This window comes from Momordica charantia (genome assembly GCF_013281855.1).
Source record: "Momordica charantia cultivar OHB3-1 chromosome 3 unlocalized genomic scaffold, Mcharantia_2.0 BLBB01000003.1, whole genome shotgun sequence".
NCBI lineage: Eukaryota > Viridiplantae > Streptophyta > Magnoliopsida > Cucurbitales > Cucurbitaceae > Momordica > Momordica charantia.
In genome coordinates, this window is record NW_028275161.1 from 13892264 (window position 1) to 13964352 (window position 72089).

Sequence of the window (72089 nt, forward strand, 5' to 3'; positions counted from 1 at the left end):
GGAAGTTCAAATCCTCACTCCATATTTGTTGCACTGAAAGAACAATGGAATGAAAGGAATTTTCTGGTCTAGTGAGTAGTTATGCAAAGAGAGAAGATAACCTCATTAATATTTGGAGACATCGGTGTGATACCGGCCAAAAGATTTGATGATTAAGTTATGTGCAATGGTTTGGCAAAGTAAGAACATGTATACTACTCATGATGGCAACACTACAAGAAATGTGATACCAGCCAAAAGATTTGATGATTAAGTTATGTGCAATGGTTTGGCAAAGTAAGAACATATATATACTACTCATGATGGCCTAAACACTACCAGAAATATGAGTTTTAGCTAGCAATTTTTTCTGCCACTGAAAATAAATATATGTCACTGTTAAGTCCAACCACGAAAAAGCTTTCACCCTGTCATACCCTGTCACCTGTCACCTTAGATATTTGATGACTCAAAATGCTTTAACCGCTATAGCGACATAAATAATTCACCGCAATAGCGACATTTTACCAACAAAATAATATTTTGAGTAAAATACACTTTTGGTCCTAAGTTTGAGGATAGATTTCTATTTTCTAGATTTTTAAAAAGTAGTTCTAAAAAGTCCTAGCTAAACTCAAACATCCACTAGTTGCTGCTGTGTCATTAGAGAGAGTTTGATATTTATAAATTTTATATTAGGTAGCATTTTCTTCCTTTTTCTGTTTTTTTGCTGTTCTCTTTCTCTTCCCTCTTCCCTCTTCCTCTTTCTCCTTCAATACTCCTCCGACTGCACCACCTAGGTTGAATTAAAAGTCCCTTCGGCAGTGAGTTGCATTTTAGTTCATTTGCTACTCCATAGCCGTTTCTATGGCTTCTCTTACGCTCTCTCCCTTCGCCAACAACCTTTTAAAATAACATATTTAGCGACGTTTGTTTTCGACGTTGGTAAAACTGTACACTTTCTTGTAGTGAGTTATCAGTACTTTGCAAGGAAAAGAACTTCAATCGACATGGGTGTGTCGTTTGCTGAAACGACTCCAACAATCAAATCAAATGCCTAATTTACAAGAGTTTCCATAAAAGTGCATAGAAGATGAAGAAATGACCACATGCAACTGGTATTTAAGGAGGTGTTTACAAAATATTATTGATCTTGGGCTAGTCAAAATAATAAATAAATACGTGCGGCTCATGAATGCAAAGAATGGCAAGCTATATATTAATTAGGATCTTGGGATAAGCTGAGTCGAGTAGTTGACGAAAGAGGCAGAAGTATGCTATCATGTGTCAAGTCAAGGGAAGTCTTTCCTTTTCTCGCCCCATGTCGATCTTATCTATGGTCCAGCAGGCTAAATCAAGTAATAGTAATGAAAGAGGAAACGACATGCTACCCTGCGACAAGTAAACTTTATTAGGCTAGAAGAAGGAAAAACCTTTTTAATTGTCTCAAATAACTAAACTAGATCTGAATGGAGAATCGAAATAGATTCTCTAAACGAGACAGCAAAAAAAAAAAAGAGGCTAGAGACCGCTCAATAAATGAAATGCTTAAGCTTAAGGATTGTTTTTCCTTTGAGTGAGAGTTATATACCACTTGAGTTATTCAAGTTATGGGAATAAGAATGAAGTTTTTTATGTTTTTATGTTTTTTTCAAAAAGATAATAAAAAATCAACATAAGAAGAAGAAAAAGGTTTAAATCATAGTGTAATCGATTTAATAATCTATAGATCTATTTGACATTAATTAGAATTCTATACATATTTGAATTTTCTCGAACCGTACGAAGAGAAAACTTCTTATACGGTTCTAGGGGAGTGGTATCGTTAATTTAAATCTATCCCAATGAACCGTTTATCAAATCGTAGTAATTGATATTTGATTCCGAAGAGAAGGAAGGGATCTTCGTAAAGTGGGTTCTCAACCTACCTGAAACTGTTCATGCATGATGTTTTAGCAGGTATATTTTAAAGAAGGCATGGGTTTTTAAAAACGAATCTTTATGAAGACTAAAAGAAAACCATAAGGTAAACTTTTTCACCTAGCACAACTCATTCATCGATATGATTCTGAAGTACCATTCTTTCTGGTCTAATATATATTTTTTTGTATTGAAACATTCTTGAATTCATAATAATACTCAACAGCATTTAAATTACCTTTGCTTAAAATAAATACCAACCGAAATGCCGCTGTTAACTGTAGAAGGCTCTTCCTTGAACTTCAATAATCTAATTCATCTATCTTGCAGCTCTCCGACAAATTTGACCTGAAATGAATTTACAAAGCCCTAAGAAAGAAATTCAGAGATGGGCTTACACCTTCGGTAATGGAGAACTCAAAGCCTGTACTAGTACAAATTCGGGGTTTCGAACTCTTTTACGATGTTTTTTACGACGTCACCTATGATCCCACCACGAAAGGTAGTCGTGACTTTATTTTAAATGTCACGAAAAGTGAAGCTCATGACGGTTTAAAAATGTTACAAAAAATTGAGGTTTTCATGATGGTTATAAGAGAACTAGAAGTGTCTAAACCCTAAACCCTCAACATAACATAAGAAACTGTATGCTTAACCATCATTTTTCTGTCTATAAGAAAAAAACGAGATAACAATTTTGTTTTTAACCTTACCAAATTTGGGGAAAAAAACAATTTTTTAAGAACCTAATTTTTGTAGTTTATAGAATTTGGCCTAGATTTGAAATCATTATTCTCCAAAAGTAGAGAGTAACAAAAAAATAGATAGGAGGAAGTAGAATTATAAATTTAATTTTCAACCGCAGAAAGAAAAATAAAATAGTTATCGAGATGTAGTACGGTCTTAATTCCTATTATTAAAAATTAAGCTTTTTTTATTTTTTATTTTTTATTTTTTATGTTTTATTTCTTCTACCTCTAGAACAAAACTACATATTGAAACTGTTATAAAAAAGGATTGCTATCTGAGAATTAAAACTACAAAACCAACAAAAACCTTTAATTGCATGTGATATTGAAATTTCATCATCCTGTTCATGTCAATAATTATTAAATCCTTTAATAGTGAGCAGCATCAGTGTTCAAGTATCTGCTCACTTCATTAGCCCTTTTACTGTATGCTATCTTCTTTTCTTTCTAAATGCACTATTAGAACCAAAAAACAGAAGCATATCTACCAAGTTTATCATATATAATAAATTTAACAAAATGAAATATTCCATGAAAATAAAATTGGAACATATATATTTTATGTGCATAAAGTTTTGAAAGAAGGTGAACTTACTTGAGATTTAGGAATTGGATCTGCAACCTATGAATTCGACCTTTCAAATTTTCGGATTAGCCTTCTTCAAAACCATGAATTAGTCTCAAGCTTTTGGTTTGAGAATTCTTCTGCAAGTTCAGAGTTGCACCCATTTTCACTCTCTCTGTTTCATTGTATAGAGATCCTGAATACTACAAGGCTTTGCCACAGCCAAAATATCCACCATCCACCGTTTCTTTCGCTTCCCTTTTCGACTTCTGTCATTTTTCTTCAACATTCTCGAGCAATATGATGACCGAATTTGCCGTTTATCGATATCTAGACATGAATGCAGAGTTGTAGGAGCCGAAGCTTGTCGTTTAGGACATGGCATATTATAAGAAACATCAGGGGACATAATTCCTGATGAATTATATGATCTTTTGCCAGCTGAATCCTCTGTGATGTCTGGCCCTTCATCATTTACAGCAATGGGATTACCTTTGTTGTCTTTCTTCGTACAATTGATCGAGCGGATATGTTCGGATGACTGAACGACACGGGGAGGGGGATCGAGTGGTGGCAAAATATTGCTAACACCATGGTGCAGACATAGAAGCAGATACTTGACTGGAAATGGCCAGCAATGAAATAAGTTCTTGTGACGACAAGAAAGTGTGTACTGTCTGCAAACAGATGATCAGAAGTGACACAAAAGCTAAGCATTGGCCAAAATTGTTAAGCGTGTGTAATAGAATTAATGACTTCTGAAACAAAGAAAACAAAACAGAAATCACAAGTCCCCAAAAAACAAACTTGCACGTTGAACACTGTTTTTTTTTAATACAACAAGCGGGTTGGAGATTCAAACTCATGACCTCTTAATTAAAAACAAGTATCAATTATCGCTAAGTTAAGTTCATGTTGACGCCCATAAACCACTGTTAGTGTTAGATTTTAGATATTAGACTAGGATGAGAATTAGTCTAACGGGTATAATAAAACGCATGCATTAAAAGACCATTATTTTTTAAATCTGTGATCTAAAACCTAACTATTAACTATAGACCACAGGTTTAAGAAATTCTGTTGGAAACTCAATTAGACTACGACCAACGTCATCCGCAATACAGTAATGTTTTAGTAAAAACCTAGTGGATTACACCACGGCCAAGGGACCGTGGTCGATACTAATAGACCATAGTCATATGATCGCAGTTTTTGAAAAATATTTAGATGCCGAATGGGGTAGCAAGAACCACTAACCACTAAACCGTTAACAAGTGTTTATCCTTCGAATAAAAAGAAAATCTCTCCGCACTCACCTCTCACACATGTCAGTAACTTATTGGGCGGTTGACAAGGAAGTACTATACTCCCCTAGTACTGAAATTTTCCCCAAGTACAACTAGTACTATTTGCAGTATTTTTATCGATGAAATTGAGATAAAGGAAGAAAAAAATGGCTAAAGACTTATTAAAACAAACCAGAGTAGGCCAACTAAATTTTTCATGAACTCACAACGAGTCGAGAAACTTCTTGACGATATGCAACAGCAAACAGAAACAAGTAGAGAGGTTTTACTTCATATTAACATCTCTTCGGATGATTAAGATTGTGCAATGGAACAAATATTTCTCAAGCAGAATTTAAAAAATCCCTATCAAAGCAGTAAAAGAAAAGGGAAATATTCATATAATTTGAAGGGAAAAAAACACACAAGAAGTGATAAATTCAACGTCTAAGAACATAAAATGACAGCAAAAATTAGAACTCAGGACTATAAAATGCAAATTTTACCTTATTGAGAAATGTTTCGGATCATTCTGTAGTTGATTTTCGTCGGGTGGACTCATATTCTCGCCGCGCCTAATATTGCCAAATCGCGAACAAACCTAAAGAGTAGATTCAAACTTTGGCTTCACAACGAGCAAGAAATACGAAGAAGATTTTGAGTAAGCATAATTACTTTTTTGTAGTTTCGAATGCAACGTTGTATTTGTGTACGCAGAACTCAGAAGCAGAATCAGAAGCGGTGGGAGTTGAAGATGAACTATTTCTTCACATTCTCAAAAACTTCCATTCAATGTTTCTCATCATAATTTACCTAATCAAATTCATTCACTTTGATGACTTTTTGAGTTTTCAAGGGACAATTATTTTGATATTTAGCTATTTTGACTTCGGCACATATATATATAATAATATATTTATTTTATTGATATTTTTTATATTTTATCAATTTGTTTTGCAGTATTATAAAAATATTGATTTACCTCTCATATATTTAAGACGCGGGTAGGGACAATGGTATAATTTTTTTTTTTGGCGAAATCAAAACTAAAACTATGTGTGTATAAAATTGGGAGTAGAAAATATTATATCATTTCTAAAATATGAGAGGTTTGTTGTCCTAAATAAATTTAATTTCTTAGTTAGCTTAGTTCTTTCTACATTTTAAGTGATCTCAAACTCATCTTTAATAAATTAATTTAGGAGCTTGAATTCAAAATTTTTGCTTTAACACCAATTTGAGAATTATTTTAAAATTAGTGATTTTAGTAAAAGATATTTAATCACAATTGATTTTGTGAGAGTGATTTTGAAGTTTGATAAAAGTTTTAGAGAGAAAAAGTTAGAACAAAACTTTTAGAGGCTGAGAAATTAATTTTCCAAAGAGAAATAAACTTAGAAAAGATAATATGGGAACAAAAATTTCAGAGACATTACAAAAGTTTTAGAAAGAAAAAAATTCTAAAATTTAGGGTGAACATGAAGTGAAATAGAAAGACAAATTTAAAACTTAAAAGGATAAATGTTTTAAGAACTAATTTCCTTTAGAAAAAAAATTAATTAGGATCCGTTTGTTAACGTTTTTTTTGTTTTCTAAAAACAGGATGGTTTGATAACAAATTCAATTTTCTATTTTTTCTTTTTGTAAAAATCATTTTGAAATTCTATGTAAATTAAAAAAAAAGTCTTCAAAAACATAAATATGTTTTTCAATATCCAATTTTTTCTTTCTAATACTCAACTTTTTTTTTCTTTCTCATATTTATCTCTAAAAAATTTCTTTATCATTCTAAAATTTTTCTCTCTAAACTTTTCTCTACAAAATTTATTTTTCTCTATCTAAAATTTTTATATTTTGAATATTTATTATTATTAGTTCGTCTCTGTAGCAGAAATTGCTTACCGCAAATGTACGGATCAAGTTTTAATAAAGTGGTAAGTCAAATACCGATATCATTCTCTAAATTGGGTTTCTAGATCACTCAAGTACCACAGATACAATCGCTCAATTTTATTTAGAGAATCAAAATCAAATTGGAGAATATAATCAAAGGAAATAAACAAGTAGATAAAAACAATGGGGAAAAAAGTCCTAGGGAATTGATTTCACCTATTGAATGTATGAACCAACTACTTAATTAATCAAGATTGAACCAATTATTAATTATATAGGCCAAGAACTCTCAAATCTCAACTGCCTCTCCCGAGCACAAGCTAATTCTCCTTACGAATTAAGAAACCAATATCCCTATCTAGTTTCTATAACAAGTAAAAGCTTTATTGAACAAGTCTTTTAACGACCTCTAAAGAACTTCTAAATCTCTCGATCTTAAAACCCCTTTAGTTATGCATCCCAGTTCTAACTCTAAACCACCTCTCCCGAGCGTAAGATTTCAAGTCTAAAATCAATCAATCTATGGCCAGTAGATTCAAGGCATGAAGCGTAGAGAAACATAAATAGAACATTCATAAACATTCAATCAAGAAAACTAAACAATTAATGCATAAAGTTCAATGGCTACATCAATCCCTAAGATAAGAGGTTTAGTTTCTCATATTCAGTGTAAAACAATAAAATCAGAATGAGAAGTCCATAACAAAACTAGAAAAATCAAGGGAAAGGAGAAGAAACTATGTTCGACATGTCAATCGTCCGTCCCCGAAGCGACCTTCACGATCTCGAGCCTTGAAAATCACTTTTCTAAGCTCTCCAGTGGTCTCCTTGCCCTCCAATTTGGCCAAAAAGGCAAACTGCCATAAAACCTCTTCCAAACTCCCCACTTGCGGCGGCTGCACAACCCTATTTTTTTAAAAAGTTGTCGCGGCAGCGCCGTGGCGCTATATACAGGGCCATGGCGCTACACTATCCACAAACGCGAAATTTAAACTTCGGAGCACCGCGGCGCTCTAGGCTAGCGCCGTGGCGCTATCTCCTCGGGTTGTTAGCTCCAAATCTTGTTGTTATTCCATCTTGGTCACTTTGATTCCGATTTTTCTTTCATTTTGATCCAAATATGTCTCGTTTCCTCCCGATGCTTTATTCCTGCAAAAACGAAAACTAACAAATAATTTCAATATAAATCTCATGAAATGCAGCTCACAAAGTGTGCTATCAGTCTCTCCAAAATTTTCAGTATTTTTATTTTATATTTGTTTTCCCAACATATCAGTTTCATTTCTCTCTCTAAAAATTTAATATTTTTCCTAAATTTTCTCTCTCTAAAGTTTCATGTTTTATAACTTTTATTTCTCTTCATAATCTATTTTTTCCTTTGAAAATTATATCTTATTTTCTTAATTTTCTTTCACTGTAACTTTTATTTATCTATCTATTTATTTATTTTCTCTAAAAATTATATTTTAAATATTGTTTTTATCTCTAAATTTGTTTCCACTGTAATTTTTCTCTTTCTTTCTAATTTCTTTAACATATATTTTCCTCTCGACTTTACTTTTTTTCTCTAAATTTTTTCTCTTTTTGCCTTTTACTTTTATTTCACTATTTTTTTCTAAATCTTTTTATTTATCTCTCTAAAATTTATATTCCAAAAGTTTATTTACATCTCTCCAAACTTGTACTAGGATTGGCCCCAAAAATAGGAAATGCATGTCTCAACCAGGTCCCCAGTTCCACATTTTAAATAATTAATCTATATTTATTACACTTTTTTTATACTTAAATTCTAAAAATAATTAAAAACAATTATAAAACTGATAATTATTCTCGAGAACATCTCTCGAACTGAAGAACAAGGTGAAAATGAGGATTAAAAATTTTCACGAGCACGAGAATAGGGAGAGCATTCTCACTCGCACCTACACAGTTGTTATCTGTACTGTACATAGAATTTTCCCTCTCTAACATGTTTAGTTTTCTATTTTTTAAAAATAAAAAACAAAAATGGCTATGAAACGTATATGGTTTTTGTTTTAAAAACCAAAATCAAACCGACCTTATGAATCACCTCCCAAGTGATTTTCAAAATCACTTGTGAATGATTATCAAACAAGTTATTTTAAAATAGAAGTAATTTGGACATTAGTGTAGAGTGGTTCTAAAACATATATTAAATTTAAGTTAGAATATTGTTAACAATTGCATAAGCACTTTTATCAAATGTGCTTTGAACTTGAGGACTACATCCACATTCTTTTATGGAATCACTTTTCGTTAATATCTCTTCTACACATTTATCTCACGACTTTTCTATTACACACTTTCTCGGACTACCTTCCCTCCACGTACATATTAGGTCCGTTTGGTAATGATCTTATTTCTTTTTTCTCGTTTCCAATTTTATTAAAAAACTCAAGCATTTGATAACTATTTATGTTCCATGTTTCTCAATTTTTTATACACATTCTCAAATTTGTATAGAAAACAAGTCTTTTGTTCCTGTTTTCAATTTGTTCCGAAACATAAATAAAAATATAGTTTTATTATTCTTGAATTCATGGGTGTTGGGCTTATGTAATTCTATTCTTTTTTATTAAAAATGAGGAAACAGAAACAAGAAACAAGAAACAAGAATGTTATCAAACATGCTCATTGTTTAATACTTACAACCTCTTAGTTGGAGATATATGTCAATTACCACTTATGATCGTTTTGACATCTTACACGTTTCTTTTGTAATTTCAATTGCTTTCATTTTAGTAACCTTTTATTTTTATAATTTTTAGTCATTTTCATTTGAGTGGTTTGTCGATTCTTAAAAGGTTTCTTAAACTAAATATAAATTGAAAGAATACTTCTAAGTAGATAAAAAAAAATCACCTTGAAATTATATTAAAACCAAATAATACGTTTTTATTTTTGAACAGTCTCTAATGGGGTATATTTTATTTTAAAACAAAGATTTTTTTTAAAAAAAAAATATATATATTTGAACACTTTTCAATGGGGTGTATTTTCTTTTTTAGTACAACATGTGGGAATGAGAAAATATATTTTTATACAGTTTGTTATTGTGTAACACTTTCTATTAGAGCAGTTAAGAGTACTATCATCACAAAAAGTGAGTTTTCCTAAATTACTTCAATAATAAAATAAGTTGTGGCTTAGTTATAATATTTTGAATTATTATTATTTACTTGACAAATATATCTAGAATTGATGACTCACTAAAATAAGAATAACTAAGAAAATTTCATAAAAACACAAAAGTGCAAACAATTGAAATTACAAAAAATTGAAATAAGTGAGAGAACATATATGTAAAGGGTGACTAATGAAAGAAATTGTATGTGTATAGAGAGATATTAGCGATGACAACGTGTTAGAATATGAGAACGAACATAATCAATGAACTCACGTAGAAAGCGAGAAGATATCTCTTTCTAAAGAACATATTTCTTGTTTTAAAAAAAAAAAGGACTATTATCATCCTAAGTAATTAGAGTATATAAGATAAAATATTGCAAGTATTTTTAACACTAAAAAAAGGACTATTATCATCCTAAGTAATTAGAGTATATAAGATAAAATATTGCAAGTATTTTTAAACAAGTGTTGTAAATTTTAATACTTTCTCTACATATAAATGAGTCTACAAACCAAACTTTGTTCGTGCAAACTAATTAAAACTTTTAATCAAGCGTTCAATCACATTTTGGCACAATGTTGATTCTATTCAAATTAAAAATCCACCCAAAATCAAGAAAAAAAAAGTATTAACAATCCACATAACAACGTACCAAGTAGCTTGTATTAAATATCCGTCGACATATCAACATTTTCATATATTTATAGATTCGACATCGACATAACATGATATTAAATATCTGTCGACATTTTCACACATCTATCATTTTCACACATCTATTAATTCAAGAATGATAGATAACATTTCCATAATATTACAATAAAATTGACAAAATATAAAAAAAAAAAATATCAACAAAAACCTCACAATGCAGACATAATATTAATATTAATTAATTTTAACTTATTTAAAAATAATAAAATACTTATTTGTTAATTTAAATAATTTTTACGAATTTTTCATTTTTTTCAGAAATATCTATAAATATCGACACTTTGCGGATATTTCTATCGAAATTTTTAGAAATTAAGACTTCAACATCTCTATCGCCATTAACATTTAAAATATTTGCCAAATAGAAACACATATTTGCAATTTGAAGACATTTTAAAGACGAGACTACACTCATTGAGATTTTCAAAGGGAAAAGTTACAAAATTGTGGTACCTCAACCTTGGGAGGCATGTATAACGTTTAATGGGGTAATTTGATTCTTTCCCACAAGAATAAGATAAAGAAATCAAGAAAAGAGGAAATAAAATCTAAAAATAGATTATTAAATTTGATATACAAAAATTGGGGTTTATTATGAAGATTTGGCCTTCAAAAATTGGTCGCCGGCAGTCAGGAAAACATGCTCTCCCAATGCCACCTCCACTCCCGGCTGACCCTCGATGAAGTCGACCCGAATCTGTTCGAACCGAATCAAGGGTAAAAATGTAAATTACAGTAAACAAAACAACTTGGAGAGCGTTAGAAACTTGAATGCAAAGACTTGAGTTTTTATGTTAGGAAAAGTTAGATCTTTTAATGCATTATTCAACAATAATCCTAAAGAGTCCCTGATTTCTTTTTTTTTTTTTTGTGTTTTTTGCCTCTAATAATTGAACTTCAACAGAAATTGTAGGACATAAAGAATCATATGAAGCTGAAAAACCAAATTAAATACAAACCTTGCCATTTCCAGAGGAGAACTCAGACTTCAAGTTGGAGATATCTCTTGATAAAAAGTATACTTCAAGGGCTCTGGCGAATTTTTCATTACCTAAGAACAGTTCTCCACAGGCATCAGAGACCGAGAGAGAGACAGAGAGAGAGAGCGTGGAGTGAGAGAGATACCTTCATATAAAGCAACAATGGAATCCGAATTGAAAACGGGTATTGGTCTTGCTAAGATTATAGAAAATGAAATCCCGGCTACATTATGGAAACTTTCTTCAGCAAGTGTGACCTGCAGATTCCACAACACCGCAGTTAATACCATCAACCTGTTCGATATGCATCGTGCCAACATGGGTAAAATAACAAGAGCAATCGTCGACACTAACAATTCATCCTAAATATGACCCTTAACACTTCGGCTAAGCGTCAAGTTGGTAATTTTCTTACATCTTCCCAAGAGGTCAAGTATATGTACCCAAAATAAAGAGCTTTGAATACTAGAAGAAAAGAAAAGCACCTATATCAATCAAAAATTAAGTAAATACCCAAAACGGCAGTCATTTTATTTCTATCTTTCCACACATGACTGAAGTATGAAAAAAATTCTTCATAGGTATCGGAGGAAATTAAGTGAAGTACTCCAAACAGAAAGATGTCTACAACTTCATCAGATCCAAGCCTTCTTCACTTTTAGGGCTAGAACTCAAATATGGCGAACAAGAACCCAAACAAATGGTTCTAAAATAACTCGGTTTATTTAATGTGAGTTACTAAAAAATGGCTACAACTTAATCTCGTATAATCACTCTAATATGTAACTATCTTACTAGCATTATTGTCAAAATTGAAGATTTTCTTGTAAAACAGCAACGAGTACTTATATCTCAAAGAAATATAAGGAATAATGCTGATATTTTTATTGTTCACGAAAAGTGGCGACATGATACACATTGGGCAATGCAACTTACTGCAGATGGAGGGAATATAGCAGATGGAAGCAGGGGAGAACCAATTGCCTCGCTTATGTATAGTTCCTACAAATGAATGCAATTTAGTTAGTCGAGGACCAAGAGCATTTAAGATGTAAAGCACCTGAAATGATATTAAAAAATATGCAGCAACCGACCTGTGCACGTAAAACTCTCTCGGCTACTGATCTATCTTCATCTAGTGGTTGAAAGTACACCTCCACCGTGTCAGTAGGTTCAAGGGCAGCCTTCTTCCTCAACTTCTGGATTCTATTAACAATCTAAAATAAATAAACTAGTTAGGTAACTATGACATAAAAATAATTCATAGGGGAAGTTGACTACTGATACAATACTTTAAAAACAAAATTTTTTATCAGCGTGGGAAAAAAAAGGGTAAAGGATGCGACTTACATAACATGCAACTTTTTCCATGGGTAGGAAATTGTTGGCATTTCTAATATGTAAATATTTATGTGTAAATATTAGTGATTAATATTTGGTCTTTATTGTTTTTTCTTTTTCTTTATATTGTAATGGGTCTATCTTCTATATAAATAGAACATTTTATTCTCTCAAAATTAAGAGAAATATAAATAGGTCCGAATAACTCGTGTAAGTAAAAGAAGTTAAATCAACAACCCTACCCTGCCCAGATTAAGAACTTGTTCATTTGAAAACTATATATAAGTTATGGGGTAATTATTTCAAAATAATAATAAAAAAAGATACGAGCTCCAAAATAATAGCAAGAAACGCATTAATCCACAATTAAAAGAATTCCTATTTCGAGGGAAAACTTTTGAGTTTTGTGATGTTGAAATAGTCCAAGTGTCTAATCCAACAATGCAAGGAAACCAAATAAATAAATAAATGGTATGCATCTTCAAACTAAAACATCTAACCAAAATACAAAATTACCGAATGTAGAGTACAAATTTTTATCTCTTTTTTTTTTTTTAAGTAAGAACAAGTATTTTGAATAACCAAAAAAGCCTAATTACAAGAAAGCCCTCAAATTAGAAATAACCAGAAAAGCCATGTAGACTGTAGAGTTCAAAAAATTATGACCATAATATGTCACATATAGAGATAGAGCAAGTAAAGGGCAAGATACCTCACGAGCAACGCCAGCCTCAAATAGAGACTCATCTGGACGTAAATCCAAAATCACTAGTACATCACCTAAAATGAAGCACAAGAAAGAAGTGAGATTAAACCCATCCAAAGAAAAAAAGAACCATTAGACAGGTACATAATATTTTTTTGTTAAAATTTCTCACCATCCCCAGCAGCGTCTATTTCATTATCTGTCATACCATCGGGTCGTCTGAAATCCCGGATAACCTTTAGATAACAGGGATTTTCAAAGAATGTTAGTAATGCAAGTATAATCTAAACGAAACTAAGTAACTATATTGCAAAATCCAAAGAGAAATTACAATACCAATAGCCTTTCGAGATTCTCTCTCCCAAGAACTCTCACAAGTTCCTCAACGTATACTATTCTCCAAGATGCTCTTCTCCTCTCTCTACTACCACTGTTTATAACCACTCACCCATAACTATTACCGTAATACCCCCACTAATATACTAACAATATTCCCAAACTATCCCTACTAGGACTCTCATGTTACCCTGCCCTTCAAAGACACCTTGTCCTCAAGGTGTGAATCCATCCACTCAGAATTAAAATATTGATTTTTTTTTAATCTTCCCATCCAGAAACACCGAAATAACAAAAAGCAAAAAATAACCCCAGCCCAGTACTGCAGCTCCTCCATTTTCACCAGCAAGCAAAGGTCCACCAACATTCTCAGCCCAGTACAGCAGCTCTTCCATTGTTCCATTCTCGTTAACAAGCCAAGAACCCACCAGCACTCCCTTTGCCCAAGCCCATGGCCCAATTAGCCATAATAGCCTGCTGCTCCTTTCCTTTATTACAGACAAAATAGGATGATTATTTTTATCCAATTGAGTGGGCCCTTTCTTTAATCGGTTTAGCCCTACCTCCAGCCCACATAGATTCTTTCTTCCAAAATCCTCCTTGTACGGTAACCCTAACTCCATCCTCGTGAACTCTCCTCCTTAGCTTCTTCATACGCGGAAGTTTTTCTCCTCCGTTCTCGAGGAATCCTTGCCCTTCTCCTCTCCCTACCACCCCTATTTATAACCACTCACTCATAACTATTACCATAATACCCCCTACTAATATACTAATAATATTCACAAACTATCCCTACTAGGACTCTCACAGTATGCACAGGTAATTAGAAGTGTAAACCACTTTCAAGAAGCTCGTTTTCACAAAGATCTCATTTTTCCTTGGAAAACATGTCTTGATAAATAACTATACATACATACATATATATAAAGGGGAGGAAAAGGGCTATAGAATAATAGACCTTTCTGACCCATGAAGGTACATGATTTACAAAAATACCCATAAAAGATAGTAAAACTATGTGTACCTCCATATACAAATACATAAACCTACCCAAAACTAGACCTCATGAACAATTATACTACTCAATCCGAGAACATAGTACATTTCAACAAGAATAGATAGAAAGAATTCTTGCCCTGAAAGTGAAAGCAGATACCTTTATGTCCGATAACCTTAAACAATGAGTAGCAATTGTAACTTCTCCAACTTTCTCAAAAGCTAAGATATCTTCCTGTGACATTGCTTTGACTTCCTTGGCCACTACTCCCATTGCTTTTCCAAGACGCTTTCCCAATACACTAGAACAGAACATTCAAATTCAAACAAGTGCATAAAGAGAGAGGACCATTTCCAATAGGATAATTTTCATACCTAAAATCCGGCTCAGCACGCAGGGATGCGTACTTCAATGTATCATCGCATGGGATAAGAGATCTTATATTTAATTCCTCTAGGACGTACTGCAGCACAATTAGATGCAGAAAAATCACAAGCAATTAAAAGAGGTACCAAAAGAAAATATTGGTCATAAAAAAATAAGAACAAAAGCAGAAAAAAAATAATAATAATAAAGAATAGCACAATCAACTATGCTATAATGAAACAACAGACATTCAAAGTTCAACATGAACGTGGACTTAATAGGGTACAAGTAACTTAAAAAATTAACACCCCCCCCCCCCCCCCCCCCCACACACACACACACACACACACACACAAAAAGAAAAAGGTTGGAAAAGGAAAAATATATTTGACTTTACCCTAAGACATGCCTCATCAAGTAAATATGAATTTCAAGATACAAATACCTCCCTTAGCTTTCCTGCTATGTCATCTAGAAAATCTTTATCGGGATGAACCACTATCATTTCTCTGATGAGATTGGAGAACAGGATATGGCAAAGAAGAAAAACAAAAGAATATCAACAAGAGGCAGAAATAAATATATACACAGATAATATAAATTTGGGTAACTAAAAGCAAACCTCAGAGGTGCTTTAAGTGGTTTGTTATGACGCTCCCGAATGTTGCGAGCAAGATCAATAATTGTCATCATCCTTGTAACACTTTCTTCGATTCTTTCACCTCTCTTAAGTTAGCATTCAATAAAAAAAAATATCATAAAGTTAAAAACAGATGTAAGAAATCAAATTGGATGCAGTTTGAAAAATATGCCTTCATGAGGATTTAAATTCAGCTCAAGTAGGTGGCGGGCTTCTTGTTGCCATTGTTATTTTTATATTTAAAAATAATAATTATAAAAAATCTCAATAGACCTCTTTTTGTTTATGATTTTTTTAAGTATGAGTGAATCAATTTTTTAACAGGTTTCGTAGTGTCATCTCATGACATTTCCATTCAAAATTAAAGCAAAAATATGAACAAGAGAATGAAAACAAAAGGTGTATGAAAAAAAAACCCCTTGAAATATGACGGGTTACTTAAATGCTTCTCAATTCTCTGATATCAAAAACTAAATACAGTCCCCCCTTCCTCTCACAGTGCTCTAAGTGGAGGTCTGGAGATGGGACTCTTGAAATGAAGAAATAGGCTGAAAGTGAATGAGCATACGATCTTATCATTTTACTGGACACGTTTTTTATACTCTTCTATGTAAATGGTGCCGGCAGCTATTATCATTGAAGAAGACCTTGTGAGACAGCAGGTGGATAAATTCCACTGGTTGTGGTTATTAGCCTCTCTCCTATTTAAGTATGCTTTTGGGTGGTCAACCTCTGAAATGAATTTTGGAATCTGGTCATTCAGAAATTTCAAAATAAGCCAGAAAAGTGGAAGACCTCAACCTTATCTGGTTGCCCTGCTCTTGCTCAAGCAGTGGTGCCTAAGATTCCTAGGAACTATCTCCATCCCCAATTATGATACCTCATTTGATTGAGAGGAAAATTAGAATATTAATCTATGCTGGTACAGAGAACGAGAGAGTCTAAGACTTGGTCAGGTGGACTACAAGCTTCCTTGAACCAAGAAGAGAGGTTGGCAATTTGGAAAAAAGAAAAAAAAAACAACAAACAAACAAAATGGCATTGCACTCAAAGTCTTGGAAGTCTTGGGTAGGAAACAAGTAATTCATTCTATCAATGAGATATACAAATAAGGGGACAGTGGACACCCAATAACTGGATGTTCAATCATTAATGCCAAATAGAAGGAAAAAAATATTCAAAGAAACTCAAAATGTGAAAATTTGTCTCAGAACGCTATTCTATTTCTTCCTAAAAATACTTCTCAAAAACATGTCCGTCAGGCAGAAAGTTCATTGAATTATTCTTCCATCCATTCCATAAAGGACCATCTTTGCGCTTGGGGCAATGACGCAGCTAGTGAGGTTCTAACCGAGGCGTGTCAATTGCTGGTTGAAAACTATTTCCATTCCATAAAGGACCGTAAACGATTCATGATGATCGAAACATTAACAAAAAGCTATCAATTCTTTACCCTCTCTCTATATACTAGACATAAACTTGAAGAGGCAGTTTTACACCTTGGCACCCAGGAAACAATTTCCAAAAATGAAATTACTAATTAATGTTGCATACAAATTTACTAACAATCAATACCTTTCCTCCTTCTTGAGGATAAGAGCAATAATGAATACTTTCCTCCAACCCATCAGAAACTTTCCGCAAGTTTTGATACAAAACTTCAGTGAAAAACGGTGTAAATGGAGCCATGACCTTACAAGATGTTAAAAGGACCTGAAGGCACAATATATTACGCGTTCAGAATGAAAATAGAAACTAGAATGAAAAAGGAAATAACAGATTAACAGTTAGTAAAAAAACAATGAAATATACCATTTCATTCAAATAATGCATGTGTCAACATTAATGTGCATTAAACAAGATATTTTAGTTTGAAAGTTAACGACACTTCTCCCCATAAAATCTAAAGAAGCATTCCAGTAAATGTAAACGAACACAATAAAGCAATTGAATTTGTACAACAATAAAGAAGCCAAACACGTCAACCAAACATCTTCTAACCATATATGTCTATGTTAAAAGAAATGAAAAACATAATTTATTGTAAGTTAACAGTGCCCAAACTGTATCAGCAAATGAAAGGCCACAACATAAAGATCACAGTACAATTGCATCATTAATATTTCTCGTCTCTTGACTTATTTGTCTACTGAAAAACAACCATTAGGTGACAAAAATTCATTTTTATCAATTGGATTCCTCAAAAAGTGAGCAGCTTTAGTCCTAATTCTTTAATAAGACGAGTCATTGGTCCTACATCTTATCTAACATGGAGCACAAAAGCAGTTATGAAAATGGCAAGTTTGTTTCTAAAACTAACAGGTCATGTACAGATTTCAACAGCAATAGCAATACAAAAACAGAACAGCAAATAATAAACCACACATGCAGATTTGTACACTACCCGGAAGTAGATAGTTATAATAATCATAAATATCTAAATATGGGAAAAAGAAATACCATACATGGTAAAGAGTAGAAAGTGCTATCCGGCAGTCTTCTTCCCCAGTACGGCCTTTCAGTCTCTTGCGGTTGAACCTCACATAAATATTTGTAAGGTTGTCAAGAAACTTTAAAAGATATGGAACTACCTGTAGTATCAAGAGCTAAATTAATGACGAAAAGTATTAAATAAAAACAAAGTCCAAAATTAAAACTCAAATAAAAAGAACAAAATCTACCCCATTGTTTGCAGAGTTTTTAGATAACGTTTTGCAGTTGTATGAGGCATAGGCCTCAATTTGTAATCTAAAAATTATATCAATCATAAAAGTAGAAAATTTGGTAGGAAAGAATATCAATGGAAGATGTCTTACCGTGTAAAGTCTGTAGCCATCCATTTCTTTCCGGACAAAATATACTAAACTCTGGGTCGCAGAGTTTATCCATTGGTCAAGCACATTGAACGACTTTTGAAGGGTGGCTTGATCCACGGGAACAAATGGTGCAAACCCCTCAATCTCAAGTCTCTTGGCATTCTGAACAAGGAATCTATACGCATTGTACCATGGCAGGAAAACATCCCTGACCTGTGAAAACCCCATAATAATAAAGCAGAAGTTAAAAATAAAAACAAAAAAAGGAGAAAACTTGTCACAGTAAAGCATTCCATGAAGACATCAAAGTTGATGAAAACATGGATGCCAGAGTGATGCACCGGGAAACTTCGTAAGACGTAAAATAACAGTAAAGACTCACAACACCGAAAACACCCTGCTTCTTGAATCGTAAAGTCTCTGCACGTACAACTGGAGAATTTATAAGATACAATCTCAGAGCATCCTGCATGACAAAAGCAGATACCAACCTCTGTAAAATAATAACAGTGCACTCTAGATGCCTAATGTCTTCAGGTTAACAAAAAGCAAAGTCTGGGAAATACTAGTTAGAATTTTGCGTTGCTAACACAGATATAATAGAGAACTTACAGCTCCATAGTCATTTATGATTTCCATTGGTGAAGGATAATTTTTCAACCTTTTACTCATCTTCTTTCCATCCTCCGCAAGGACAAGGCCATTACAAATAAGGTTCCTAAATGCTGGTTTCCCAAATAAAGCAGTAGATAGAACCATGAGAGTATAGAACCTGCAAAAGTAAAGAGCAAATATTAGAAAATTTGAACCCCTGAGGTATGCAAAATCTCGCAAAACTACATTCTACAAGCATTTCCACTCAATTAAATGTTTTTAAAAGGGGATTCCGAATCATAAAGAAATGATTCTCATGCAACCGATGTGACCAAAGATCGAACTGATACCAACAAACAAAGAACACATGTAATTTATGATTTGAACAGGGTGCAGAAGCAGAAAGGAAAAGGTATACGAAGAGGCTTTTTCAAAAGATAAAGTTACAAATCAATTTAAGATAGAAATATAACAACATATCACCCTTATGCATATATTTGAAAATTTCACCACTAAATACAATACAACTAATGATTTACAAATTGACACATTCATATTTTGGAAATATGATATAAAGACAAAAGTCAAGAAAGTTACCATCCACGAGTTTGGTCTAGCCCTTCTGCCACAAAGTGCCCAGGAAAGTTCTTTTCAAAAAGCTCATTGTTTTCAAATGGATAATGAATATAAGCATATGGCATAGACCCACTCTCAAACCAGCAATCAAAGACCTACAGTCAAAGAAGGGGAATAAAAAATACTATAAGTATAAACACAATACGAAAATAACTTACATTAAGAAAATAAACTAGTAGAACTTACTACAACAACAAAAAAGCCTACACTGATCCCCACTTACAACTTTGGAAAAGGACAAAAGAAGGAAAGGGAGGGAGGGAGAGAGAGAGGAACATTTAAAATTCTATTATAACCAAACCCCATTTTCCACCAGCCATTCCCAACCATATGCCTGCCACCCGGAACCAAAGAAAAAATATCCCAACGTTGTATCTTTTAGAATTCATCATAACAGATACTGATTTCCCAGGGAACTTCACAATAGTATGGGAAAATGAAAATGAAGCAAGCCATAACATAATACAAATCTTTCAAGTCCTATCCAAAGAGCAAACACCAATGAGGTTAGAGTCACGTGACAGCAGACCTTCTCATAATAAAGTTACATGAATTGTTTTGCCCCTAAATAACAAGCCAACCTATAAATGGGCAACTATGCCTTTATAATCAAAACCTTTAGATTTGAATGAAAATTTCTTATGACAATTACAAGAAAGTTAGATGTTGGGCTACATCACAAATGTGCACTTGAAAAGGATGATTAATTCTTCACTATTTAAAGGGATCGTTTCTTCATATAGCTAGTTAAACTTCTCTTCTTGAAGCTATTGATAGCAAAATAGTTTGTTCCTTGAATGCCAAGAACCAGATAACTTTTCAAGTACCATTGTTTGATACATGATAAGGACACATAGTCCCACATCAGCTACAATTGGGGTGGATCGTATATAAAAAGAACGTCATCATTGGTAGTTACAAAGACTTTTTAGATGAAACCAAAAGAAAACCACGTGGGTTAGCCAAAAATTGACAATATCATACTATTGTGAAAATAAAGAGGAGGCGAAGACTCCAAAGAGATCTCCACCATGCAAAAGGGATTACAAGGACTCCCAATCAGAGAGAAAAAATAAAAAATAAAAATTGAAAGAAACCATAATTACAAAAATCTTTACAACGAATACACCAAGTGGAGGCAAAGACTTTAAGAAAAACTCAAAAAACATCTCAGCATACTTCCTCCCCGTGAAAGCTTCTCTTGCTCCATTTGTGACCTGGCCATTTTATTATACCCCTTTAAGTTCAGTAATTACTAGTCAATCCCAAATATCCTCAAACTTCCCCCGAAAGTTTAAGGTGCAGGCGAAGACATCATTGCTTGCACCTTAGCTTGGTTCACTGGTGCACCCTTCTCGATAATAATGTGGCATAAACAATCAGGTCTTCTGGCCAAGATAATCTCTTCCAGTTCAAATAAAGTATCTCTTGCATTGATAACGGTAAGATTGTTGCCAGATGTTCATGATGGTCTTTCTCAATTTCTCTATATTAGGTAGGTTTCTCCCTAATACTCCCTAAAAGTTGCCTCTTCTCCTTATTAACTTCCTAGATGAAAATCTTAAAAACTATAAGGTCTAAAGTGAACAACAGAAGAATTATGATTCAAGAAAAAATAAACTATCTACAGGGTTGTCTCCCCCCCCCCCCCCCTCCTTTTCTTTTTCTAAAGGGCAGTTTTTTAATATAGTTTCTGTTTATTATAAAAAATAATAATAATAATAATAATATAAAAAGAAGTAGGATAAAAAAGTGAAATCACCCCAACTACATAGTTCTAAAAAAAATAGTAAAACGCCAGTACTGATCGAGGGATTTCTCAACCAAAAAAATAATATTTAAGAGAAAACAAGATCAAGTGGTCTTACATCATCTACCCTACGAAGCAGACCATATTCAGGACCTCTTCTGGATGGAATAGTAATATGATCAATCTTGTGCCGATGTAGATCAAGCACCTGAAAAATGGAAACGAGAAGATGCCCTAAAATAAAGCATAAGCAGTTTCCAAGCATTGTCAATTAGAACATAAAGAAGGAATTGCTTAAAAAATATGTGCAAGCCATTTTCCAATATTTTGATGGCAGAAGATGACAATTTATTTTGTCCTACACGGTATGAGACATGCCCTCTGACATGAAAACCAAAGGCAACTTCTTGAAGTTACAGAAGTAAACTCATATAATATCATAAGTAAGCCATCACAGTTAAGTCCAGGGGACAAGAACATAATGCATCATAAAGGATATGCAAATTAAATCTCCCAAGACCAGATATATCAACAAAAGTCATCTAATAAGAAAAAACTAAACTAAAGATAAACTTTAAAACCTTCTGGAAAACCATCATAATCTTACGTCAAATTTTTTTAACTTTTCTAAAATACCCAATCTTGACGACTCAACTTCTCATTTAAGAAGCTAGCTGAGGTTCAGAACCAACCAACTATTCAAACTGATTTACTTCTTGTGGCAAACAGTTTGATAAAGAAAAATAAAACTCACTGTAAAGTGTAAATTATAGACTCAATGAAGAGCAATTTTTTTTTTCCTTTGGAACAAGAAACAATTATATTCACAGATAACAAGAGCTGGGAAATAAAGAGTGAGACCTTAACACCAGAAAGTTTCTCAAGTTTCTCAATCGAGTCCATGACCAGAATTTCCTCTCCATCCTCGCTAACCCAGACAGGGAGAGGTGTACCCCAAAACCTACTCCGACTGACTGCCCAATCTCTTGCATTCTCAAGCCAATTATGGAACCTTTTCTCCTGCAATTTGAAGCGAAGGAATACCAATGAAGCAAAAATATATCTCATGGTCCATGAAACAGTTCTTTCTTATATCAGGACTACCACCTTTTACACCGTGCATAAAATTCTACCCTATCCAACCTTATTCACATATAAAAGTCCAGAAAAAGTGAAATATAAATATTTAAGAGGAGTTTTTCATGAAGAATATAACCTTCACAAAATCAGGGACCCAATAAGTCTTCTCGTTGTTTTCTAGTAATTGCTCCTTTAATTTCTCAACTCGGACAAACCTAGAGAGAGAGGTGTCTAATTGGTTAGGATGGCACGGTTGGAGGAAAATAAAAACAAACCATAAAAATTATTTACCCTGTGTCAGCATTCAAGAATGCATATCAAATGGGACAAAGGTTCAATAAATAATAGATCTAGAGATATAACAATAGTGATATAAGCACTATTATCAAGTGCAAAAATAAAACTCAGGAATAGTAACCTTTGGTGCTCAATTAAAGTGACGTCTGCTGTTATAAGGTTTTTCAATTTAAAGAACAAAATTTATTAAAAATATTCCATAATTTCTTTGCCACTTTAGGAATACTCTCTTCCCAACAACTGAACCCAAAGTGCGAACAAAAACCAACTTCCCTCTTCATTTATTCAGAGGGCAGGAGGCAAACACTTCCAATGTCATAATGCACACGTGCACAAAAATAAAACACCAAAAACATTCTGAAAAAGAAACCTAACACAAAAATATATAACAGATTTCAAAATAATTAATAAATGGACTTGCCAGCTTGGGACAGCCCTGTAGATAAGGGGTGTATCAGATCTCCAGCAGAAAGGATAAGAATGGGTAAAGCTTCCCGATTTAACAAGCCTCCCTAGTGCCTGAAATAGAAAAGAGCTCTCACCAATAACGCACGGTTCAATATTAAATGGTTAATAATTAACTAGATTCCATTTCCATCATAAATTTAGAATTACAGAATGAAAACATAATCGTCAAGTAGATACATTCCCAAGGACAAAGCTATAGGATATAATTAGAAAATGATTGACTTATAGTGATATGAGCCAAGGAACCAAGCTTGAACTCCAAGATCTTAAAATTCATCCAAAGTTGAAGCTACAAGTTCAAGATCCAAACAAGAACCAAGGTGTCCATTCAAGCTCCCTTTTGAAGGTTCCAAGCTTATCAAGATTGCATCGAAGAGATTTCTTCCAAAAATCCAAGTTACTCAAGCACAATCCAAGAGGAAGAGTCCAAGGAGGCCCACTGCTACACCCTAGTTTGAGTCTTGAGAATATTTTCTGGGCTTGTAAACTAGACCTTGTATTGACCATTGTTTAAACATTCATTTAGAGTTTTGATAGGCTTATTTAGACCCTAGCCTCCACCAGAGATTTCTTACAAAAAGCCAAGCTACTCAAGGATGATCCAAAAGGAAGAGTTCTAGGAGGCCCCCAGCTAGATTCGTCTTGACACTATTTTTTGGGCTTGTCAGCTAGACTAGACCCTGAACTGACAATTGTTTTAACATTCATTTAGAGTTTTGACAGGCATATTTACAGCTCCAGCCATCACCCCCATTGATGCATCAATGGAGAGAATATTGGCCCTTAGGAAACACATTGATTTCTTAGATTATTTCCTTTTAGTTTTTGTAGGATTATCTTCGTAAGTTTAAGGATTTCTTTGGCACTCCTTTGAGTGAGGCATGAAAGGCATAAGGCATAAGCCTCAGTGAAAGGTAGGAGTAAGACAAAAATTAAGCACAGCAAATTTTAAAAGGTGGGATGTTTTCTGTTCAATGGGACTCTCAAGGAAAAAATTGATTACATTGCAGATTTAACAATTTATGTGGTGCCGCTGCCACCTCAAACTTTGGTTTTGTAGTTTTTTAAATTTTTCAACAGATCATGAGCGTCCGGACCAGCTTGCACACACCTCGACTAATCTCACGGGACAACTACCTGACCCTACTACATTTGGTTGTCAAGGTAACTTGTACGATATTAAATCCTAGGTAGGTGACCACCATGATTTGAACCCATTTCCTCAAAGCCCTTTCACTGGGTCACACCATAATGGTTTTCTCAACAGATATTTGTTCTAAAAGATATTTTTCAAGTTCCCTAATTTTCTTACGTATTGTTTCCAGTTCTACTTCTAACTAGAAAACTGGTAGTGCTTTTTCATGTATTATTTATTCAACATTTTTTTTCCCACATTTTTCCTCTGTTTTATTTAATTTCTTTTCTTATTCAAGTATTGTTTTCGGGCTTACCTATGGAGTTTATGGCCGGAAGAAAGGATAGGGTCTTCAACGATAAACCACACTCTTTTGATAGTTTTTTTATAGAGTTTTGCTATTAGCTCTTGGGTGGTGTAAATTCTTCCACTCTCCCTTTAACAACTACTCTCTTAATGATCTTATTACAAGTTGGAAGGTTTTCTTGTAATTGTCCTTGCAGCCTTTTGTATATTTCATACCATCAATGAAGTATTTGTTTCATATTAAAAAAAAAAAAAATACTACACTTTTTTTTTATATAAGAAACTTACAAGGTTTTTGCTTTGCCTTGTATGGGAAAGAGGTAATATGGGAAAGAGGTAATCCGCTTCTAGCTTTTGCTTTGGCTTGTATGGTTGTATCTAATTATAATTGATTAAAAAAAAAGTATGATTATATCTAATTGATTGGTTTTCTATTTGTGTGCTAGGGTTCACATAACCAAAGAGTTCCTAGGTCAGTTTATAAGAATTTTCATATCACGTCTTGATTCTCTCTCTAGATGTAATGATTAGATATATTCCATGAAATAATAATTGAAATTGAACATTTATAGTGTACAAAAAGGAACGTACCTTCACAGCCTCAATTATATCCTTGTCTGCATCCTTGACGTAACGTCCAGAAAAATCAGTAATCTTTGTCGTAAAGCAACCATCGTCATCGACTGCAACAATCAGATTCTCACCCTATAGGCAAATGGCAAAAACACAAGCAAATATAAGACAGGAAATGAAAATGTAGAGTAACATGTCCTTAAAAACAATTGGAGTCCCTTTTCTGCAATGCTATTGACTTTTGTTTTGGCTCCTTTGATTTAGTTTTTTTCCTTTTTAATTTAATCCTTCACGAAAGTATGGTTTGTCATTTAAAAGTATATATATATATATAAAAAAAAAAAAAAAAAAAAGAGAGAGAGAAGAAACGAATACACTCATTTTTAAAAACAAACAATCATTAAAATGTCTTTATAAAAGTTTTTGGTTTGCTATATCAAAGTTGTGGAAATCAGTAAATTAAGCATACCTTTTTCAGAGTGGAAACTGAAAGGCGAATTTACTTCTGGAATGATGTGTGGTTGGGTAATTCACTAAATCCTCTTTAAGAAGTAAATTTTCTTGCCTTTTTGGTGTAATTACTAAACAGAATTGTTCCATTCATGACAGTTGGGACAACTTTTATGTCCATGAACCCAAATTTGGCATGCACGTAATTTGAGGATTTTTAAAGACAAATCTCTTGCTTGGAGAGAGCGATTTTTTACTTAGCCAAAATTAAATTGTCTCATTGGAGCTCCAAATCTTACTTCTTAATCATTATTCTCTCAATGATATTTATTGTAATTGGGAAGCATTTGTTTTCCCCTATGGTTTGTTGCTTTGTTTTTTAATTTCTCCATTTCTCCCTTTTGAGAGATGGTATCCTTGAACACTTTTCATTACATCCATGAAAAGTTTCATTTTTTTTTGTTCAAAAATAAAAAATGTTAAAACACAAACAAAATGGGAGACTTAGCTTGGTTGACCTTCAAAATGCTAATTACATCAAGTAATCCATCGATACTTTAATGGTCATCAGCAATCATGTAATGTGGAGTCATACAACACTTACTAATAATAAACACAAACCTTATTGATTACTTGGTTCTCAATGCAAACGCGATAATCATCTTCACCAAATGCAGGAGCACAATGAACAATACCCGTACCACTATCATCAGTGACATAACTATCCGCAACAACTCTAAATGCCACATCGGAAAACTCTTTAAAGTAATCAAACAATGGCTTGTATCTGCAGAAAAAAAATATTTTTTTTAAATCCTTCAACGCTATAGTGGCTACAATTTCATTAACATGCAGGAAACGAAAAAAGTATAGCAGCTTTGCTAAAATCATCTAGAAACATATTAATATTAATGAAATTGCTTACTTTTTACCCACCAGAGAAGCTCCCAACACTTCCTCCAATACCTCAAATGAGTCCTCCACTGGGTTTTCTGTTTTCGAATTTGAGGATCCCTTTGTCTTAGGATTTGATTTTTTAGAAACATTAGTAGAACCATTTGGTGCATTCACTTTTGGTTTTTCAACAGGTAGAGCTGACAATCGAGATTTAGCAACCACAAAAATTTTTCCAGACACCTTGTTGCGAACCTGGTATTTTTTCCATTACATTAGATTATCAATTAACAAAACACGTAAGTAAGGTACAACAGTCCCAAAAAGAAAACAGAACCAGAAGAAAACCAAAAAACCAGCCCTAACATCATCAAACCAACCAGGAAAAGTTATAATTGACTTCGCTTGGCAGATTTTGAAGAGCATGACCTATCTATTTTTTTTTTCAATAAGAAACGATACTTTCATTGAGAAGAATGAAAAGAGAAACAAAAGAAACCTGTTAGAGTATATATGGGGGAGCAGTCACAGGAAGATGATACATTTCTTGTCTATTCTATTGTCTCTACTTCTACTGAAGAACTTCCTAGCAATCCATCTCCCTCTGCGCTCGATCCTTCTCTCCCCACTATTACTCAAGTTTATTCTCGTCGGCAACCTCCTACGGACTCATGTCCTATACCAGAAGCTTCTTTGCCTGTGGATCCAGGAACAAGTGATGACCTTCCTATTGCCCTTCGAAAAGGTAAGCGTAAGTGTACTTATCCTGTTTCTTCTTTTGTTTCAAATAACCATTTATCATCATCTACTTGTTCGTTTATTGCATCCCTTGAATCTGTATCTATTCCTACAACTGTTCATGAAGCTTTGTCTCATCCTGGTTGGCGGGCTGCTATGTTGGAGGAGATGACTGCCTTAGATGACAATGGTACTTGGGATTTAGTGTCCCTTCCTGCAGGAAAGAAACCTATCGGTTGTAAATGGATGTTTGCTGTTAAAGTTCATCTAGATGGATCAATTGCCCGTTTGAAAGCTCGCCTTGTTGCTAAAGGATATGCGCAGACTTACGGAATTGATTATTCTGATACTTTTTCTCCAGTTTCTAAATTGGCTTCTGTCAGGTTATTCATTTCATTGGCATCTATTCACCATTGGCCCTTGCATCAGCTTGATATTAAAAATGCATTCCTCCATGGTGATCTTCAAGAAGAAGTTTATATAGAGCAACAACCAGGTTTTGTTGCTCAGGGAAGAATGGAAAGATATGTCGCCTTCGTAAATCCTTATATGGGTTGAGACAAAGTCCGCGACCATGGTTTGGAAAATTCAGTCAGGTGATTGGGAATTTTGGAATGAAGAAGAGTAAGTCAGATCATTCTGTTTTTTATAAAAGATCTGAGTCTGACGTTATCTTACTAGTTGTATATGTTGATGATATTGTGATTACTGGTAATGATTCATCAGGCATCTTATCACTCAAGTCTTTTCTTCATGGTCAATTTCATACTAAAGATTTGGGAATGTTGAAATATTTCTTAGGAATTGAAGTAACAAGGAGCAAGAAGGGGATCCTTTTGTTACAAAGAAAGTATGTACTTGACTTGTTAACTGAAACAGGAAAGTTAGCTGCTAAGCCGCGTAATACTCCAATGATACCTAATTTATAACTTACAAAGGAAGGAGAGTTGTGGAAAGATCCTGAGAAGTATAGGAGATTAGTAGGGAAGCTGAATTATCTTACGGTTACAAGGCCAGACATAGCTTATCCAGTCAGTATTATGAGTCAGTTTATGAGTTCTCCTACGACTGACCATTGGATCGTATTGGAACATATTCTATGTTATTTGAAAGGTGCTCCTGGACGTGGCTTGTTATATAAAGACCATGGTCATCTTAATATTGAATGTTTTTCAGATGCTGATTGGGCAGGTTCTAAGGAAGATAGAAGATCAACCTCAAGATATTGTGTATTTGTCGGAGGTAATTTAATTTCTTGGAAAAGTAAGAAACAAAACGTGGTGTCGCGTTCGAGTACTGAATCAGAATATAGAGCTATGGCACAGTCGGTGTGTGAATTAGTATGGATACATCAGCTGACTGAATTGGGATTTGGCATCACCACTCCAATAAAACTTTGGTGTGATAATCAAGCAGCTTTTCATATTGCATCTAATCCAGTATTTCATGAACGAACCAAACACATTGAAGTTGATTGTCATTATGTACGTGAGAAAATACAGCAAGGATTGGTGGCTACAGGGTATGTGAAGACTGGAGATCAGCTAGAAGACATCTTTACTAAAGCATTGAATGGAGCACGAATAGAGTATTTGTCTAACAAGTTGGGCATGATTAACATATATGCACCAACTTGAAGGGGATTGTTAGAGTATATATTAGTATATTTTATATTCTTGTATTAATATTAATTTGTCCTTTACCTTCTCCTTATAGGATTAGGTCAATCTTGTATATTTGTCTATATATATAGACTTATATATATAGACTTTAATAATGAGAATACATCATATTGGATTCTCTCCAACGTTAGTCTCTACAAAACCAAAGGGGCCTACAAAAAAAAACCAACCTCGAGAGGAGTCACTTAAAGAAACGGACTCCAATCCAAAAGAATGAGACCTAACGGATAATTACAAAAGGCCTTAGAAACAGAGCCCCATAAAGAAGTATTAAATCTAATGAGATCCCAAACATAATCAACCGATTTCTCCAGCTCCCTAAACAGCCTATTATTTCTCTCTAACCAAATCCCCAAAATAGCAGCCAGAAAACAGGTCTGCCACAAAAAATGACCCTGTGACGAAAATGGGGGTGTAACAGCACCTCCTCCATCATCCCTCTACAATCTCTGGAACGGACCCAAGACAAGCCAAAGCAATCAAAGAAACGGAGCCAAACATCCTGAGCGAATTGACAACTCCATAACAAGTGCTCCAAATCTACAGAGGCATTCCTACAGAGAACGTACCACTGCGGGCCCAGACAAAAGGAAGACATTCTTTGGATATGATCTAAAGTATTGACTTTCCCAAGTAAAACTTGCCACCCGAAGAATTTAATCTTCTTCGGAATCTTAATATTCCAAAGAGAGTTGAACCAACAGGTCAAAGGGGAAGAAGGAGAAAGGGAAATCAAAACATCAAAATAAGATTTACAAGAAAAACCTATCGAGGGGTTGGGGGACCACACCCTCACATCCTCCCTCCCAGCAAATAAAGACACCTCAGACAACAACACCAACAACTCGGACACCTCTAAAGACTCCCGATTCGTCAAAGGACGAGAGAGGCCCAAAGAAATGGAATTAAACTCCCCCCAAGATTCAAAATCTCGACCACCGAAAGAAGCCTATTTTCATATAGAAAATAAAGCCGAGGGAAAGCAAGGCACAAAGGTTTATCACCAACCCACGAATCCTCCCAGAAATAAGTATTTTGACCATCCCCCACAACAGCACGAAGAGAGAGCATGACCTATCTATATACCTGCCAAGTAAAGTCAATTCAAAATTGACTAATATCTCTTCAAAATGGCAGGTTCTGATAGGTCATGCTCATCAAAATGAAAGTGTTGAAATCATCCGCAATCAATGATTAATCATAGAAGCATGCAAAACAGCATTGGAAGTAGCCATACTAATATTGGCCCTATCACACCAACCAAATTTGAACATTCCAACTTCTCTCCAACTGTACTAAAAGCGTCAATCGATCCATCCAGCTTCTCACCAACCATATTCAAAGCACCATTCAGCGCATTGTTGACAGAGGCATATAAAACAGCTCTAGAGTTTAAATCTAAAGCGTGTGAATCATCATAAATGCCCCCAACCCCCTTTTTTTTATAAGAAACATTAAAAAGGTAATAGAAAAGGGGTACCGGGTACGTCCCCGAAAAGATACAGCCAAAAGGCGGAGGGTAGAGAAAACCCTCCCCTCAAAACTATACAATCAATTGTTTCCAATCTTGGAGAATAAGTTGGATGCTGTAATTACAAAAAAAAACTTTTTGTGGGAAACACTCCATCACGAAGCAACATTCTTAATATTCATACAAAAAGAATCCATCGAGGACGATGTGTTTCCAAAGATCCGACTGTTTCTCTCCTTCCATAAGAGCCAAATAAGAGCACGAGCAGCACAATTCCATAAGACACTAGCTTTTCCTTTTAACATAGCACCCCCGAAAACCTCAACAATAAAATCATCAATTTTCCTAGGAAGACACAAGGAAAGGTCTATTTGAGAAGCAATAAAAGACCAGCCACTTGTAGCATAAGAACAATGGAGGAAGAGATGATCCACCGAGTCTCCATTTCTAAGACAAACTACAAACAGGGGAGAGGTTCCATGTAGGACATTTCCTTTGCAGCTTATAGTGTAAAAAGAGATCATATCCTTAGATGACTGCTCATGTTACCTAATTTTCTTATCTCTCAAAAAATCCAATGCACTATTCAACCGATCATTCTACTCAAGAAACTCAAAATTTCTGGTCTTTTCATCCAATAAGAAGACACGTAAAAGTTAAAATAGAAGTTTAAGTACCATCATAATTCATCCAACAGAAGGTTGAAAAGCAACTGACTTTCATTCTAGATAACAAAAGTAGAATAGTCTAAAACATGTCTCTTAACATTTTGGGAATTTGAGGCGTCAAAAGTTCTGTTCTTGATGGCAAGGAAACGAATGCTGAAATTTAAACTACCAGCTTATCAAGAGCTGAATCATGCACCACCACCTCTGCATCACTTCTTTTTTTTTTTTTAATGAGAAACAGAACTTTCATTGAGAGAAATGAAAAACATACCAAAAAAACAAAGAGGGCATACAAAAAAACAGCCCAACAAAGGGGAACCCCTAAATAAAAGGGCTCCAATCCAAAAGAATGAGACCTAACTGATAATTACAAAAGGCCTTAGTGACCGAACCTCATAAGGAAGTATTAAAGAGATACTATTAGAGATACTAATAAGGCTTCCATGTTCCTTACCAATAAACTCAAAGGTTTCCTTATTCCACAAAGAAAGAGACAAGTCTCTTATTTAGGTCCAACCCACATTGCTTTCAATTATTTCTGCCTTATCATGCTTATAAGCACATCTGTTTTCAATCAAAATATGCAAGCCTCTCCACCTTCTTCCACACGCCAAGACTCCCACAGCTTGACAATTTCCAAATTTGAGAAAAGTTTTATCAACAGCAAAAGGACAAATAAACAATTCCAAGAAATTTCTTTCAAAATTATTATGAAAATAACTCTCCAATCATAAAAGTCCAAAGAGTGTATTCTAGTGATCACAAATAATTTATCAAAATGCAAGGCTACTACTTATTTATCCTTCTTATTCTAGAAATTCTTTGAAATTGCATCATCTTTAGACTCAAAGAAAGGCAAAAGGGTTGGCTTAGCAACCCCCTTAAAAAATGCAAAAAAAAAAAAATCTCAGTTTTTAGGAAGAAGAAAAAAAAACATGCTGAAACAATTTTTTCATAAGAAACGGATATGTATTAATCACAAAAGGAATAGACCGCCTAAGGGCAAAGGGTGAAGATTACCCTATCCCAAATACTTTTTTTTAATAAGAAACATACAAGATGTATTCCATTCGAAAAAGGGACCGCCTAAAGGCAGAGGGTTGAGAAAACCCTCCCCAAAGAACTATACAATCACAACTTTCCAATTCCATGTAATCATTTGAAAATTGTAATTACAAAAAACCCACCAAGAAGCTGTATGCTGTATATTCACACAAAGAGAATCCACCGGGGACTTCTTATCTTCGAAAAGTCTACTATTCCTTTCTCTCCACAAAAGCCAAAGTAACGCTCTAGCTGCACAATTCCAAAGGATAAAAGCTTTATCCCTAAGGGGCCTTCTCCCGAAGCCTTCTGAAATAAAGTCATCTATCTTTTCAGGGAGACAAAAAACACTCCCAAAATGGAAGCAAAGTGAAACCACACTGAAGAAGCCACCTGGCAATGGAGGAAAAGATGATCTAGCGTCTCAGAATCCTTGCTACATAACAAACATACCGAAGGTGAGAGGGTCCAGGAGGGGAGTTTACGCTGAAGTTTGTCGGCAGTATTAATCCCTCGATAGAACATCGACCACAAAAACACTTTAACTCTCTTTGGAACCTTAAAGTTCCAAATCTGTAATGAAATGGAAATATTAATCTTTGGAGGAGGGGAAGTCAGGGCCAAAAAGGCTGATTTAGTTGAAAAAACCCCACTTGGATCCTCCTTCCACCACATTTTGTCTTGACCCTGCCCTAGCAGCACTCCATCCAGCTTTTCAGTAAAAGTAGTCCAGCTATCTAGCTCTCTGTCGAAGAGGTTTCTTCTAAAAGCCAAATCCCATGTTAGAGAAACAGGATTCCAACATTCTGAAATCGGTGCACCCTTCTTGTTGGACAACATAAACATCTTGGGAAAAACAGTGGCAAGGGGGGAGGAGTCTGCCCAAGTATCTTCCCAAAAAAGGACTCTATTTCCCGAAGACACCTTGAAAGCTACAAAATTCATAAAAACATTGCGAGTGCTTTCAATATCTATCCAAGGTCTTCCAATCGAGGAGCCTGTGTTGCTTCTAATGAACCACTCATGAGAATCCACCCCATAAATGGCAGCAATAACCCTTCTCCACAAAGCCTTTCCCTCTACCGCAAATCGCCAAAGCCACTTCATTAAAAGAGCTTTGTTCCTCAACTCAAGGGAACCAACTCCAAGGCCCCCCTGCCTAGTGGGCAGTGCTGTCCAAGACCATTTTACCAAATTTACCAAAGGCCTATGGGTGCCTCCATTCCAGATAAAATCCTGAATCAATTTCTCCATTGCCTTAATAACAACTCCAGGAGCTTTTAGAATCGAGAAATAATAAAGGGGGATACTATTTAACACAACTTGAGCCAAAGTTAGCCTTCCTCCTTTGGAAAGGAGTGGTTTCCATTTATGGAGCCTTTTACTCATTTTCTCCGGCAGAGGCTCCCAAGAAAACTTTCTTCTATGATTTCCCCCAAGAGGAAAGCCCAGATAAGAAAACAAAAACAGGAAATTCTCTACCTTGGAGCCAAAAGATGAAGCCCAAACAGCTGTTTCTGAGGGACTGCAGTTGATTCCTATCAAAGCTGTTTTTGTGACATTTAGCGAGAGGCCCGATGCCAACATAAAGAAATTAATCAAACACCACAATTCCAGATTCTGTTTAAGGAAAGGGCTAAAAACCAAGATATCATCAGCATATTGTAGGTGAGTAACCTCCACATCATTAGTTCCCAACTTAAACCCCCTTAATAATTCTTTTCTCATGGCAAAAATGTATCAACCTAAATACTAAGTACTAAGTAGTAAGAGCTTTACAATCGCTTATAAACAGGCTGGTTCTTGTGGTTTGTGCATCACCACGAAGAAGTGTGTCATATACTATCACAAAAAGAATCCACCGAGGTTGTTTTCTCTACAAAGAGCCGACCATTCTTTTCTTTCACAATCAACTAAAAGGGCACGAGCCACACAACTCCAAAAATATAAGCCTTTCGTCTAAGTATCACACCTCCAAAATTCTCCACTATCAAATCATCAACTTTGTAGAGGAGACAAAAAGAAAGCCGATCTCTACAATAACATAGGACGAAGCCCTCGATACAAAAGAACAATGTAAGAAAATATGATCCAACAATTCCTCATTCGAATTACACATGCTGCAAATAGAGGGGGGAAGGTACCAATGGAGGTAATGTCGTTGGAAACTCTAAACTATATTTAGACTTGAAGTACCAAAGGAATAACTTTGGGACCTTAAAATTGCAAATAAAATTTACCACCAGAGCTTTTTTCTTTTGTGTTTTGATATCCATGAGTGTCCATGCCAGCTTACGCGCACTTCGACTAATCTCACGAGAATGACCCTATAACATTTGATGCCAGAAAACACAAAGGAATTAATTCCTAAGGTAGGTGGCCATCATGGGATTTGAACTCATTCCCTCTCACTTTTTCCTAGTCCCATTGGACCAATGAGCCACCCATAATGGTTACGATCAGAGCTTTCAGCCTAGCCAAAAGGGAAGTGAGAAGGGAGAAGGTAGATTTGGCTGAGAAGATACCACTACCCTTGTCTTTCCCCAACAAAATCTATCCATTCCTGCCCTATGTAGAAAAGATCAAGTTTTTCCATGAAAAGAGCCTATATATAAATCTCTATATCCAAAGAGATCCAAAGAAAAAGCTGACTCCACCCAACAATTCGCTATTAGGCAATCCTTTTACAAATTCAGAAAGAGAGCAGTAGAATCCAACCAGGCATCTTCCCTGAACCTTATTTTTCTCCCATTCGAAGCTTTAAACATAACCTAATTGAGAAAACCATGCCTATTTTTATCAATCACCATCCACAGCCTCCCTCTAGCGGACCCCTTTGCTATTTTCGCCAACCAACCATTAGATTCCACCCCATATATGGTTGTTATAGTCTTCCTCCAAAGGCTATCTTCTTCATGGGCAAATCAGCAATATTCACCTATTTCAAGAAACCAACACCTAAACCGCCATGTTGCGTGGGCAGGAAGCTCATTTCCACTTGACCAAATCACTCCCCTATTTGTAGGTACCTCCACTCCAAATGAAAAGTTTTTCGATGGAGTCAATTACATTGGCAGGGGCCTTCAAGTTTGGAAAAATAATACACTAGAAAGCTATTTAATATGGAATGCGCACAAAGTTAACCTACCTCCCTTAGATAGCAACAACCTCTCCATATATCAAGTCTAGTTTTCATCTTATCCACCAAAAGGATCCCAAAAGCTGATTGTGTGTTAACTTCCCCCAAAGGAAAGCCTAGATACAAAAAGGGAAGCTTTCTACTTCGCAACCAGTGTATATTTGAAAATCAGGCTGCTTATGTGGGAGGAATGCAGGTCTAGATCATAGTGACTTACTGGATGAATGGAAAGGAAAGAAGAAAAAGAAGGCTCTTTTAAGTTTGAAATGCTTATGAAGCGTTGATTGGAGCTTCTTGACAGGGATTGATGCTAGGTGAAGATGTTGTATCCTGGTATCCAATGTGTCTTTCGGCCAAATTAATGGTATTTCCAAAAGGTGCACAACAATGCATTCTTGCACCTCTATATACGTATCAGGAAAAAGCAGCAGCACTAAGCACCTATATATATACTTGCCTAGCCGTTGGTGTCAAACTTGATAATATGGCTACTCAAGTAATATATACAAGGTTGAAACAAAGAAGACAACATTTCAAAGGGCATCTGAATCTTTAATCCAAGGATGTAAAACAAAAGTCATCTGCATACACTTTATCCAAAGTTAAATTTAAAAGTCCAAAATAAACAACAACAGAGCCAAATTCGGGTATAGAGAGCTTAAGATCAAATTAATTATAAGTTCGCTAATACCACCAAAAAAGTAAGATAAAATAAATTTACACCATCTGACCTTCACATAGACAAAATTTGCATTAACACAAAGAGCAAGATTACTCGGAAGGGTCCATGGAGTAGTTGTCCAAGCCACAAAAGCCGCATTTTGGGGATCCCCGAGTATTGGAAAAGCTACCATTATTTCAGGATCAGGAACATCCTGTATAAGGTTGTACTCTTAGACATTGAAAATTATTCATGAAAAGGTTGACTAAACATACATGTCAATGGTTTTGATCTATAAAATAGAAGATTTAAATCATGTGTATTGCAAGGATAATTTCCAATCGAACAAAAAGTCACAAACCTTATAGCTCTGACCAGCTTCAAAGTTTGAAAGTGGTGTCTTGCAACCAGTACTATATGGCATGACCTAAGGAAAGCAATGATACAAACAAATTTATAATTGAACTCATACCCAATAATGAATTAAAATAATTGCAGTTAAATAAAAATAAAAGTTCTCCAGTACCTTGAAAACCTTTCACAGGAAATCAGACAAACTACCAATATAGTTGAAAACATAAACAGCAGAATAAGAAAAAAGGCATGGAAGCATAAACATACACATCAGCAAAAGTGTACCATTATGATGTAGAATGTATTCTTTATATGTTCTCTGTAATCGGCTGATTTTACTCCTGTTGTTACCATGGTGTTGTTACAAAACTGTATCATTTCATGTACTTAAGAATACCTTTCACCATAAATAATTAAAAAATAAAAAGGCAACTTGAGCTGTTCGTAACCAGCTTCCCCTTTTTGGTTCAAGTTGTTTTTATCAAATTGATTCATAACCATGGTCTGGCCTATTGGCAGGACCGGCTTAAGGTATAGACGAGTGAGGCGATCGCCTAAGGTCCCAAATCTTAGAAGGCCTCATATTTTTCATATACTAGTATATATAATATAATATAATATTGTTATCTATTTAATTAGTTTTTACTTATAAATGTACTTTGGAATATAAAATAATATATTTTCCAAGGATTTTGTTCTTATGATATTGAAAATACAAACTATAATAAATATAATTCTCTTGAGAAAAATCTTTAATTAAATATAAAACCCATATTCAATCCGTCATATAAATTTCTCTAGATTTTAATTATTAATTTTTTGGGAAGGAAATGGGACTAAACCCCATCAAACTAAGAAAAAATGATAAGATGAAAAAAATGACAAGACGGGGCATGGAGACCTCATTACATACGCAATCAATAGAGAAAAAGAGACTAACCCTTCACAAATATGTAAACCTAAGGGAAGAAACACTGTTTGGCTAGCAAGCCAATCTGCACAAGAATCGGCTTCACAATAAATTTGTCGGATACTAACGCCCCATTCTCGAAAAAGGAGGTTCTCAATATTTAAAACCATAGACAAAAAAACTCTCAATTCTAATTTGATACCTTCAAAATTTGCTACTTTTATCTTTTTCTTCATGTTTAACACCTTTCAAACTTCATTCAAAAAAAAAAAAAACATTAACATAACCCTTCAAACTCTCTCAAATTTTAGAGGATAACCCTTCAAAACTCACAAGATGATATGTGGCCTTAGGCAAAATTTTGGAATGATAACCCTTCAAAACTCTCTAAAAAAAACGTTCATGCACAAGCTGTACGGATACTCACGAATTTTATTTTTAAGAAACAGTTTCACTGATGTATAAAATTATAAAATGGGGGAGAAAACCCCAATCCAAGGGAATTACAAAAGCCTCTCCAATTGGACAAAAGAGTGTTTAAGCTATAGAAATGAAAAATAAGGGACAATTTACACCAATTAATGCCAATAAAACTATAGCACCAAAAGAACGATCAAATGGGATCTTCAAATATCCTTTGATTTCTTTCATTCCAAGTCATCCAAAAGAATACTCAAACAAAATCGTTCCAGAGAAGCTTTTTTTCTTTGTTGAATGGATACCCCAAAAATTTGGTGGTGAGGAGAGAAGATTGGTCATTAGGAAGAACCGTGGACCAATTGAATGATGATAAAAGCTCATTCCAGAAGGATGTTGCATAGTGACAATGGAGGAAGGGGTGACTCTGTGATTCTAAATTGGACTGCAAAACACCAAGATGACAAGATGAAAGTAGAGCTATCTTCATTCATAGGGATATAAGATATGGAGGTTAACATTTGGAGGATGATCAAAAATATTGAAAATCTCTTCAATCTACCTGAGTACATCACAATAGTTGAAGGAAAAAAAAAAAAAAAAGTACTGGTGGCTTACAACTTGAAATCAGGTGCATGAGTTAGGTAGGATCAACAATAGCAATAAACTTGTCCTAAGCTTAAGCAAAAGGAGATGATTGTTACATGTTAAAAAGAAATGTTCCAATCCAACGATAAGTAGCAAGTTTATACAAGTCTTTCCCTTTGTTATTTGCCCTCCTCGGCCAAAAAGATTCTTCCATTAGAGAAGCCTGGTGTATGGTCTATGAGTGAGAATAATGGACAATCAAAATGGAAAGACAACTCTCAAGAGATAATAGGCAAGTAATCTTGGAGGGGCTGAACAAAGAGAGCAATAGATGGATAACTGAAAATTTTCCACTAGAGCTTTAAACTCATTGGTAGTACAAGAAATATCCATTAAAACCAAATGGCATGCTGCTCAAACCAGTGGAGGGCCAAAAACAGTACCTATTCAAGACCTAACACAAGAAAATGCTTTGGATGTGACCAAGCAGGCCACTTATCAAATAATTGCCAAACAAAGAAAGCAAATCACTATAATAGAAGCAGCAGACCAAGCATGAGCATGAGGAGGTAAATGAAAAAATCACTAAAGAAGCAGCCTGTTGAGAAGAAGGAGATGAGGGGAAGCACGTGGTCTGTGTTTTACAAAGACTTGCTAACACCAAAATCATATCCTAATTGTACACAGAGGTGCATAATATTCAAGACAAGGTAACGCTATGCATTTGTATCATAGACAATAGGAGTTGCAGGAATGTAGTATCCATGACATTGGAAAAAGATCTTGGATTAAAGATTGAACCTCACTCCAGTGTACACAAGGTAGTAGTAACGGATAAGAAATCAACAATAAGTTAAATGTGTACTATCCCTTCATCTGTTGGTTAACATTACAAAAATTTGGTAATATGTGATGTTATTGAGATGGATGCCTCACACCTACCAGATATAACAAAGACACCCTTGATAATTTTTTCTTTATATCCGTGAGTGTCTGGACCAGCTTGCGTGCACCTCAACCAATCTCACGGGACAACCGCTTGACTCTACTACATTTGGTTGCCTAGGTAACTCGTAGGATATTAAATCCTAAGTAGGTGGCCACTATGGTTTGAACTCATTCTCCTCTAAGCCATTTGCTATTTACATGGACCCTTATTGACCCCTTTAGACTACACCATGATGGCTAAAAGACGCCCTTGATAATTAGAAACCATGACTAAGTAAGAAAATACTATAATTCTTTTATTGGGCCCCTTCTTATAGGTTAATCCCTATTTGTCGAGCTCTTTTTTTTTTGTATGTTCTTTATCTATTCTTTCATTTTCTCTCCATGAAAGTTCGGTTTCTTTAAATAAATAAATAAATAATAGTATTACCTTCACTAAACAAACAAAGCCCATCATAACAAAATCCAGTATGAAATCTTTTTCTATACTCTTTTTATCTTCGTCAAATTAATTTAAAAATTCATGTACAAAAAATATTCTAGTTCTTCTGATAAAAGAGTTGTCTGAAACAGAAATTCTCAATACAGAGTAATTATAAAAAGGACTTAAACCCAAGTTGACTTCCTAACACCCCCCCCCCCCCCCAAAAAAAAGACACTTTTACTTACAAATTTTCAATACAGAGTAATTATAAAAAAAATAATAATAATAATAACAACATACATCAGGCTCTAACACAACATTACGTTTTATTATTCTGGGAACCCCTAACATTATCAACCCAAGCAAGTATCAAAAATAACATTATCAACCCAAGAATGAAAGTATCAAAAATCACATACATCAGTGCTCTTACACACAATGTTTTAAAAGGCTAAAGGCGGCCTCGAGGCTTTTTCTCTTGAAAAGGCGAGGCGTAAGCCTCAAGGCGGTATGAGGCGTAAGCCTCAATTTTAATTAAAAGAATTAAACAAATCCTAAATTTGTGTGGTCAAGTATTACCAAACATAATAGTTATATAAAATTATCAAAATATCCACCTGTTACTTGTCACTGAAAAAAAAATTCTAAAAAAACATCATAACATCACTACTAAAAAATTCTAAAAAAACATCATAACATCACTACTATTATCACCAATAGAACTTACTTATTCTATAAATTATTGTCTTCAATATTTTTTATTTTTAAAGTCTAGGTCGTAAAAGTAGTAATAGATTGAATTGTTACAACTCCTGCTTAGGATTCCATACAAAAAAAACCTTGATATTTTTTAAGAATTGGAAAAATTAATAGTATTCTTGTAATCATTACACGAGGCGTATACTTTAAGCCTCAGTGCGTTTTCAAAGAGGCGTAAGCCTCTTCTATGCGAGGCGTAAGCCTCTTATAGTCCAAAGAAGGCGTAAGACTTGAGGCTAAAAGTTAGAGCCTTGCCTCGAGGCGGGCCTCAAGGCGTAAGCCTCAAAAGCCTTTTAAAACATTGCTTACACAACATTATGTTCTATTGTGGGATAATAAACATGAGCCCATGACATTGTCAGATCACACAGTCCAATTCAATGCAATGCAACCCAAGCATGTATCATCTCCTTAAAAAAAACCATATAATATATTTCTCTCCCAACTCCCACACAACAACTAATGACTTGATAATAAATCTTCAATGCAATAACATACCCAGCTGCCTGCTCCAAATTCCCATTCTCTCAAACAATCATAATCACATCATGTATATATCTTGGATGATCAATTGCAAAAATAATATAACAGTGAATCAAAAGAATTGAGGACAACCTCCAAATCCTATATCTCATCAAACAAACTGAATTGTCCCCCAGGTTATGAAGACCCTCACGAACCAGCATTGCCTCCCCCCACCCCCCAACCCAAAAAAATGTCATGAAAGAACGATGAAGCAAGTCAGAGTAATACAAGTAGTCTTTAGTAATATTCGCCAGAACTGTGTAAATAGAGATGGATTATAAGCCAACTAACCTTGAAACCTTTATAGACAAGACCTTTCTCGTAGAGCTGAGAGAAAACCCACCAAACACTCTCCATGAACTTCAAGTCCATTGTCTTATAATCATTCTTAAAATCAATCCAGCGTCCAGTGCGCGTGATAATTTTCTCCCACTCCTCCACATACCTCGTGACAATACTTCTGCATTCTTCGTTGTACTTGTCAATCCCCATCTTCAACACATCGTCTCTCCTCTTGATCCCCAGCTTCTGATCAATCTCGTTCTCAACAGGCAATCCATGGCAGTCCCAACCAAAGCGACGAGTTACATGATGACCGATCATGACCTGATACCGGGTCACAATGTCCTTGATGGTCCCTGCCAATATGTGCCCATAGTGTGGGAGACCAGTGGCGAATGGAGGCCCATCATAAAAAATGTATTCAGGAAGGTCCTTGGTGCGTTCGAGCTGGGTTTCAAAGGCCTTAATATCTGACCAATACTGAAGCACCTCCTCCTCGTGCTTAGGGAACGAAAAGTCCTTACCCTCACAGACCTCATCCATGGCGGCACTACACTCTAATTGAAGAATAGGGTTTGTTCAGAAATGGCAGTGAGAGTGCAAAAGAACAAGAATTTCCCCACAATTCAATCTGCAGAGTTGGGCAAGAAATGAGAAAGATGTTGACTTGTAAAGAAAAACAAACACTCGTAACTTTGCAGCAAGAAAACCAAATAGATAACTGGAAAACACTGAACTTGGAATCTAGAGTGACAATTGGAGAAATACCCGAGGCTGGGGGAGAGAGTGGCTTCGCCCAAGTTAACCTAGTAGTTCCTACCTTCAGCGGCTGAGATATTGAAAATGGTGTGTGATTAAATTAAGTAGCGTTTCTTTTTCTAATAGTACGTTGGTTTGGCTTTGGTCAGGTCAGTTCAGTTTTAAGGTAATAAACACCCAGTTTAGTTCTTATTCCCCTGAGTACACAAAAAATGAAAATTTAGAAAAATAATCCTTTTTCTTAAACGGAATTTCATTAATAAACTAGGGTCACATCGATCGGTTCGATCGGTCGGCTTTGAACGAACCGACTTTTTTCCTTTCTTTTACAACTTCTGCTGTTTGCTTTGGGTGCAATTAATCCAACTTGAAAATCAACCCAAATTAGAGAGTCCATAACAAATCTTAGTGTTTGCTTTGGGTGCAAGTGCGAAGAAATCAGAGAAGAGCCATGGAAGGGGAGAATGGTTCTACTTGGGCAATGGGTAACACAGAGTCGAGAAGAGTTCAAAGTGACGAGAAAGAACTCAGAGAAGAGCCATGGAAGGGGAGAATAAGCATATAATATAAATTAAGAACTTACTCTCCCGAACTCGGATTCAGCTTGAAAATGGATGTCCGGCGCCGATTGGGAGCTGCGAAATCTGCGCGGCGGCGGCGAGGTGGGTTACAGGGAGAGGGAAAGAACAGAACAGAACTACAGAAGTGAGGGAGGGGAGGAAGGCGCTGAACCGTGAAGGCGTGAACCCTCTTTTTTTTTTATATATAATTTTTTTAGAATATAAATGGGTCGGTCAGTCCGTTTTGGAGATTTTTTCCTAGCCGGCCGACGACTAACGGTTTGAGAAATTCCCAAACTGACCGTCGATCGACCGGGTGCTGACACCCAAGTTGGGTTAGTTCAAATGTATAAGAGGAAGTGAAATAGTGGCTGCGATTAAAACCTTACAAGGAAAAAAAATTCAATGAAAAAAAAATCGTAGTGAATGAAAAATAATACATAATTCATATAATATTGTGCTCCCCTCGTAAAAACATCACTTAAGTTTCTTGAGTCGCACCAATTTTTCAAATGTTGTCATAAGTAATGCTTTTGTAACTATATATGCAAGATTATCCTTCGAACAAATTTGTTTGCACAGTGATGTTGTTATTTTCTTCAATATCATGAATGTATAAAAGCTTTGATTAAATATGTTTTGTTTTATATGATTACCCTTGTTTTAAAGTTCATTTAAATTAGAAATGTTTTTTTTCCAAAAAATAAGAAGAATACAACTCAACATAAATCAAGTTTTGAAAAAACTAAATTGTTAAGCCAACGTAGGAGTTTGACAACTCCACCATCCCTTCAAATCGTTTTCCAACATTTGTCTGGCTAAACCATGAGCCACCTTGTTTGCCTCTCGACTAATATGTCTTATTGAGGTTACTTCCATATCTCCCATCATCTGTCAAATTCCTTTTAGAAGTGAAACAATTTCAATTTAGTCTTGAAACTATTCGTGAACGAGATGAATCGCTTCGAAAGAGTCGGATTCTAGGTGAATTGGTCGACGATGTTCTTGTTGAATCGCATGCAAGTCCTTGCAAAAGGTCATCACCTCCAAGTAAGTAACATCTCTCCATCTCCTGTAATTCTACATCCTACTCTAATGACTTCTACTTTCTCGTTTCTTACAATCCAGCCAATCTCATTGGTGTTTGTATATGCTCGCCATGCTGCATCCGTATTTAATTTCCATGAATTTGATATTGGAGGGTTCCATCGAGCTTCTGTATTGTCTCAAATTCGCCTTGTCAGGAGGTGCAATTTCTTGTTTGTTGAATTCTCTTTTGGATTTGTGTTTCTACCTGCATTGTTGTTTATGCATTTGTCAATCTCCGTTTGAATGTCCTAGTTTATGGATGAACTTTGGAAATTGATTTGTTCCTAATTTCCCAAATCTACCAAGCTATGATCATGCTTTTTTACGTTCTTCTTCACCAGCCTTATCTATTAATAACTCTCAATACTCTTTTGCAGTCTAGTTTGTCATATCAATGCAGAAAAAAATTTGCTTAAGTAGGAATGCAGCTTACATTTCCATAGGATAGGATACAATTTATAATTTTATTAATAATTAAAATTAATTAATCTTATTTTCATTCACAAAATTGTTAGTATTTTATATTAACAAGCATCTTATTTTGTTATTGTAAAATTGTAGTTATTATTTTAGGGTTAAAATTTTTTGTTTTAACTTTTCATGGAAAGGAAACTATTTTATGGTAAATTATAAAATTTATGGTGGTTTATAAGAAATTTTAATGGACTAATAAAAAAAATTGAATATTTCATTTTGGGCTAAATATTTTTATCTAATATTTTTGCGCCGAAGGTCTTTCAGCTACTATCTAGAGAGCTTATGAATCTCGTCGCCTCTCATTTGTGCGCCCACGCATATACCTTGCTAACCTTGCAAGAGCGCCCTACCGCCCACGCTGCACATCCTCCTACCAACGCCTTGTCGCACGCCCCTCAGCCACACACTGCCTATCGCCCGCGCGCACCCTCGCCCGTCGCCTGCACCCATGTGCATGCCCCTTACCGCCCATGCCTGCACACCACACTCCCTATCGCCACGCGCGCCAGCCTCCCTACGCCCACGCCATCACCAGTCCCTTAGGGCGCCTCCAACTTGCCTTGCCACTCACTCCAAAGCAATTTAGGAATTCTTTTCTTTTTTGTTTTGAGATATTTTGAAGGATTTGATTTTGAATAATTCTTTTTAGTTTTTAGCAAGGAAAGTTTCTCAAATTTTAGGAATTTATCATTTTTTTTTAATTTTGTTATTTTTTTCTTAAAAGGCAATGACCTTTAGCCCCCACGTCCATTTCGATATATAAAAAAATGAGAAATTGGAAAATGCTGTTAGAAAAAAACAAAGTAAATTAATAATAAAAAAATGAATACATAAGCTAAATACAATAAGATATAAGACGAGATTCGACCACCTCCTACATATTGAAAACTTTCTGCTACAAAAAAATTAAGAATACCCACCGCATTTGTAATTCCATCAATTACCCGTCGATCAAAAAAATAAGTTAATTCAGCTAATACTCTTATACCCCCAATTAAGGATATTCTATAAAAAGCATCTATGTAACCACGATTCTATGACCAATTTAATATTCTATTTCTAATTTTATCAAAAAAAAATTATTTGTCAAACTTTTAACAAATGAATTAGAATATGGTTTTCATTTGTGTGGTTGAGCTTAGGAATTCATATTTTTATTCTATATGCTCAGTGTAACGATTACAAAGTAATCCCTCTAATCCTTAACCTTTCGGGTTGAAATCATCTATACGATTGGGTTCAAGTGGTTTGTAACTCGAATAGTCCAATCGCTTGAGTTGTCACGTATCAGGTTTGCTCGCTTGAGTTGTCACGTATCAGGTTTGCTGGATCTGCTGCCGGAGGTTGAGTGGTTCATGCCGTTGGTGCCGCTCGTAGACAATTTGAATATTATGGTAAGAGGAGAACCAGTAAGTCTAGAGGTCGTGAAGAAGTGCCGAATCTGCTAAGTTCGTTGTCGGATCTACTATGTCGTTGTTGGATATACTATGTCGCCGCTCATGGGTGTCGGAGTGGCTTATTAGAACTGTCGTTGTCCCGCCGAAATTCTGTAGTGTCGTCGGAGGTCTGTCACCACCTACTACCGCAGGTCTGTCACCCTTACCACTGGAGTAGGTGAGCTTGCAAGAGAGGAAAATAATGGGCGGTGCTTGTGGTGAGAAGAAACGAGCAGAGGTAGAAGATAAAGATGGTGAGTTGTAGAGAGAGAAAGAATAGGAATGAGAAAAGAAAAAGTTTGGGTTTTTAATGGGTGCTTTAAGAGAGAGATGTGTGCTTTCTTAATAAAGGAAACAAAACCTTAGACTACTGCCTTCACCACTCCATTCCTGCTCTGCTATGCCTGTATCCCCCGTCCTGTTCTACAGAAACCCCTCTCTTATATAAGACAAAAAGTAACCGTACACTCTGTTAAAATAAGTAAACTTAGAGAAAAAAAAATTGGAGAAAGAGGGTGGAGAAGATGCCACCTTGTGGGGCTTTTATGAAGAAACAAATGAAAATAGTTTACTTAAAAATAAAAAAAATTATTTTTTCTCCTATTTTCTTTAAAAAAATAATAAAATCATTATCCTTAAACAAAATCTAAACTTTTTTTATTAAAATAAAATATAACAAACAATAATAACAAAAATAAAATAAATTTTAGTTTTTCAAATAACTAAGAAACTAAAATATAAAAACTTACTTAAATAAAGTAAAGGGACAAAATAAAATAATAAAAAAATAAAAAAATAAAATAAAAGAATAATAATAATAATAATGAGAGTCAAACTAAATATTATGTCAATAGCACTATATCATGACGGTCAGTGAAACAAACCATAACAATTATCTCTTTAGATCATGTTGAAATTCTTGCAATTAATAAGACTAGTTATGGTTAAGATCAATGATATTATTAAAGAGGATAGTGTGTTGAGTCTCTACTTAATAGTGGAAAGGATAAGTGCAAACGCACACTCGTCACAAATAATAAACAGATAATGTTTTGAAATCGTTTCTACAGGGACTTAAAATCTTCTTTTAAAACCAATGGTGAAATTTGAGTGAGCGAGTAGTTTTATGGTTGTAACAGTATAAAATGAGGTTGAAATGAATTCTAATTCAAAATAATAAGAAAATCCAACATTCCTACTCCAACTTAGCACAAATGGAAATTTAACAGTAGCTAGGTGAGCCTAGCATACCTGTCAGTTTTACATTGGTTCAGATTCTAAACCAACTTACGCCTAAGTGATCTAAAAGGTTAAGACTAGCTATTAATATTCCTATTAATAAACTGAACCTTAAGTTAATTAATCCCAAAAGTAACCAAGGGGTAAGATCTTATGTCTAGACTTCTTAACTAGGTCATTTATCTCTAAAACTACCTTTCCCTTAGTAATTATATTCATTTGAATTTTTGATTATCTTAACTTACCTTTTAAAAAGTAAGGCTAATAATTCATTCTCTTAATTGGCCAAATTAAGTATCAACATAAAAGATGAATCCAAATGACAAAATAGAAAGGAACATTGTTGAATGATAAATTTTGGTCAATAATTAAATACCATGTCATCAATTTAAAATTATATTTAGGACCAATCCTAAATTTACACGTGTCCTAAATCAAGTTTAAAATCGACATTTATTAAAAAAAATAAATCAACAAATCAAATCATGTCACGTGTCTCTTTTATGGTCGTCCGATAAAATCAACTAATTGGACCAAATTCATGAGAAGATTGGGCCCAAGCTCATGGCCCATTAAAGCCCATGGCCCATACAAGACTCACCAAAGCTCTATAAATAGAGGGGGTCACCTCTAATTTGGGACATTCGAAAATATCCATAAGCATTGGAGATTCAGAGCATTTGGAGCATTTAGAGTCATCTACAACCGTTTAGAGTGCGAAGCATCCAGAACTAACAAGACTCGAAGAACAGAAGACTCGAAGAAGGGAAGACTTGAAGACTACGAGACTTCAAGAATTCTGAATCTTCTCTTTCAAGCAACCGACCGAAGAACTTCAACAAGCTCAAAGCCAAAGACTTCAAAGATCCTTCGACAAGAAAGAAGCTGAAGGCATCGACCATTGATTCAAGAACAAGCTCACAAGCCCTTGAATTAAGGTTCACATCTGAGACAATTAATCAGAGAATTATACATTAGAGATTGTAACACTACAATATTCAATGCAAATCAAGTTCACTAATTTGAGTTTTCTCTTATTGAATTTCTCGTCGAACAAATTGGCACGTCCGTTGAGACATCTCTACCTCTCATCTCTTTCTCTCAACTAAAAAAAAAGGAGTGATGACATTCAAGGAAACTTCATTGAAGATTGCTGCCTCAAACGACTCTTACTTGGGTCTAATGACTCGCAATCGCACCAAGGAAATGATGGAGGCCTTGTTCAATTCCAGTTCGGAGAGTGAATTCCCTCCTTCCTTTGCCCATCACAAAGGAACATCTAATCCGAACGTCATGTGCTCTGTCATGATGCCTGACACATCCACCATGGAAGAAAAAATGGTGGATATGGAAAAGAAACTCCACATGCTGACAAAGATGGTCGAAGACAGAGACTAAAAGATTGTCTCCGAATAAGATCGAAATTGTTGCCGAGTCAAGCCAAAATCTCGCTGTAAAATTTAACGACAAAAGAAAGAACATTATGCAAGAAGAACAACAGGAACATTCTATTTCCATTGCTTCGATGTTTGTCCAACAACTCCAAGATATGATCACAAATTCGATCATAGTTTAGTATGGTGGACCTTCTCAAAATTCTCTCATGTACTCGAAGCCATACACCAAGAGGATTGATAATTTGAGAATTCCAATGGGATACCAGCCTCCGAAGTTCCAATAGTTTGACTGAAAGGGTAATTATAAGCAACATATTACCCATTTTGTCGAAACGTGCGAGAATGCTAGCACTTGAGGAGATCTACTAGTCAAACAATTCGTTCGGACACTGAAGGGCAACACTTTTAACTGGTACACAGATCCAGAGCTTGAATCCATCAACAACTGAGAGCAAATGGAAAGAGAGTTCCCGAATCGCTTTTACAGCACGAGGCGAACTGTTAGCATGATAGAACTCACTAGCACCAAGCAAAGACAAGGTGATCCTGTTGTTGACTATATTAACAGGTAAAGAGCTTTGAGTCTCGATTGCAAAGACCGATTGACTAAAGTGTTTGTAGTAGAAATGTGCACCCAGTGCATGCATTAGGGACTTCTCTACATTCTCCAAAGTATAAAACCTCGAAACTTTGAAGAACTAGCAACTCGCGCTCACGATATGGAACTAAGTATTGCCAGTAGAGGAAACAGTGACTATTTAGTCCCAAACCTCAAGAAGGAAAATAAAGAAGTAAAGAATCCTGATAAAGGTTTCAAGGGTTCCAAGAAAGAGTCTATGATGGTCAACAGGACCCCATTCAAGTTCTCTGTAAAAGGAAGAAACTTCAACAATAAGAAAGATGAAAGACAAATGGCTGGAAACGAGAAACGACACCCAAATTTGAGGGAGAGGCAAGAAAAAGTCTACCATTTTCATGATTATGATATTCTGGACATGTTGAAGCAGTTACTGGAGAAACGACTAATTGAACTTCTTGAATGCAAACGCCCGGAAGAAATGGAAAAGACGAATGATCCTAACTACTGCAAGTACCATCGAGTCATTAGCCATCCAGTGGAGAAATGCTTCGTCCAAAAAGAGTTAATTCTGAAATTAGCTCAAGAGAGAAAGATTGAGCTTGATCTCGATGAAGTAGTTCAGTCAAACCATGTTACAATAAACTCTGACGATCAAACAACTCACAATCAAAAGGTGAGTTTAATCCAATTTGGGACTCTAGAGCCTATAGTAGTTCGGTGGTAACACTAGATGGCGAAAAAAGCTCCTCAAGATAAGACTGAGCTTATAAGTGGTGAAGAAGAAGGATGGACCTTGGTGAGCCATCGAAAGAAGCAGAAACAATATTTCATTCAGAAAGAGTCTTGCTTGTTTTGAAATTACAAAAGAAATAATAGGCCTCAAAAGAGGAAGGTAAATAAAAGTGCAAGAAAACCAAAGCCTGTCATGAAAGATAGTGAAGATCTTCACCAACCTCGCCAGCAAGTAACTCTAGAGGAATTCTTCTCGAAGAATTTCCTTCATGACAAACAAGAAGAAGTTCATGAAATTGTCACATGCCATGTTACACATGTGGTAGAAGACAACGAATCTGTACTAAATGAATCTGAAGAAGTAATGGGACAAGAAGATTTTCCAGGTTGCCTCATGAATGACTTGCTAATGCTCCTTCAAACGACTAAAAATACTTTCATTGAAGCACTGAAAGATTCTAACGTTTCTAAATCTTCCTCTGAAACGAATGCATGTGCTCCATGTTGTATGTCCATCGCCTTTACAGATGAAGATTTTCTGTTAGGGTCTAAACTCCATAATATTCGTCTCTGGCTACATCCATGAACAAAAAGCTAGTCGGATTCCCATCAACAATGGTTTGGCTGTCAACATAATGCCTAAGTCAATTATGAAGCGATTAGGTATTTCAGTGGAAGAGCTCACGAAAAGCAGATTGGTGATCCAAGGCATCAATCAAGGTGGGTTATGAGCGATTGACATGATTCGACTAAAGTTGATCATCTCAGACCTTAAAGCCACTACCATCTTCCATATCATAGACTCCAAGACTACTTACAAATTGTTGTTAGGACATCCTTGGATTCATGAGAATGGAGTGATAACTTTTACGTTGCATTAATGCTTCAAATTCTATCAAGATGGAGTTAAAAAAGTCGAGGCTGATTGTAACAACCTGTATTTTCCAATACGGTCATTCTGACAAAATGCGGAAGCGTAAACAACTAAACACTAAATTAACGGAAAGACTTCTTTATTTAATACGATACTATGACAAAAGATAAGGACAAATCCAACTTTGAAAAAAAAAACCTACACTATAATAAAGCCAAAGAATAACTACCAGAACTAACTAAGTTCTCATAAGCTAAAACAATGGAAACTACTAAAGATTTCACTTCCTCATGCCAGAACGCTATTCCTCAATCACTATCTGAGCAGTCACTTGAACCTTCATCTGAAAACATTTAGAAAACAAAAGAAAATGAGTACAAAAATACTCAATAAGCAATTTCCATATCGAATTTCGAAATTCATTTTCCTTTCAAAACATTCGTAGACAAAAATACGAACAAATCAAAACTTTTAAAGTTCTTTAAAATGTTTAATACAATTTTCAAAACTTCCAAAGTTCATTCTAAAACACTTGGTACAACTTTCAAACTTTTGAATAACTAGATCATTCAAACATTCAAAACAATCTTACATTCATTCATATTTTCAAAATCAGAGTGGAAGGTTGTATTATTTGGGTAGCCTACAGAACATATGTGGTTACCCGTCGGTAACACCAAATCAATCAGAAGCTTCTATCAGAGTTGTCGGATTAATATCGACCAGAACAGAGTTGTCGAAATAATATCGACCAGAACAGAGTTACTTAAGTGTGAGGCCATTTGAGTGAATAACACACACATGAATCTTCATTCCCAAGAATGTCAAACCACAAAAGTGCCTTCCCACAAATAAGCCAGAACAGAAATCCATCAATTCCAAATTAGGCTACTACCTCAAATAAGCAAAATGTTCCTCAAAACAAAATCATGGCATATCTAGATATCTCTATCAAATCAATCAAAATATTTTTCAAATAAAATGTAAAACAAATACTTACTTTCAATATTAAATTAATTCAAAACATTGAACTAATTTAAAACAAACTTTATCAATCCTCTAAAACATGATTTCAAATATTTCACAAATAAACAAAATATCAATTTCAAAGCTTTAAATAAATCTAAACAAAACTTTATCAAATAATTTAAGAATACTTCAAATACTTTGCAAATAAACATAATTTCAATTGCCAAATTAGTTTTCAAATCCATAATAAAACTTCAATTTCATATGCAAGATATCAATTTCAAATCTTCCTATCAAATCAAAAATACATTTTAGTTTTTGAAATATGACAAATCACTTACAACACTTTTCGAAGGGATACGGTAAATCACTTACAATACTTTTTCGAAGGGATATGACAAATTACTTACAACACTTTTCGAAGGGATATGGTAAATTACTTACAATACTTTTTTTAAGGGATATGACAAATTACTTACAACACTTTTCGAAGGGATATGACAAATTACTTGGATAAACAGGGTATTCAATAATTTCTTGGATAAACAGGGTATTCAATAATTTCTTATAACTCCAGCTGTCTTTATAGATTTGATGAACATGGCATTCAATAATTTCTTGGATAAATTTGTCATTGTCTTCATTGATGACATCTTAGTTTATTCCAAGACAAAACTTGAGCATGAGTCGCATTTAAGACAAGTATTAGAGGTATTACGGGAGAAAAAACTCTATGCTAAATTTAAGAAGTGCGAGTTTTGGCTTAAGAGCATTGCCTTTCTAGGACATGTGGTGTCCAAAAAGGGGATCTTAGTGGATCCAAGCAAGATTGAGGCGGTTATGAATTGGCCACGACCCACCAATGTACGGGAAATTCGAAGTTTTCTTGGCCTGACTGGCTATTATAGAAGGTTCGTGGAAGGTTTTTCTAAGATTTCATCTCCTTTGACTCAGCTAACAAGAAAGAATGCACGTTTTCAATGGTCAGAAGATTGCGAGCAAAGTTTTCAAGAATTGAAGAAGAGACTTGTTACTGCTCCAGTTTTAACTGTTCATAGTGGGGACACAGGTTTTGTGGTTTACAGTGACGCGTCAAGAAATGGTCTAGGTTGTGTACTTATGCAAAGTGGTAAAGTTATTGCCTATGCTTCACGACAACTCAAGAACCATGAACAAAATTACCCTACTCATGACTTGGAGTTATTAGCAGTTGTGTTTGCTTTAAAAATTTGGAGGCATTACTTGTATGGTGCTCATTGTGAGATTTTCACCGACCACAAGAGCTTAAAATATTTCTTCACTTAGAAGGAATTGAATATGCGTCAGCGACGTTGGTTAGAGTTAGTTAAGGATTATGATTGCACTATTAGCTACCATCCTGGTAAGGCTAATGTGGTGGCAGATGCCTTAAGTAGAAAGTCTTCAGGTTACTTAGCAGCCTTACTCACGACTCAAGAGCATTTAATTAAAGATTTTGAGAAGTTAGCGATTGATGTGACTACAGAGAGTGTATTATCGTTGTTGGCTAGCTTGGTGGTCGAACCATCTTTAATTAGCAGGAACAATCATGCTCAACTTTCAGATCCAGCTTTGAAGAAGATTGTCGACGATGTTAGCAAATCTAAACGAGTTGACTTTTCAGTGTAATGTGATGGAGTTTTATGGTTTGGTGATCGTCTTTGCGTACCAAATGACCAGATTATTAAGAAGAAGATTATGACTGAAGCTCATAATACTCCATACTCGATTCACCTTGGGAGTTCAAAAATGTACCAAGACCTCCGAAGAACTTATTGGTGGATAGGAACGAAGCGAGATGTTTCCGACTTTGTTAGTCATTGTCTAACATGCCAGCGGGTAAAAATTGAACATCAAAGACTATCGGGACCCCTCCAACCGTTGGTTATACCTGAGTGGAAATGGGAGAGTGTCTCAATGGATTTTGTGAATGGATTACCTAAGACACAACATGGTTTTGAGACTGTGTGGGTCATTGTTGACCATTTAACTAAATCAGCTCACTTTTTACCGGGTAAGTCTACTTACACAGCAAAAAAATGGGCTCAAATTTATGTCAGGGAAATAGTTCGACTACATGATATACCAATCTCTAAAGTATCAGATAGAGATCCCAAGTTTACCTCCAAGTTTTGGAGAAGCTTGCATAAGGCTCTGGGCACGAGACTTGACTTCAGTACTGCTTTTCACCCGCAGACTGATGGCCAAACAGAGAGGACAATTCAAACATTTGAAGATATGCTTCAAGCTTGTACATTGGATTTTCAAGGGAGTTGGGAGAAACATCCGCATTTAATTGAATTTTCTTATAATAATAGCTATCAAGCAACCATTGGAATGGCACCCTTCGAGGCTCTTTATGGACGAAAATGCAGGTCACCTGTCAATTGGAGTGAAGTTGGAGAGAATTTAATTTTGGGACCAGAATTAGTGCAGAAGACAAACAAGTGCATTAACTTAATCAAACAGAGAATGGAGACAGCCCAGAGTCGTCAAAAAAGTTATGCTGAGGTTAGAAGAAAAGAATTGAACTTTGAGGTTGGAGAGATGGTATTTCTGAAAGTTTCACCATTAAAAGGAATTTTAAGATTTGGAAGGAAAGGAAAGCTTAGTCCAAGATTTATTGGACCTTTTGAAATTTTAGAAAAGGTGGGTGTTGTAGCACATCGCTTGGCCTTACCACCTGCCTTAGATCGAATCCACAATACTTTCTATGTTTCAATGCTTTGGAAGTATATTGCAGACGCATCACATGTTCTAAGCTACGAACCACTCCAAATAAAAGAAAACGTAACTTATGACGAGATTCCAATTCAAATTTTGGACAAGAAGGAACGAGTTTTACGCAATAAAACTATTCCTATTGTAAAAGTTTTGTGGAGGAATCATTCATCTGAAGAAGCTACTTGGGAAACTGAAAAGGATATGATAGATAGATATCCTGAATTATTCGCTTAGCAAGATATGTAAATTTCGAGGACGAAATTTCTTTTTAGGTGGGATGTTTGTAACAACCGAAAAAAAATATAAATATAAATATTTAAATTATTATTTTTATTCAGTTGTTTTCTTTATTCTCTCAAAAATATAAATTTTTGTTTTAAAAATTATTTTTTTCAAGATAATTTGTTCTTAGAATTTAAAAAAAAAATAAAAAGAAAGAGTTTTATTAAATCTTTACCTTTTTACTATCATTTTTAAATAAGGATTCATTAGGGTTTGTTATAAAAGCCCTTAAACCCTAGATTTTATTTTCTTAAACTGTTAGACCTAGTTTTCTCTTCAAGAGAAAAAGAGAAGGAAAGAAGAATAATTTTGGTATTTTTTCTCGAAGATCGGTAAGCTTTTTTCTTACTCATTGTTTTAGTTTATTTTTCTTGATTTGTAGTTCTTTAATTCAGTTTATTAGGAAAAGTTTTGAGGTTTTTGTTTTTTAGAATAAAAGATTTTAAGGACTTTTGCCCTAAAAATTTTCCAGAATTTTTGGTTTTAATCTTTTTGTTTATGAGATTGTTTTTGGGCTATTTTGAGACTCTTTTTGGATAAAAAGTTTACCTATTTGTATCCTATAAATTATAGTTTGTTGTTATGATTTTTACATGAAAAATTATATGTTTTTACCAAGTTTTGAAGATTTTTTATACGGTTTTCAGATCTGATTTTTCCTATAAAATTAGTAAATTATTAATTGTTTTATAGAAATTTCTTGGAAGTTTTATCTTATAAAACAGAAAATTTTTCAGATTTAAAATCCCCAAATTTTCAATTGTTTAGAAGGTTTTTAAGCTGGTTTTATTGAGAAACTTTTTGTAAATTTAGTTTGTATTGATTTATATCGATTCTTCTAATTTTAAAATTTGTTATTGTTGAATTTAGAGGCTTTTGAACCTAGTTTTCAGATCTTGTTTTGTAGCCGCAAATCCATCTTTCCTAATTATTTTACATAAAAAAAGTGTTTTGAATGGGAAAATTGGGTAGATAAGATTTGAGTTAGTAATTGGTTGAATTTTAAATCCTTGGATAGGATTTAAGAATTGATTTTGGATATTGGTTATTTCTAGGGCTCTAAGTTGACAAATATCAAGGAAAAAGTAAATTAGATTCATAGGATTTCTGAAAGAGGTAAGTAATTTGTCATATCCCTTCGAAAAAGTGTTGTAAGTAATTTGTCATATCCCTTCGAAAAAGTATTGTAAGTGACTTACCGTATCCCTTCGAAAAGTGTTGTAAGTGATTTGTCATATTTCAAAAACTAAAATGTATTTTGGATTTGATAGGAAGATTTGAAATTGATATCTTGCATATGAAATTGAAGTTTTATTATGGATTTGAAAACTAATTTGGCAACTGAAATTATGTTTATTTGCAAAGTATTTGAAGTATTCTTAAATAATTTGATAAAGTTTGTTTTAAAGTATTTCAATGTTTTGAATTAATTTAATATTGAAAGTAAGTATTTGTTTTACATTTTATTTGAAAGATAATTTGATTGATTTGATAGGGCTATTCAGATATGCCATGATTTTGTTTTAAGGAACGTTTTGCTTATTTGGGGTAGTAGCCTAATTTGGAATTGATGGATTCCTGTTCTGGCTTATCTGTGGGAATCCACTTTTGTGGTTTGGCATTCCTTGGGAATGAAGATTCATGTGTGTGTTATTCACTCACATGGCCTCACACTTAAGTAACTCTGTTCTGGTCGATATTATTTCGACAACTCTGTTCTGGTCGATATTAATCTGACAACTCTGATAGAAGCTTCTGATTGATTTGGTGTTACCAACGGGTAACCACATATGTTCTGTAGGCTACCCAAATAATGCAACCTTCCACTCTGATTTTGAAAATATGAATGAATGTAAGATTGTTTTGAATGTTTGAATCATCTAGTTATTCAAAAGTTTGAAAGTTGTCCCAAGTGTTTTAGAATGAACTTTGAAAGTTTTGAAAATTGTATTAAACATTTTAAAGGACTTTAAAAGTTTTGATTTGTTCGTATTTTTGTTTACGAATGTTTTGAAAGGAAAATGAATTCCGAAATTCGATATGGAAATTGCTTATTGAGTATTTTTGTACTCATTTTCTTTTCGTTTTCTAAATGTTTTCAGATGAAGGTTCAAGTGACTGCTCAGATAGTGATTGAGGAATATCGTTCTGGCATGAGAAGTTGAAATCTTTAGTATTTTCCATTGTTTTTAGCTTATGAGAACTTAGTTAATTCTGGTAGTTATTCTTTGGCTTTATTATATTGTAGGTTTTTTTTTGTTTCAAAGTTGGACTTGTCCTTATCTTTTGTCATAGTATCGTATTAAATAAAGAAGTCTTTCCGTTAATTTAGTGTTTAGTTGTTTACGCTTCCGCATTTTGTCAGAATGACCGTATTGGAAAATACGGGTTGTTACACTGATACTAATCCATTCTCGGAGGTAGAATCTCATTTCACAGACCCTAAGTTTTATTCGAAGAATGATGAAGTAGAAGAAACTATGCCGACAGAAAATATGGACAACTCTAGCTCAAGACGGTCAACAAACAAGATAGAAGAATTGACAAAAGAAGTTAATACTTTTGAAGCCCTTCCAAATGAAGCATCTACTAGTTCTTCGAAAACAGGAGCTTTTAAGAAAGAAGTCCCACAGAGCTCTACCATCTTGCGGTACATCCTTTTGTCTCGACGGAAAAAGAGTGAATCACCATTCATTGAGTATTCCAAGAATTTGAAGTCCGATGATGTAGAAATGCTGAAGGATAATTTCACTTTACCTCTTACTAAAATATCAAAGCAAGAGATTAAGAAGTCCAAAGATCTCCAAATGAAACAAGCTCTTCCTGAGAAATGTACAAAGGATGGCTGCGATCCTAAAGCATACAAACTTGTAGCGAAAGCAGGCTATGACTTCACATCTCACACTGAGTTTACAAGCTTGAGAATTTTCGATGACAAGCGGGAACTTTCTGCAACACGGAAAAAGCTTTTGAAGGAAGGTTATAACATACCTGCATCAAAGGCTGGACTTGGTTATAAACTATAAGAACCAGTGTATATAGCTAGAAAAAGGAAAGAGAAAGTTGAGAATACCAACCATATCATAGTTGAAGAAATTGATGACTCAAAGGAAAAGAAAGTTGATAATAGTCAAAGAATTTCGGTCTTCAATCGCATGGAAGTTTCAGTTGTCTGTGTCACAGTGCACCAAAGGTTGGACACGGGGTGAATAGAAATGGAAAACCAACATTGGAGACATACTCCTCGACTTTTAGTTTCTTGAAGACTAAGTGTGTCAACATCAAATGTGACAGATCAACCGTCAAGATCCATCTTCGATTGCCTAAAAAAAATAGGCGATCAACATGAAGTCCAATCAAAGTCCTTGGAAACGACCCAACTTGGTGAAATAAAATATGGTAATGGACTTCACAGCTCTGTCCCTTCACGAATGAAAAGAAAGCTTTCAATGCTCGTAAACACAGAGGTTTTGTTGAAAGTAAAGCGACAGTTAATCATTTTAACTAATCCTACTGAGGAAGACTAAGGACATGGTGAAAACGATGTTAGTTGTCGTCACATCTCTTTTGATGAAATGTTAGATGATATATCGGAAGAAGATGTCGAAGAAGCACCATCATCACTAGAGGATGGCAGTCAATCGACTGTTGACGAACTTAAAGAGGTGAACCTCAACACAGCAGAAGAACCACGTCCAACCTTTATAAGCTCTTCACTTAGTCGCGATGCAGAAAATGAATACATGAGTCTGTTGACTTCATACAGAGACATATTTGCTTGGTCTTATAAAGAAATGCTAAGACTCGACCCAAAGGTTGTAGTTCATCATCTTGCTATTAAACAGGGATATCGACCAGTAAAATAGGCACAACGACGATTTTGGTCGGAACTTATACCTCAAATTGAAATCGAAGTGAACAAATTGATAGAGGTAGGTTTCATTTGAAAATTGAAGTATCCAACATGGCTAGCCAACATTGTTTCGGTTAAAAAAAAGAATGGTCAACTTCGTGTGTGCGTTGACTTCCGTGACTTGAATAATGCATGCCTCAAAGATAATTTTCAACTACACATCACCAAAATTATGGTTGATGCTACAACAGGACATGAAGCTTTGTCTTTCATGGATGGGTCATCAGGATACAATCAAATTAGAATGGCTCTTGAAGATGAAGAAATGACCGTTTTTAGAACTCCAAAAGAGATATATTGTTACAAAGTGATACCTTTTGGATTAAATAATGTTGGAGCAATCTACCAACGCGCTATGCAAAAACATGTTGAGTGTTATGTCGATGATCTCGTAGTAAAGTCAAAAAAGCGAGAATATCATTTACAAGATTTGAGAATAGTCTTTTAGCGTCTAAGGAAGTATCAATTGAAAATGAATCCGCTCAAATGTGCTTTTGGTGTGACATCGGGAAAGTTTCTTGGTTTTGTAGTAAGGCATCGAGGAATTGAGATTGACCAGTCTAAAATTGATGCCATCCAAAAAACGTCGGAGCCACGGAACTTGCATGAATTGAGGAGTCTCCAATGTTGTTTGGCTTACATAAAAAGATTCATCTCAAATCTCACTGGTCGATATCAACCTTTTCAATGGTTGATTAGAAAAGATGTAACCTTTGAGGGGGATCAAGCATGTCAAAATGCTTTCGATTGCATAAAAAATATTTGCTTAATCCACCTGTCTTGTATGCCCCTATAGCAGGAAAACCTTTAGTGTTGTATATTACTGCACAAAAGAGGTCACTTGGAGTATTACTCGGGCAAGAAAGAGAGAAAGGGAAGGAGTATGTCATCTACTATCTAAGTAGAACTCTAATCGGGGCTGTGCTAAACTATTCACCCATTGAGAAGATGTGCTTGTCACTATTATTCACCATTGACAAATTGAGGCATTACATGCAAGCCTTCACAATACACTTGGTGGCAAAGCAGATCCGATCAAATATGTCATATTGGCCAATTATCTTAGGGTGAATGGCTAAATGGGCGATTTTACTCCAACAGTATGACATTGTCTATGTTCCACAAAAGGCAGTGAAGAGACAAGCCGTCGCAGATTTCTTAGCAGACCATCCAATCCCGTCGAATTTGAAATTATTTGAAAGCTTGCCTAACGAAGAGATTTTCTATATTGAAATCACTGAGCCTTGGACAATGTATTTTGATGGCACAGCTTGAAGGAACGGTGCGGGGGCAGGTGTAGTCTTCATCTCACTCGAGAAACACATGTTGTCATACAACTTCACATTTAGCGAGTTATGTTCAAATAATGTTGCTGAATATCAAGCACTCATTATTGATCTATAGATAGCCTTAGAAATGGGCGTGACATATATGCAAATTTATGGAGACACGAAATTGATAATCAATCAATTACTGCTTGAGTATGAGGTAAAGCATGAAGACCTAATACCTTACTTCAATTACGCCGGACAATTGTAGGAAAATTTCGAAAATGTAACTATGGAGCACGTTCCAAGAGTGGAAAATAAGAGGACAGATGCATTGACAAATTTGGCTACATCTTTGACAATTTCGGAGGACGAAGTTTTAAATATCCCACTTTGTCAAAGATGGATCAAACTACCAACTCAAGGTGAGAGCGAAGAAACAAATGTAATATCTGTCTTTGTGATTGAAGAAGAAGATTGGCGACAACCAATTATAGACTATCTACAACATGGGAAGCTCCCTACAGATAATCAATATAGAGTTGAAGTACGAAGGAGGGCAGCCCGATTCATCTTTTATAAAGAAACTCTCTATCGTCGTTCGTATGAAGGTCTCTTAAATGCTTGGGAAAAGCTTAATCGATAAAAGCATTAGAGGAAGCTCGTTCAGGCGTGTGCAGAGCTCACCAATCCGGACAAAAACTCCATTTTCAACTTAAAAGAGTGGGCTACTATTGACCTACAATGGTTCTAGACTCGATACAATACGCAAAAAGATGCGAAGCTTGTCAGTTTCACGCTAATTTCATACATCAGTCTCCGGAGCCACTCCATCCAACTATTAGCCTCATTGCCTTTTGAAACTTGAGGACTCGATCTTGTCGGCCCTATAACTCCCCAATCATCAACAGGACATTCTTACATTCTCACAGGAACTGATTATTTTTCAAGATGGGGCGAGCCTATTGCACTAAAAAAAGCTAAAAAAGAAAATGTAGCGATTTTATTCGCACTCATCTTATCTTCTGGTATGACATCCCGCATCGCATTGTGACAGATAATGGGAGACAATTTTCAAGCAGGTTAGTAGACCAATTGTGTGAAAAGTTTGACTTCAAGCAATATAATTCGTCAATGTATAACGCTGCAGCAAATGTATTGGCAGAAGCATTTAATAAAACGCTATGCAACTTATTGAAGAAATTAATTTCCAAGTCGAAACGAGATTGGTAAGAAAGGATTGGGGAAGCATTATGGCCGTATTGAACCACCATCGCAGCCCGACCGATGTTACACCTTATTCTCTTGTCTACGGTAGGGGTGCACACCGTCGGTTGGGTCGATTTTCACGCAAAACCCCCACCGATCAACATGTTGCCGGTTTCAAGAAATAGATACTGATCGACCAAAGGAATGTAGTCCTCGCTGACCGACATTTTGTCAGTTCAGTTGGTCGGTTATCGACAAACCGACCTCTTTTTTTTTACCTGTTGTTTTATTAAGTTGATGGGAGTTACGGGGTTGACGATGGGTCGTAGTGAGTGGCGAGGTGGGTTGCAACAGTAGCGAGTTGGACTTGATGGCGTTGAGCCCTTGGGGTTGAGTCGTGAGGTAAATCGATCGGCGACGAGATGGAAGGTGGGAAGCGGAAAAAGAGAGAGTATAGTGAGATGATGAAGGCTAGAGAAGACAAGAGAATAGGAGATGATGCCCTAACAGAGGGAAAGTTAAAAACTTAATAAAAATTAAAAATTAAAAACAAAAGAGAGTGAAATGAGGAGAGAGGGATGCACATCAATCATGAAATAATTAATGATAAATGCACAACAATCAATAAATAATTAAAGAAATGGAGAGAAAAGAGGAAAAAGAGGAAAAAGAAAGTGAAATGAGAGAGAGAGATGCACATAAATCAATTAATAATTAAAGAAATGGAGAGAAAAGACAAAACAGAGGGAAAAGATGAGAGATAAATGCATAACAATCAATGAAAATTAATGATAAATGCACAACAATCAAGGAAAATAAATGCCAAATGTGAAAGGGAAGAAAACAGTTTATATATATATATATATTATAATATATATAGGTCGGTCAGTTTTAGGTAAATTTATGGTAACCGACCGACCGACCGCCAGTTGATAGTAAAAACCGATCGACCGCTGTTGGTTCGGTCGGTTCGGTTTATCGATCATATCTATTCACCCCTAGTCTACGAAGTAGAAGTGTGGCTCCCCCTAGAAAGAGAAATTTCATCTTTGTGAATGACGGTGCAAGAAGGCTATCAGTGGAAGATAATGCTCAGCTACGTCTTCAAGAGTTGGAAGCATTGGATGAAAGAAGATTGGATGCTCAGCAAGCTTTAGAATGCTACAAAGCACGAATGTCTAAAGTTTCAACAAAAAAGTACGACCTCGATCATTTCAGGTTGGTGAGCTCGTACTTACAATTCGAATACCGATTATTACAACTTGACACACAGGGAGCAAGTTCATTTCAAAATGGTACGGACCCTACGTTGTAAAAGAAGTCTACATAAACGAAGCATACAAGATTGTGGACAAAGACGGGTTAAGAATTGGTTCAATAAATGGCAAATTCTTGAAGAAATACTATGCCTGAAATGTAATGCTCCTTATCGCAAGATCCTAAACTGCATGATATTTCTAGCTCACATGAGCTTAAAAGGTGAATGGCAAAAAAAAAAAAATTGTAAATGAACTACGTTATGACTTGATCCCTTTTTCTACAAAGGGTACGTTGGCAGCTTAAATTAAAACTTTAGGTTCAGTCCACATAAAAAAACATATTGAGTCATGAATAAAGAAAATCTTACTCCAAATAACAAAATTCATACATGAACAACAAAAAAATAAAAGGCAAAGAAAGCATAGAAGCGTCTAAAATTTCGGCACCCATTTGAAGTCCTTCAATTTTTGTTGCGCATCCTTTAAAAGCTGACGAAAGGCCTCAAGCGATCTGACGTTTGCATCATTCACAACTGGAGCACCTTAATTGTCACCCATTTTCTCCCGTACTTTAGAAGCTTCAACCTTTTTCTGGTCTAGGTGCTCATCTTGCTTGGAAACCTCGCTTCGTTTAGCCTGAGCAACTATAAGTTTGGCTTCCAACTTCTCTTCTTCTTGCAATATTTGTGCATGTTGTTGTTGAAGCTTGTCTCTCTCCTCAAGTGCATGTTGCTCGTCACATAATATCTTCTCCAAACTAAGTTTGTACTCCTCTAGTTGGCAATCCTTACTTGTCAAAGTCAGCCGAGAAGAAACTAAGGATTGTAGGTTATCGTAAGTTGCGGCCTTCTGAAAATAGCCACCTATAAAATCTTTGAGAGAAGTAAGATTAACTACATACGTCCCTGAAACAACATGAAAAATTTTACGCACTTCTGGTTCGAGAGATGAAGCCTTATCAATTGAAGTGTGTATAATATTCTTATGTAGAATGGCCCACATAGCTGAAGCAACTTGTCGTTGAACGTCAGAAATTGCAGCATCAACACATATGTTGAAGAATTTAAGGACATCAACATGCACCACCTTTTTGGTTGGTACATGATCCTCAACATTTGCAGGCGAAGGGTGAGAGAAACTACAACCTCTTCAGTTGGTACATTGAAACCTCCAACACAAGTGGCAGTAAGATCGAGGTCATTTGGACTCATCATACACCCTCAACTATGCTGCCGATCTGCATTTTCAATGAAATTCCTCAATATCTGAAAAAAAAAAGTAAGAAAGAGGGAAAGAGGTACGAGCTACTCAACTAGAACTCCAGTATTGTTTGGAATCTGAGAAGTGCTCAATATACCATCAAAAAAATTAATCGTTAGATTTCGCATTTTTTTTCGCCCTCTTCACTCCCTTCCAATGTTGCTCATCATTACTATCTTGGCTCTCTTCAGGAGATTCCGAAGCAACTTCTGCAGGAGCAGATGCCTTATCCTCAACTATATGAAGACTTTTGCCTCCTCTATCACCCTCCTTGTTCTTGGGTAATTTAAGTGGTGGTGGGGAAGGAAGATCACCACTCACTAACTTCACTATACATTTCTCAAAGTAGTCTCCATGCTTAATTGACCACCAGCTTTTGTAACGAGAAGTAACTTGTTCATGAGGATCTAGCGTATGAGCCGGAAGAAATATCTGCGACGATGTGCAATTTTGAGTGCAAATCCTCCAATGATATAAAACATTGTCCAAATTGATTGGGGGAGTAATTTCTCTAAAATAATTCGGAATGTCTTGATAAAACCCAAACTGACGACCAAATCGATAAGCGTTATAAGATTCAATAACCATCGAGTTTCCACATCAAGAGAATAAATAACATGACTTAAGACTTGAGAAGTACGAACATTTTGTGGATGACAAGCTGCCATTATCCTTTAGAAGTTCATCTTTATTCCTAGAGTGAACATTCACATGTTATGCTACGGACCTACCTTCATGAATTAATTTTCGAGTCTTGAAATCATCAAACTATTTAGTTCCGCCTTCACTAGAAAACTCAACCATTTTAGGACCTGGAAGCTCCATGGGAGTTTTATAATGAGTGTTGAAATAACTAGCCAACCAATCATAAACGTAATGGATGGAGAGACAATCAAGAGCACTATCACAAGAATAACACAAGGGACTACATGAAGAAGAAGGCAACATAAGTAAAATCGGAGATTAAAAAAAAAGAAAAAGAAAAGAAGAAGAAAAAAAATCGTATGCATTCTCACCAACAATGCAAATGAAGATGAATGAACAAGTGAAGATTATGGCCTCGGCAACAATACAAAGTCCTACATAAAGAAGGAAACAACGTGAGAACAAGAAGCCGAAGATCAAGAAAAAAATATAGAAGGTGAGAGGAAGAAAAAGAGAGTAATCTCATATACCTCAACGTTCTAGGGGAATGAATTGTGTAATTCCTCAAACACAAGGACCTACCTCCATGAATCAATTTTCGAGCCCCGAAATCATCAAAATATTTAGCACCGCCTTCACAGAAAACTCAATCATTTGAGGATCCGGAAGCTCCATAGGAGTTTTATAATGAGTGTTGAAATAACGAGCCAACCAACCGTAAACGTAATGCATGGAGAGACAAGCAAGAGCACGATCACAAGAATAACACAAGGGACTACATTAAGAAGAAGGCAACACAAGTAAAATCAGAGATTTAAAAAAAGAAAAAGAAAAAAAATCATATGGATTCTCACCGGCAATGCAAATGAAAATGAATGAACAAGTGAAGATCATGGCCTCGGCAACAATACAAAGTGCAACATAAAGAAGAAAACAATTTGAGTACAAGAAGCCGAAGATCAAGAAAAAAAAAAGTAGAGAAGATGAGAGGAATAAAAAGAGAGAGTAATCTCATATACCTCAACGTTCTAGGGGAATGATTTGTGTAATTCTCTCTAACATGACTTTAAGATATACATGAGAAATTTTGATATTGCAAAAAAATAATATTCCTCTAAATCAAATAAGGATGGTATCTCTCAAATTTTTATGTCATATCTTATTCTCCCCAAAATTTAGAGTATGGTTAGAGATTTGGCCAAAATTGATCAAAAAATCAAAATTACTAGTTGGAATTATTATTTTGTTGGGAATAAAAATCAAAATAAAAAAAATCAAAATGATTGGCTAAAATTGATATTTTTTTATTTGACCAAACAAAAAAAATTCATAAACTCTTGCTAAAACGAATATGTTCATTAAATTGAATTATGAGTCAACATCGTATTCTGATTAAATGTCACATATTACTTTTTCGAAATCTACGCACACATATACGTGCATAAATCTCGAAAAAGGGACATTTGTTGAATGATAAAATTTGGTCAATAATTAAATACCACATCATCAATTTAAAATTATATTTAGGACCAATCCTAAATTTAGAGTGTCCTAAATCAATTTTAAAATCGACAAATCAAATCTGCCACGTGTCTCTTTTATGGTCATCCGATGAAATCAACTAGTTGGACCAAATTCATAAGTAGATTTGGCCTAAGCTCATGGCCCATTAAAGCCCATGGCCCATACAAGACCCACCAAAGCTCTATAAATAGAGGGAGTCACCTCTCATTTGGGACATTCGAAAATGTCCAGAAGATTGGATATTCAGAGGATTCGGAGCATTTAGATTCATCTACAATCATTTAGAGTGCAAAGCATCCAGAACTAACAAGACTTGAAGAATTGAAGACTCGAAGAAGGGAAGACTTGAGACTACGGGACTTTCTCTTCGTCAAGCAACCAACCAAATAACTTCAACAAGCTGCAAATCCAAAGAACTTCAACAAGCTCAAACCCAAAGACTTCAAAGATCCTTCGACAAGAAAGAAGTTGAAGTCATCGACCATTGATTCAAGAACAAGTTCACAAGCCCTTGAATTAAAGTTCACATCTGAGAGAATTAATAAGAGGATTATACATTAGATATTGTAACGCTACATATATTCAATACAAATCAAGTTCATTAATTCGTCTCTTATTGAATTTTTTCATCGAACAAACGCCTTGCACCCTTACTGGTTCTAAGCATTTATAGAAAGGCTAGATAAAAGAATTTAACTGATGTTAAATTTTGCAAAAACTAATTTACAGGAAATAAATTGTGAAATTATTTTTTTTATAACTGAAGAAATCAATAGGAAGACTAAGTGACAAAGCTTAATTAAAACTTGACTGAACTATTTCAAATTTACGAGAGTTGGAACTTGTTAAATCCCAAATAATGTCAGTTCACAACGATCCTTCTTAACAAGTAGATAAGAAATATGAATAGAGCGGAGAAGTGGAATGAAAAAAATATTTGACTGTTTTGATTGATGAAATAAGGGCTTACAGAAAGTACCTTCAAGATAAAAGTTGTTGAAATTGGAAAGATTGAGATTACAAGAAATAAGGAACTGTGAATCAACAAACTGTTGGGTAAATATACGTTGTATATATAAACTGTATAATATTAGCAAACAGATTACAACGTAATTGGCTACAAACAATATAGATTATGACAACTTGAACAACACCAAAACTTTACGAAATATAGTCGAGACATGCTTCAATAGCGCTGACCTGAAGACAATTATTCGCTCTGCACTAGTTGCTAGCAGATTACAGCGATCGTCTTAGTAGGATACAACGACTAACTCCGGTAAAACAGCAACCTCAAACTACTCGGACCTGGCAGAACTCTTAGATACTTGTTCTCAACACAAATAAGAACAACAATTCAAAAGAAGATAGAACTCTTGTGAGAGGAGGAGAAACTCAAATGAGAAATGCTTGGATCTCTCAAATGAACACAACAACAATTATATATAGTTGTGCAAACATGAAACTTCTTCCACATGAATTAAGATCAACTTTAACAAAATGAAGAAAAAACTCCTCATTTAAAAGATAACCTTAACTTTAACAAATTTGTAACTTGAACAATTTGAAGTTACATGACACAAAGAATGAAATCAAAACGACATATGAAATAAATAAACAATTTGTTACAAAATATAAAATAAGTTTCAAAATCTTAATACGAATAGATAAGTAACTAAGACAATGGAAAACTAAGATAAATCGATGTAAAAGCTGATTCTTCATAATGGTAGGCTGTTGCTTTTATATATCACTTGGAGATGGCTGGGAGGTTAAGAACTTCAAAGGAATCCATTTATTTTGGTGTCATTTTGACTATTTAACTTTGAACCATATCTTCATTGTTTGCTGAGTCAACTTATGGTTGCAAAAGAAAAAGTCAAAACAGTCTAAGAGCTCTCGTCTCATTAAAACTTCTTGGAAGTTCACAGGTGCTCCAGGTGCACTATCTTATTTTTAATTAAAAACATGGAATTTTCTTAGTATTTTGAGTCAAATTGTTAATGATTTTCACTAATAATAGCATTTCAAAATTATAGAATTCTAAAACATTTGTATTTTTGATCCTCTACTAATATAAACAAACATTTTCTTCTACCACATTTCATCCAACACTTTGAACTACACTTTTTCTTTATTTTTAATTCTCTCTCTTTTTTTTTTGTTCTTGAAATGATCTTTGTAATTCTCAAAGCAACTCAAAACAATACATGCATGCTAAGTCCACGTCGCTATATTCTGATTCGTAAGTTTGTATGGTTGCAATTTTACTTTAATGAAGTTAAATAATAATTTTTGTCTAACCAGACAAATATATCTTCAATAACGTTGGTATTGATTTAGTTTTTTTTTTTGTTACTATTGTTTTTATTTTTATTATTTTATAATTGCTATATTATTGTGTTTTCTGTAATGTCATGTCCATTTATCCATATTACCTGAACTGCTAATAGGGATATGCAAAATCTCTGTTACATAATCCTCATAAACAAACTCCTGTAGTTTAAGGACATCCCAAGTTCTTGAGGGAGTAATAAAATCTTCCATGGAACCTTTTGATGAGGAGCTCTTGATCTTGAAATTGGGTGAAAAGTAAACTCTATGAAAGACACTATCAAAAAAGTTAATTGTTGATCCATTATCCACGGTCTTCCTCAAACCTTACTTAAGTAACTCTCGTTCCAAAATTAAGCCTTGAATAAAATAAGAGGGCTAAGATCCTAACTCGATGCTGAGAAGAGTAGTTTCCAATGAATATTTACCTTTAATAACTCTAGCAGCAAGCAAAGAGTGATTATAAAGGAAAATACTTGACTCCTTAATAGTAAGGACCAAATATTGTTCTCGCCACAATTGAAAATTTGATGCCTCATTAATTTTTATAAAAAGTCTCTCCTTTTGTATTTTCTCTTTTAGTTGTCAAACACTTAATGGTGGTAAGGACTAGATTCCTCCTTAATCATAAGGAGTCAAGTATTTTCTGATTATTAATGTATCACTAGAGTTGTTTTGCAATGAGGGCTTTATTAAAAAAGTTCTATTCACAAGCCTCCTACCCGGGCTTTACCCTTAGGATTAGATCGGAGACTGAGTAGTGTGACATTCGTGGAATTTCGGTTCCCATGCAGGTGCATGAAATTCTCCACTCAAGTCGACTATACTACCAAAGCATATAGAAGATTTTGGGGCCATTATTCTCTAGGATACATTAGTACATAACTTCACATCATATTCATATTGCATTTTATGTGGGTTGTTATGTCATCCGTGGCATATTGCTATTTTTTTTAAAGGATCATTTGAAGTTTTAATCATAAGGTTTAAAATTTAACCACTTTTAAAAATAAAAAAAAGGAAAATAAAAAAACATTTACATTTTATTTACTCATATTTGTTTAATTATTTACTTATTTTCAACATGCATCTACATCACATTTATATTACTTTTTTAGAGTCACATATTTAGCCTACTTCTAAATGAATTTAAAAGTGTCGTCTTTCAAAGGGATTTTAAACATCCATATGTAGGCCCATAGCCTACACTAATAATTGCAATAAATATTGTTTCAACAAAATATATAATTGCATGAAATATGTATCATATCATTATGGCATATTTGTAGCATATTTAGATAAATTTTTTCCTCCTTAAACAATATAAATTAAAAAAAAACATATTCTTCACATGCATCATTCTGCATGTCCATAGCATAAATAAAAAAATATATATATCGCATACATCGTTTCACATGTTCATAATCATTTCGAAAATTTCCCCCTAATTTATATCCAACATTTGCATAATATCATCTCATGCATATCAATTTATAACTTAAAAAAATAAAAATTTGTGCATTCTCCATTACATCATAATTAACATGAACTCTTAGTAAAAATAACTCAAGAATCACATATTTACTATTCTTTATATACAAGATACATAAAACAACGTGACATGGGAGAATTTACTATTGAGCTAAAGAAAATTAAAGATGAAATCCACGAACGAGTCATGGAAGAATTGAATGTTGAGCTAAGAAAATAAGAGACAAGATTCAAGAATAGATCATGTAGGTGCAGAATGTAGAGCTTAAGAAGATGAGACAAGATATCGATAAGATTCAGGGGCAAGTCACAGAAATTTTCAATGTCTTAAAGAATATTGTTACAGTTGGGGATATTTCTTAACTCAACAATTTAGTCGAACCTCATAATAATTCATCACCTAGGGTAGACCCACCTCTTTGTCAGTCAACAGAGGGCTTCCCCCAACATAATTCATCACATGAAGCTCAGCTTTCTAGAAAGGCCAACAAGCTCCTACAATCTATCAGGTTGAATTCACATTCCAAGATGGACAAACATCAAAGGCCAATTACTCAAATAATTTAAAAGGTAAAGAAAAAGAAAATGTTACCAATGGAAATGCTGAAGAAACTGCAGGGAAAGAATATGCTCAAAGATGGGAAGAAGCAACTAATCGAAGCTCTTTTAAAAGAAAAAATAAAGTCTAGGCAGTAATCTCGAAGCACAAGTGGAGGCACCAACAAGGATCTACGGTATACAACCTTCTACATTACCCATAAAATAATTGGCTCTACAGTACCCACAACTAAGATCCCCAACATTACCAGACAATCATAGCAGTCGGGGGCAACTAAAGCGAGAGAGCTTTCATCCGATCCCAATATCCTATACCGAGCTATTATCCCAATCATTTCAAAGTCATTTATTAGCTCTGGTACTCGTAGAACCATTACAACCACCTTATCCAAAGTGGTACGACCCGCAAGTACGCTGTGATTACCGTGCAGGAGCTGTAGGTCATTCAACTGAGAACTGTACTTCACTAAAGCATATAGTGCAAGTTCTAATGAAGGCGGGATGGCTAAAGTTTCCAAAGGAAGATGGTAAACACATGAAACACTAGAATCATGAGTGTACAAGATTATCAAAATCAATGTTGACCTATTGCTTTGCATTACCAATAAAGATTATTTCTTCGTTGAAATCATCTTTGAGATTGCTAAGATAGCGAATGACTCATAGCTTGCTAATGTTAAAATGGCATTGAAGTTTTATTCACCCATGATTTAGCTAAGTACTTGTCAAAAAGAATGTGAGTATGTGGAAATTGAGCTATTTTTCCTAAAGAAGAAAAAAGTCAAAATCATACATTCGCTCATGCATCATTCATATCATATGATTTGCTAAATAAAAAAAATCTTTTTTGAAAATTCTTTGGATAACATGAAAGTACATGTTTTGAGATTTTCAATAATAATAAAAATTTACTCTTAGTTAGTTAAGACATTCGCAAGATTCATAGAGCAACTATAGTAAGTCACTTGGAGGAAACAAAAAAAGTGAAGAAAGCTGTGAAAAAATGAAAATGGAAAAAGAAAAGGTGAAAAAAGCAAAAAGCAAAAAAAGCAAAAAAAAAAGTCAAAAAAAGGTTGTGAAAAAGAAATGAAAAGTGAAAAACTGAAAAAATGTAAATGCCTTCAAGGCCCTCAATGAGATATAATTCTTTTCAAACTCAACTATTTTACTTCCCTCTTTTAAAGATACTTCTCCAAGCTTTGTTGTCCAGCTAAATCACTAACTCAAAGCAGTTTTATATTAGCTTCCCTATTTATTCTCATGTGCAAGCCAGTAAATCATTAAATTTTCATAATGGGGTAATGGTGCCTTTTTGAGGTGAGAAACCAAAACTGCTCACTCTGTAAAACTTCGAGCCTAGCCTACCTTGAGCTAGCCTACCAGATATATGGTAAATGTAGTCAACATTGAGAGTTGATCATTTACTGCAAAAGATCCTTTGCTCAGTTTGGCACATACAATTTTTGTGATGAATATAAATATTTGTCTACTTATCATAAAAGCCTTTTACTAAGTTCGCCACATCTAATTGTGTGGTAAACGTCCAAAATCATCCACCTAGTGTTACCTTGAGAACTTTGAAGGTAATAAATAACATTAGGCTCTTATGATTTACTTCTTCATGAATTGGTACTTGTACTTGCACAAACTCTCTTCCGTCTTGTTCTTCAAAGCTTAATCCTTTGTCTGTTCTTTTCTTTTGAGTAAAAAGTGATTCCAAGACCGAGGATAATGATTTTGAGAATTGGGAAGTTAGCGACCTGACAAATAGCCTCAAGATATCAGTCTCCTTTAATGAGTTTTGCTCGGGATCAGTTTCATCATGTTATAGGAGCAGCAGCAAAGAAATAATTTGGAATAGCAGTCAGGGTTGCAAAAGGCGACTACGCATGATCAATTTTTTTTATATGTGATTGCACCCTATTTTGTTTGTAAAAAAGAGTATTTCTGGCAAAAAAAAAAAATGAAAGGTGTGAAAATAGAAAAAAGAAAAAAAATGAAAAAAAAACGAAAAATGAAATGTCTAAGGCCATGACAATTCTTTAGTTCAATGACTAGGGCAATCCATATAAATCGACGATATCAGTTCCAAAGACTTCAAGGTCCTTTTTACAAATGTTCAAACTGGGGCAAAGTCAAGCAATGCTACATTGAGCAAAATTGTAACTGCATTATATAAAACTTTGAAACAAGATGCATATGCAGACTAAGAAGGTCTCATTTCTATCGTTGAAAATCTTTCAATTTCAAAAAATCTTTC

The 72089-nt window shown here is 34.8% G+C and overlaps 3 protein-coding genes and 1 pseudogene across 6 annotated transcripts; 2 read left to right on the plus strand and 2 right to left on the minus strand.

Annotated features, from left to right (window-relative positions):
• Nucleotides 1-1073: 1073 nt before the first annotated feature.
• LOC111024536 (uncharacterized) lies at nucleotides 1074-5242 on the minus strand. Its single transcript, XM_088121449.1, has 5 exons — nucleotides 5175-5242; nucleotides 5006-5074; nucleotides 3244-3890; nucleotides 2138-2247; nucleotides 1074-1371 (listed from the first exon to the last, which is right to left on the minus strand). Exons 2-3 carry the CDS (start codon nucleotides 5059-5061, stop codon nucleotides 3380-3382), a joined length of 567 nt encoding a protein of 188 aa, XP_087977575.1. The 5' UTR covers nucleotides 5062-5074; nucleotides 5175-5242; the 3' UTR covers nucleotides 1074-1371; nucleotides 2138-2247; nucleotides 3244-3379.
• Nucleotides 5243-10644: 5402 nt separating this feature from the next.
• On the minus strand, nucleotides 10645-42724 carry LOC111024543 (tRNA synthetase class I (I, L, M and V) family protein). Of its 4 annotated transcripts, none has more exons than XM_022302249.2 (28): nucleotides 42575-42724; nucleotides 41242-41863; nucleotides 36387-36452; nucleotides 36096-36239; nucleotides 26654-26877; nucleotides 26350-26515; nucleotides 25297-25410; nucleotides 23218-23315; nucleotides 22636-22714; nucleotides 22281-22439; nucleotides 21538-21627; nucleotides 19631-19764; nucleotides 19052-19211; nucleotides 18822-18905; nucleotides 18440-18652; nucleotides 18089-18214; nucleotides 17199-17336; nucleotides 15606-15709; nucleotides 15429-15492; nucleotides 14992-15080; nucleotides 14777-14918; nucleotides 13457-13520; nucleotides 13291-13358; nucleotides 12332-12454; nucleotides 12174-12239; nucleotides 11383-11494; nucleotides 11217-11308; nucleotides 10645-10954 (listed from the first exon to the last, which is right to left on the minus strand). In XM_022302249.2, the coding sequence occupies exons 2-28, from the start codon at nucleotides 41773-41775 to the stop codon at nucleotides 10850-10852; spliced, it is 3558 nt and encodes a 1185-aa protein (XP_022157941.1). In that variant the 5' UTR covers nucleotides 41776-41863; nucleotides 42575-42724; the 3' UTR covers nucleotides 10645-10849. The 4 variants fall into 4 exon arrangements, with proteins under 4 accessions (XP_022157941.1, XP_087977442.1, XP_022157942.1 ...); XM_088121316.1 differs by lacking the exon at nucleotides 42575-42724 and adding an exon at nucleotides 42001-42160; XM_022302250.2 differs by lacking the exon at nucleotides 42575-42724 and adding an exon at nucleotides 41970-42107.
• Nucleotides 16932-17061, plus strand: LOC148212431 (U4 spliceosomal RNA; annotated as a pseudogene).
• Nucleotides 42725-53834: 11110 nt separating the features above from the next.
• Nucleotides 53835-54320, plus strand: LOC148212432 (uncharacterized). The gene has a single exon (XM_088122223.1). It carries the CDS (start codon nucleotides 53835-53837, stop codon nucleotides 54318-54320), a length of 486 nt encoding a protein of 161 aa, XP_087978349.1.
• Nucleotides 54321-72089: the final 17769 nt, after the last annotated feature.

Excerpts from the sequence above, each read along its gene's own strand:
- LOC148212432 (XM_088122223.1), top strand. The coding sequence starts at position 53,835 with ATGGAGACAGCCCAGAGTCGTCAAAAAAGTTATGCTGAGGTTAGAAGA.
- LOC111024543 (XM_022302249.2), bottom strand. The coding sequence starts at position 41,775 with ATGGATGAGGTCTGTGAGGGTAAGGACTTTTCGTTCCCTAAGCACGAG. Across the intron at positions 36,240-36,386 it reads AAGCTGGTCAGAGCTATAAG|GATGTTCCTGATCCTGAAAT; the intron begins GTTTGTGACTTT and ends AACCTTATACAG. Across the intron at positions 26,516-26,653 it reads GCTTCTCTGGTGGGTAAAAA|ATACAAGCCATTGTTTGATT; the intron begins GTAAGCAATTTC and ends TTTTTTCTGCAG.
- LOC111024536 (XM_088121449.1), bottom strand. The coding sequence starts at position 5,061 with ATGAGTCCACCCGACGAAAATCAACTACAGAATGATCCGAAACATTTC. Across the intron at positions 3,891-5,005 it reads CCGAAACATTTCTCAATAAG|ACAGTACACACTTTCTTGTC; the intron begins GTAAAATTTGCA and ends ATCTGTTTGCAG.